We start from the raw sequence: 72089 nt of genomic DNA, 5'->3' as shown, positions 1-72089 counted from the left end.
TCCCTCCTCTTGTCTACTCTGATGGCTCTGTAGCTATTTCTTCTACTGATAAAGCAGATCTCTTTACTCAGACTTTCTCCTCCAATTCCACCTAAGACGAATCCGGTGCTGTTCCTCAATCACTTCCCCCCTCTGACTTCCTCATGGCTGACAGTAACATTTCGTCAGCTGATGTATTTTCTGCCATCACTGGCCTCGGTACTAACAAGGCATATACTGTAGTCCTGATGGAGTCCCTCCTGTTGTCCTCAAGAACTGTGCTTCTGTGCTTACACCCTTCCTAGGTAAACTCTTTTGCCTTTATCTTTCAGCTGGTACCTTTCCTTCTTGCTGGAAGTGTGCTCTCATTCAGCCAGTTCCAAAGAAGGGCGACCATTCCCAACCGTCTAACTATCGTCCAATTGTTTTAACATCCTGTGTCTCAAAACTTTTTGAGTCTATTCTTAACAGAAAAATTTTAAAGCATCTTTCCTATCACAACCTGCTTTCTGATCGTCAGTATGGGTTCCGTCAGGGATGCTCCACTGGCGATCTTCTCACCTACTTTTCACACTCCTGGTCATCCTCCTTTCAGGACTTTGGCGAAAGCTTTGCCATTGCACCTGACATCTCAAAGGCTTTCGATCGAGTCTGGCATAAATCTTTAATTTCCAAACTGCCCCCTTACGGTTTCTATCCTTCTACCAGTGCCTTCATCTATAGCTTCCTTTCCAGTCGGTCTATAGTTGTTGTTGTAGACGGCTATCATTCTTCTCCTAGATCTATCAACAGTAGTGTTCCTCAGGGCTCTGTCCTATCACAAACTGTCTTTTTATTCATCAATGATTTAAGCTGTACATCGAACCCTATCCACTTATGCGCTGATGATTCTACCCTTCACCTTTCCATTCAGTTTCTGCAACATCCATCTCAGCAGTTACTTCAACAAGCAAGGGCTGAGGCTATGGCACACATAATGTAGTTTCTCCATCTATCAACCCATGAAAATCTTCCACAGGAGTACCCACTAATGTTTAATATTATCCAGCTCAATCCTGCATCATCCTTGAACATGCTTGGGGTTACTTTCACTCGGGACTTATCTTGGAAAGATCATGTTGCATCTTTTGTAGAATCTGCTTCCAAGAGATTAGGTGTGCTAAGCTGACTCCATACTTTCTTTACCGCTGCACAGTTGTTGACTTTATACACAGGTTTTATTCGCCCCTGTTTAGAGTACAACTCTCATGTGTGGGGAGGCTCCGCACATACAGCTCTTCTCAATCGGTTGGAGTCAGAGGCTTTTTGTCTCTTCACTTCTCCTCTTACTGGCTCCCTTCAACCTCTCTCTTTGCCGCACTGTTGCCTCTTTATCTCTCTTCTATTGCTGCTTCCATGGTCACTGCTCCTCTGAACTGTTTGCTTGCATCCCTCCGCATCAGCAATGAGTGTGTAGCACCCGACTAGCAACAAACTCTCATCCCTTTTATGCCCAGCTCTCTAATGCAAGAGTTAACCATTACTCCCAGCCCTTCATTTATGCAACAGGCCACCTTTGGAACTGTCTCCCTTTGTCTGTATTTCCTACTTCCTGTGATCTACAGTCTTTCAAACGTAGTGCGTCCAGGCATCTCCAAATGAACGGATCTTGAATTTGGCTCTCTTTTGTAATTTTTTTTTTTTCATGGAAGGAACTGTTTTTGCTGGCTCAGCCTTTGGTTCCTTCTTCCTCGCATAAAAAAAAATACAACTCAGGTAAATTCACACACTAAAAATATAGTGAGCAATCTAGACAGGCCAGCATAAGACCAATGAATGAATAAAAACCAGTCTGTACATGAAACTGCGAAAGGTTACCTGTAGTCAGAAGAACCAAATTCAAATCATCAGATACCAGGAGATCACCTTGAGAGTTAGAAACAGTATCGCCCCACAAAACATAACGACCATTAAGATCAGCGAGAAGTACAAACGGTTCAGGAAGTTGATTGATAGGTGATCAAAGTCGGCACGTGAGACAGGCACAGGCGGAGGTAAATAAAAGCAACAAAATGTATATATTTTCTCCAAGTGTAACTGAATACCCATAACCTGAAGGGGGGATATGACAGAAAAGGAAGTGAATGGAAAATCTGTCTGGCAATGAACAGCATATGCAGCTCGATTAGCAGAGCCCATTTAAGGAGGGGAGTGGAAAACTGTATAGCCTCTAGGAACAGAAAGAGGCCTATCTCTGACCACAGTCTCTTGAAGGCAAACACAGAAAGGATGAAACTCAGATATAAGGAGCTGAAGGTCCTCTCAATTAGTTCTACTACCGCAACAGTTCCGCTGCAAAACAACATCTTTTGGACCCGGCATGGTTGGTTACTGGGAAACTTTAGGAAGGGGAACACAGGACCTACCCAGATGAGGAACGGATGATGGAGGCCGTACAGGGTGTTTAGAAATACCGATTTGTTTTTCATTGTTAACTGGGTTGGCTGTAGAAGCCGGAGAAACAAGACTTGCACTGAAGCATTGTCAGATTTAGTGGCAGGGGATGCACCATCCCTTGCACCGGGCACCTCCAACATATCCATGGGAGGAGCCCCAGAAGCAGCAGCGTCAGGCTGCCTCTGAATGGTTCCCTTGGCAGAGTGTTTGCTCGGGGGATCCTATTCCAAAAGTGACTCGCAAGACACCCTACTATGTTTTCATGCACAAGAAAAACTATTTGGGGTGGCAGGTTTAGGCTTAGAAGCCTGAGGAATATGTGATCCATGTAGATAGCTAGACTTAGCTACTGCAAGTTGCAGCTTTGTATAATGGACAGAAATGGAGACAGGGGTTGGAGAAAATTCTTGATTTGATGGTTGGCAAGACTCGTGATACCCACCACAGACACTGGAGAAGTCACTGCATTTGAAGGGTGAGAAGATTCATAAGATACACCACAAACAGGAACAGGAGAAGACACAGCATTTGAAGGCTGAAAAGACTCTTGAGATCCACCACAATCAGGTCGAACCGGAACTATGGCCAAAGAGGACGGCTCAAGGACAAAATCACTGTCAGACAAAGAAGCATGTGCTGTTAAATACAACGTGGAAGTCGTATCTCTAAAAGAGACACTTGGACTCAATCGGGAGAGTGCAGCAGCAAATGTAACTCCTTGACAAACAAACATCAATAGCACACGATCCTTAGCCTCAGGAAAACTCAGCCTTTCCTTAGTAAATAGGGTAAAACTTCCTCCTTATATCTGTACCAATCACATGCCTTAGATGCTGCTGCAAGGCTGCCACCACAGTTAACACAAGACTCAGGACCAAAACAATCCTTCCCTTCATGAATGTCCATCCCACATGAAACACAATGGAAGCAGGCCAAAAGTTAGACGCCGGCAAGACCAACCAGTGTGGCCATAACATTAGCAGTGAAAACATCTCTTTGGCGTATGAACATACTCTTTAACTAAAAAACGATGCTAACCAGCAGTCATAATCTCAGGAACATGGAGATCGTCAAATGTAATGATCAGTGTCGGCATTGAACCTAGGTCACCACCATCGTCTTGATTCTCTCCACCTTTACAACATATTGATCAGCAAGCTCCCTTGTTAATCTTGCCCCCATCATACATCATAAATATCTGGCATAAGTGAAACCTCTAGAGGAATTTAATGAAGCATGAGGAGAACAGGATACAGGCTGATCCCTCAAGGAGGTCAGGGGCAAAATACATGCACTCGTACAGTATCAGCATCAGGCACTTCAACCAGCAAGCTACCATCAGCCTAAGGAACAGCCTTAGGGGACTTAACACAAACTCTCAATAATGCTCTATGCATGGCAAATACATCACACTTCCTCAGATCCACCCCTTCCTTGGAGTGCATGACCAAAAACTTCACAAAGGACTCTTGTGAACATGAGTCAAACACAGACCGGACAACTCTTGTGGGACAAGGACGGGACCCCTTAGATGGAGGTCAATGTCCACGGGACACCAGCCAGTTCATTAGTGCCTCATTACCCATAAAAAATATATATAAGCCTTCACTCCCCAACACACTGTAAAGCCCAACAAAAGGAGGCCCAACTACAGGGTATAGAGCACCTATCAGCCCCAGGTGTAATGAAGAAGTATACACAGATAACCCCCATACAACCAAAGGGCAGCTTCACACCAACTGAGTGCCAGGCCAAATAGAGCCTGCTTGACCCTAGCCAAAATGACCAGCCAGTCTTCACCAAGCTGCCCGTCTAGCCAGACCAGGCAACTAAAGAGGTGTGTTACTAGCCACAGGTCACAGCATGCAGCATCGCCCAACCACCAGGCCATGCACGGTAAACACCCATGAGGTTATTATCCTCATCCATTGATGACCAGCATGAGGTACAGCATCATCACTTGCAGGCTCCCACCGCTGGTGATGAAGGGGGAGCGCTTAGTCCATGAGGTCAATGGACATCAGTCCTACAGAGGCAGCCATGCCACCCAAATAGGGGATGCCACCAACTTTGCTTCAAGCCCCACCACCAAGACAAGGCAGCCCTCCATTGCTGGGGATGAAGTCCATGATGGAGAAGATGCTGGCAGCTCGTCCTGACTCAGCCCAGACCCTGCCAGTAAATAATACCGACTGCTCTGAGCTAGTTGGTGTATCCTTACTGACTAGTCTGGTTGTAGTGTTGTGTTGACTTATAGGCTCATTGAAGTTGTATATTGCCTTATTGAGTCCCTAATTCACTTTGGTTCTTTGCTTTAGGTTTAGTGACCCACAGAGTTGGCTCTCTGGGCTCCTTATGACTGACTTTATCTTTTTCTTGGTTCATTTGTTTCCAGCTGGGCACGAGAGAACCCCAAGCTAGACGTGTGGTTCCTCTTCACTACTGATATGGTGGACGATGCTGACCTGCTGCCCTCAAGCCTCTTATTGACCTACCACAACCTTAGATTCGCCTCGGTACCAGTCCAGGATATGGTCGGAGATACGCCACTGGCCAGGTTGTACGCCTCCAATAAATGGAGATCTGAGCAGGGTCAGTGGATTATGCATTACTGAGAGAGAGAGAGAGAGAAAGAGAGAGAGAGAGGAGAGGGGTCAAGGAGGTAAGTAGGTGATAGAGGGATTTTATGTGAGACAATAACAGTCTACAAAGTGTGGCCTGTAAACCATGTAAGTACTGCACTAGGTGCATTGAAATAGAGACATGGAAAGAAACATTGATAATGCCACTTCTTACACAGCGTGGCCCGTGAACCAGCTGAGTAACATGCTACGGGTGGTGTACGTGTATCGCTACGGTGGGATATACTCCGACTCAGACGTGGTCTGCCTACGACCCCTGTCTCTGCCGCAAAATGCACTGGGCTTTGAATCTAAGGGAAAGGTCAACAATGCCTTCCTGAATTTTGAAAAAGGGCACGCCTTTCTTCTGGCCCTAATGAAGGACATGGAGAAGAACTACAAGGTGAGATAATGGCGCTGTGTAATAAACTTTAATGGTAACAGGAACATAAATATGCCATATTAGTGAAATGCCCAATGACAGATTTTTTTTTCCAGGATTTGATAAGGAAAACGAAGAAACCTTGTTACATGAGACACAAGTGATGCGTACAACTGTCTTGTCGTGGCAAGTATAATAAAAGTCATTTATTGTGCTAGTTAAAGACGGACCAAATATATTCTAGTTTCTGTGAGGAGCATATGGGAAAAGGGCGAGATTAAAGCACTGAACAAAATCTTTTAGAGATGAGTTCATCATTAATGTGCATATATTCTGTTATGATGGTATTGAGTCAATTAAATTTTGCAGTATTCTGATGTCTGGGTGGAATTCATGCACTTACTGAATGTGTGTCCTACCAAGTATAGATTGTTCGCAGATTGTAATGATAGAAAAAATTCAAATGGCTACATAATACCGATGCTACCTGGATAGAAACATGCCTCTCTGTCCCCGTCCTCCTTGCTCCTTCCTCCCAGTTCCCTATAACAGTCAATTAATGTACTCAAATATCTCCACACCACTCTGAAGGTTACATTACTGTTGCTTCACCACGTCAGAAGATGAATATAAGTCACAGCATAAAAAGTGCTTGTGACTCATGGCATGTGCCCCACCAATATATTTATATTTATGCTATAAAGGCTAAAACTGAAGCGTCTTCAGTGGCTACATCTCTGCATCATATTGGCGTAAATGTCAAGTAGTAAAACAATCACTTACAAAACCAATAGGCAAAATAGCTAGTAGGGATGTCAGTTGAATTATCTGTCAGTACAAATGCCTACATTAATGATGTCATTAGTTTCTTGTGTCATTAATCTGAAATATACCTTCCCAGTAATTATTTCGGATCCAATTAAGTGGTTGACATACATTCAGGTTTAATCGAGTTCTTTTCCGATTCGTTTCTATAATTCCTGGCATTGTTACACTAACTGACTTTCAGATCCATTTACGGTTACTTAGAACATTCCAGCTTAACTTGGACCAGATCAGGTTCAGTTAGTTCAGGCCACTTTAGGACCATAAGCTCCATTCGGAAAAGATCTTTTCACGTAAATCCAGCTTGGTGTATTTGAGCCACTTGAAGTCAGTTCAGGCCCTTCCTCTCCAGTCAAGGGCATGCAGGTCAAGGCATACCCATATACGTCACATCAGGCTCGTCTGGGACTACCCAGGTCATGTTTTGACCGATCAGGTCCCTTCAGGTCGAGTCAGGACGTTCACATCCATGTCAACCCTGTCTGGACGTTTCAGTGAAGTTCAGGTCAGTACAGAGTAATTTAATCTCAAACAGGCAGGCGCTGGTTGGAATCAATCGTATTCTGGCCATTGAGGCTCATGGTTATTTGTTAAGATCCAATAACGTAATCTGAGGGCCAATGAGGTCAATTCAAGTAATTACATTGGGTCCAGTCCAGGCATATTCATGAAGGCCTTTTTAGATCCATTAAGTTCTCCTACATCCATATCGACGACTTAAGATCATTTTAGGTAAGTTTATGGCCATTCAGGTCAACTCAAGTTCATACAGGTCAAAATAGGTCAGTTCAGGTCTATGCTGTATTAGAAACATTCAGGTAGTTTACAGGTCTATACCCGAAGTCACACATACTGGGAAAGGGGAGGAAAGGGGGAAGAACAGAGGCTACTTCAAGATAGCTCAAGACCATTTAGTTCCAGTTAGGGCCATTAAGGCCTAGTTGAATTCATTCGAGCCCTTTACATTTAGTTGTCCACAGTCAGATGTAGTCAGATCCATTTGAATATCTTCAGGCCCAGTTACGGAAGTACAGGTCCAATCATCCTTTCAGCCAAGTTCAGAGAACTTCAGGTCGTCACGGTCATTCAGGTTGGCGTAGATACGTTTTAACAGCATTCAAATTTCAGTTTAAAAGAGGTAGATTCATAGAATGTCTATGAAGACGTGTACTCACACTCAGCCGTATTAGTATCATACAGGCTTTTCATAAACGGACAATGCGAGGCACTCAAATAGTGCAGCATTCCAGCCGCACAATTGGTTTGGAGGCCTGTCCACACAAGTGGGAGATGGAAGCTGAATCGGTAGAGAGGTGTCATGCCGTCCTAATGGGTCCAGGTTCGAATCTCGGCTGGGGCAGGGAGCAGTTTAAGGATTTGAATTTTATTAAAATATAGACTTACTGATCGAGCAGAACATCTGCTGACATGTAGAAATAGCCCTGCAAATACCAATACATCTTTCCTGTATGAGACAGTTCTAGCATGTATTCGATATGGACGGCGGATGTTTGCGCTGATGTGGTGACATGTTGTGATGTATGGTATGTAAGAGGATTATTGGACTTTGGGAGCAGGCTGTGAAGTCTGTGCCCAGAGCCAGGCATAAAAATATAGTAGGCACCTATATTTTCGGAGTATGGTAATAACAATGTGGTGGAAAATAATCATGTGGACCTAATGTACTGAATCATCCACGATTCTGATAAACTTAGTGTAGCGTGATATGCCACCGTGCATTGAAACTGAGGAGCACACTGCAGTAGGTGCGCACTTATCATATGCAAGGGCCCTGAGACAAAACACCAGACCCTTCTTTGCGCCGGTGACCTTTGATTGATTTCTCTCAATATCAAATTACTTTATCTTTACCTGACCGCTAACCCACTCACCAGGTTTGTTTCAGTATGGATCAGGCCTGTTTAAGTTGACCTTGCCATATGACCTTGACCATTGTCCTATTGTTTTGAAAGAACCACATTTTTATGCTCGGCAAACCTTAAACCCTTCCATAAAGTTTCATATAAATTGGTTAAAAATAATATATTCTGAATTGCAGGTCAGACCTTTAGCCTTGCCCTGTGATCTTGGTCTCCGACCGATTGTTATCAAAACTGGATCACTTTACCATTTCTGGTCCCTTACCGTCAGTCACAGTGTGATCAAAATATGGCCAGCATTTTCGAAAAATGGTTCACCCCCTGACCTACGACCTTTTTCACCGGCAAAATAATCACTTATTCCTCTGACGATCCTCAGTTAGTAAGCCAATTTGGTGAATTCAACCCAGCTGTGTTTCCGTAACCTTGCTATCAGACAAACACAAAGACAGAAAGAAAGAAAAACAGGACCAAACACATAACACTAGTCGTTAGGGGCACGCGTGTACAAACTGCAAAATAAATATGAAGCCTAATATTTCCATAGCAGTTGCTGAACAAGAAAGTATAGTGATTTCCAGGTTTAAATAGTGTCAAATCGACTACCATACTATAGCTAATGGCTGACTTCGTCACATAATTATAACTCTCCAAAAAAAAAAAGTCACTGTAAATTCACTACACATGGGTTACTCACCCTTCCAATTCCAAACGTCCTGCCTCTCCCACTCTCTCACACCACACTCCCATCTATTGGCATTTAGGTTTACTGATTTTGTTTGAACTGTATTTGAATCTCAGCGTCTATAAAGATGTTGAAGAGACAACACCACTGTTGTTGTCGAATTGATGTGAAAGCCCTACAATGCTCTGCCTTTCTTACCACTGAAGATTGTTTGCATGTAGCCTACTAACATGTATTGGCAAAAGACAGGTGATAGGAAAACCTCTTCGTTAACCCTTCATCCTCTGAGTCTGAAAATTTTTATTCTGTATCTTTTTTTAAAAATCATATTATGATGTTTTTCATATTCATCGGGTGTTGTTGCCAACAAACAGCCAGGAGTTTGGGGATCGCTGGGTCCTCAAGCTGTGACGAGGACACTTAAACAGTGGTGCCCGGAATCTCATCTTGAGCGCAAGGACGGTCGGACGCAGTTGAGATGTGGCAACGTAACTGTCTACCCCATTAACCACTTCAACCCTATCCTCTGGAAGAAACACACCATCTACACTAAATCTGGCACTAACAGGATGGTCTACAGGGTAAGTGATCCGCCTAATGCATATAATACAAATTCAACTGATTGACACCTTTCAGTAAAGTGTGAGGCCAAAGAATTACACTGTAATGATTACCGTTGAGTATAAGTAACCTAACCAAGAAATCTGTAACACTCTCTCCTCTGCACTTTCAATACTCCTCACAAGCCGCAAGTCAAGCTTAGACATTTTATGGCGATTTTTGCTAAATGTTACAAGCTTTAAAAAAAATTGTATTGATTAAATCAATATGAAGTAAATAGTTCGTACTTTCCAGCGAAAGAGTTAGATTAGACGAGCTTCAATATATTTTGCTGTGGTGGATTTTCATGAGCAAGTTATTACTCATTCTTTAAATGAAGAAAATTCTGATGGTTGACATCATCATCATCATCATCATCATCATCATCATCATTCTGAGTCAGTCCATGGCAGGACAAAGGCCTTTCCCATTTTTTCCACGCTTAATTATTGACTTTTAGCCTGTTCCATTCAATCTTAGCGAATCTCCAAATCGCATCTCGCCACCTCATCCTTTCACTCCATCCTTGGTCTGCCATACAGTTACCCTGGTTACTCATCATCCTTCAGTAACTCATTTTGTTTGTGGTGAATATATCTTTTACTTTCGTCTGTTCTTTTATCCATGAATCACACATTTTATGTCCCCATGTGAACCCTGACATAATCCTTTCATCTTCTCCCTGAGCACTCCGAAGTTTGGATTCAGTGTCTTTGTTCGACCACAAGTTTCCGTTCCGTAAGTTAGAACAGAAAGGACACAGTGATTATAGAACTACCTCTATCAGCAGAGTCGTATTTGCTTATTCTTCATGTAGTTTCCTAGTTTGGCAAAAGCCCTCCCTCTAATGTCTATCCTTTGCTTGATTTCATTGTCATGGACTGGGTCTGCTGAAACTGCCTTTTCTAGTTATAAACATTCATCATTACTTTGTAGTTCTTCATATCCTGATTTTACTGGATGTGAGCAAATGTGTCTCCCTACGAGCTGGGAAGCAGCATATGCCGCAGCAAAATAGGTGGGCAGGGACAGTTGGGTGACTGGAGGAGCCACTAATGTATTCCCACCCAATGTATGAACCTTTTGCCATTTGATCTCGGCACAAGTGGGTAGGGAGAGAGACCCGCCACCTTGTGCAAATGTACATCAGTCTTCTCAGTGAATTTGCCATTCTGAATCTTCTCCTCTGATTCCATTTCCACCTCATGTGGAACCCTTGCCTCACCCATCCCAGGCAAGCCTCTGTCCAAGGATACTAGGAAAGACACAGTGATAGTGCCATAGGGCATGCCTACGATGCCCCTAAATCTAATTTATCTAGTAGTGGAGAAGTTATAGTGTTGAAAGCAAAGCCAAAGTTGGGGCTGCGTGCACACACATGAATACAACCTGCTTCAAGCGCCAAAATTACTCAACTTCTTCACGTCCTTACTCATCAACGTGACCACCTGCAGACCTGAGGATGCTTTTATTCACAAGAAGAAGAGTTGTTGAGTAATATGGTCTTTAATTTGTTTCCCTAACTGTTATACTTTCTCAGATATGACGGTTTGAAAACAGGCTATTATGGGAAATACGTCCATAACAAAAGAGTGGCTGCACCAAAATAATCCTGGCATGTAGTAGTTAATCATCTTTGTAGTCTTTTTCATATTCATTTTCTATCCTACATGAAAACTGTTGCTGTTCATGTGACTTGTTATTTCTTGTAATTTCTCTCCTGTTTCACTGAAAAGTATTATGTCGTCTCCAAATCTAAGATTGTTCAGTCACTCACCATTTACGTTAATTCCTTTGTCATCCCACTGTAAACGTCTGAAAACAGCCTCTAGGGACATGGTGAATCACTTGGGTGAAATTGTGTCTCCTTGTCCAGTACTTTTCTTTCTTCATATTTTCCTGTTATCCCTATGGAGTTTTCTATGAGTATCTTCTAGTACTTTAACATACCCGGTAGGCTTCTTCTACACTTTACCTTAGAATTAGTCTTATCGCTGAAGTGGTTTCAAGTAAACCAAAATATTTTTTTCACAATCAATATATTTCAGGCATATACATACTGTACTGAAGATTTCCTAGTCACATGATTAATAACTTGAATATGATCTCGTCAAGTAACCACTTTGAAACCCTGCCAGTTCACGTGGTTGACTCGCATCTATGGTAGAATAATTCTATTTGCCAGAACTTAAGTAAAAACCTTCTACACAGTGGAGAGAAGATTAGCTGAACAGTTGTTCTTTAGTCTTTGAGTTTTTTTTTTTTTTTTTTTTTGTACAGCAGAATAGTAGACATATTTTTCAAGAACTGGGTACAGCTCTTGACTTTTAAACACTTGGTTAATACAGGTAGCTCCGCAAGTTCACTTAATGCAAAGTCATCTGCTTCCGAAATGAAACGCCGAGATCAAAGGCCTTGAGTTGTCAACAAAAGGCATCATTTCGTATTCCTCCACCAAGCCTTGTGCATAGACTTACCATACAATCCCCATGACAGGGTTGCTTGTGGGTTGAAATGAGACTAAAGATCAACTAAGTTGACTGCATATGCTCTTGACCTTTGACTCTTTGACCTTACTGACCTGCTTAGTTCATTGTTCTTTCTTACTGTATCACAGACAAAAGTTTGATTGAAATCCATCAAGCGGTTCAGGAGATGTTGCTCCCACACCCATATGACCTTCACCTTTGACCCTGTGGTCTTTCTAACTAAGGCAGTTTGTCGTGCCTCCATACTGTTTTACTGACAAAAGTCTATTCTAAATCCGTCAAGGGGTTCAGATATTGCACCCACAATAATATGACACTGATCTTTGACCCCTTGACTTTGATGACCTATTCAGTCCATCATCCCTTTATATTATTTAAGTGACAATAGTTTGGTCGAAATCCGTCAAGGAGTTTTCGAGATATCACTCCCATCAATATGACATTGATTTTTGACCCCCTGACCTTGCTTACCTAATCAGTTCATCATCCCATCATACTATATCATCGACAAAAACTTGATCAAGAGCCGTCGAGGGGTTCAGGAGATTATGTGACCATGCAAAAATGGCTTTGACCTTTGATCCCTCGACCTTCCTGAGCTAATCAGTTGACCGTCCCATCATACATTATCACTGACAAAAGTTTGGTCGAAATCTGTAGAGGGATTCAGGAGATATTTCACCCACAAGGATAAACCAAGTTGTCACTATGACCATGGCCTCGCTGACTAATTAGTTCACCATCTGCTCATACGGCATCACTGACACGAGTGGTGGAAATTCACAGATGTGTTCAGGAGGTATTTACACCTACATTAGTGTTCTGGATGTACTGACCCATGCACGGAGACCTTTGGCTCTGCCCTCCTTTCACTGATCCACCTGGCAAGCAAGCTTACATCTTTTCCATCCTTAATTACGTACAGCAGCTTGTACAGCACCCTACCCATATCCCTGAACGCCTTGCAGACAGCTCCATCATTCTTGACCTCTTCCTTATATATGCTGTAAATCTTTTCTCTCCTTTGGGCTCTTCCGATCACAATCTTATTACCTTAACCTGTCCTATTGCCCCAGTAAGACCTGTGGACCCTCCAAAGAAACATTGGTTGTGGTACTTTGGAGCTGCTGATTGGGAGGCCATCAGGCAGTACTTCTTTGATTTTCCCTGGAATGATTATTGCTTCCATGGCCAAGAGCCATCTGAGTGTACCATGTGCATTATGAAGGTTATTTTCTCAGGAGTGAAAGCATACATTCCTTTCTCATATCCTTTGACTAATGCCAAAAAACTTGGTTTACTCACACTTGTAGGGGAAGGCTTACAATAGGTAAAAATCCTTGGTTTAATCACTCCCGTTCTAATGCTGTCATCAACAAGGAGAAGGCCTACAAGAGGAACTGGAGACAACCCCCCCCCCCCCGAATCTCATCTTTTTTTATGTTTCTGCCCGGAATTGTGCTAGGTCTGTTCTTCACTCTGCTTAAAATAATGTCATCCGTACTAAATGCTCTCAACTCTCCAACTCGAATTCTTCCCGATCCTTCTGGCACCTCGCCGAAAACCTTTCTAACAACTTTACCTCATCATCCTTCCCTCCGCTTTTCCACTCTGATGGCTCTGTAGCTATTTCTTATACTGATTAAGCAGGACTTTTCGCTCATACTTTCTCCTCCAACTCCATCTTAGAAGATTCTGGTGCTGATCCTCCATCTCTTCCCCCCTCTGATTTCCTCATGGGTGACATTAGAATTTCTTTAATTGAAGTATATTCTGTCATCACTGGCTTCAGTACTAACAAGGCATATGGGCCTGATGGTATCCCTTCTATTGTCCTCAAGAACTGTGCTTCCGTGCTTACACCCTGCCTAGGTAAACTCTTTCGTCTTTGCCTATCAACTTGCACCAATCCTTCTTGCTGGAAGTTTGTTCTCATTCAGCCTGTCCCACAGAAGGGTGAACATTCCCAGCCCTCTAACTATCGTCCAACTGATTTTAACATCCTGTATTTCAAAAGTTTTCAAGTCTACTATTAACCAAAAAAAATTAAAGCATCTTTCCTATCACAACCTTCTTTCTGATCGTCAGTATGGTGTCTGCAAGGAACACTTCTCAGGTGATCTTCTCACTTAGCTTTTGGACTCCTGGTCATCCTCCTTTCTGGACTTTGGCTAAACCTACTGCATGGCACTTGACATCTATAAGGCTTTCGACTGAGTCTGGCATAAATCTTTAATTTCCAAACTGCCCTATTACGGTTTCAATCCTTCTATCTGTGCCTTCATCTCTACCTTCCTTTCTGGTCATTTAATTGCTGCTGATGGAGACAGTCACCGTTCTTCTAGAACTATCAGTAATGGTGTTCCTCAGGGCTCAGTCTTATCACCAACTCTCTTCCTCTTGTTCATCAACGATCTTCTGCACTGTACTCGTACATCTAACCCTATCCTCTCATACGCTGATGACTCCACCCTTCACCTTTCCATTTGATTCGGTAGAGAGGTGGCCTGCAGTTCTACCGGACCCACGTTTAAATCCCCGCTGGGGCAGGGAACAGTTTAAGGATTTGAATTCATGCAAAGCAGACTCCACCAATCTATCAGAAGACCCGCCGACATGTCGTAAAAATACCCCCGCTAATACCAATACACCAGTCCTGTATGAGACAGACCTAGCATGTATTCAATATGGACGGCGGGTGTTAGCGCCGAAGTGGTGACATGTAGAGGTGTATGATATGTAGGAGAACTACTGGGCCTTGGGAGCAGGCTGTGAAGCCTATGCCCAGAGTCGAGCACATTAAAAAAACAAAACAAAAAAAGTTGCTTCAACAAACAAGGGATGAGTCTATGGCACACCTAATATCTGTCTTGGCTCATGTATCTGATTGGGTTAAGAATAATCTTGTTGTTTTAATGCATCCAAAATTCATTTCTTTCATCTTTCAACCTGACAAAATGTTCCACAGGGGTATCCTCTACATGTTAACATTATCCAGTTCAATCCTGCATCATGCTCTCCTGATCTATCTTGGGAAGATCATATTACCTCTGTTGTAAAATCTGCTTAGAAGAGATTAGGTGTGCTAAGCCGACTCTGTGCTTTTTTTACCCATGCAGTTGCTGACTTTTTACACAGGTTTTATTCTCCCCTATGTTGAGTACCACTGTCATGTGTGGAATGGCTCCCCACATGCAGCTCTTCTTAACAAGGTGAAGTCAAAGTCATCTCATTAAACCTCCTCTTCTTTCTGGCTTCATTCAAGTTCTGTCTCTTCACTGCATCGTTGCATCTTTATCTCTTTTCTATCACTACTTCAATGGTCACTGCTCCTCTTAACTCTCTGCTTGCATCCCTCCACCACCACGGCGGGGAAGTAGCACCCTTCTCGCAGCGAACTCTTATCCCTTTTCTGTCCAGCTGTCTAATGGAAGAGTTAACCGTTACTCCCAGTCCTTCATATATACAGCTCTGGAACTGTCTCCCTCTGTTTGTTTTTCCTACTGCCTACGATCTCCAGTCTTTGAAACGCAGTGTTTCCAGGCATCTCGGAATGTAAGGATCTTGAATTTGGCTCTGTGTAATCTTATTTTTTGTTTTTCCTTGGATGGAACAATTCGCAGACCCCTGGTCTTTGGTTCCTTCTTCCTTGCATAAAAAAAAAAAAAATTAATGCCTCCTCCACAGAAGTGGGCAGAGGCATAGTAAGATCAGTGGTGATACCAATATCATCAGCTGCTTTACCCATCTTCATTGCTCTCAGTGTGTTCTGCATCTCACCTACTGTTATGCTGGGGATGACTGTGTCTACTATTTCTCTATCCTGATCTGACTCTTTCACCACGGTACTGCTACCGTAATACAGTAGTGTGTATAAAATATTATAATTTTACTACTTCATTTGCTGTTTGTTACTTGTCCATTAGTGTCTCTCAGAGAAAATGTGGTTTCTTCTTATACCAAGCCTCCGACTGGTTGTCTTAAGGCTTCCATAATTTTCTAAAGCCTTGGCAGTTATTAATGTTGAACTTTCATATATCTTCCTTTTTCTTCTTGTTGATCTAGACGCCCTTTGTTAACTATTCTCGTGAAGTTTTCAGTCATGTGCTCTGTGTCGATATTTACTCCATCCACCAGCTCATAGAATTTTCTCTGAATTAACAAGCTAATTTCTCTTGCCTCTTACCTCACTTCTATAATGTTCGGCCGTTTCCTGCGCATTAGTCTCTCCCTTTCTCTTCTGAGATCAAATATTACTTGACTTCTCATCATTCAGAGGATAGCCGTGTAGCGGAGGCTTCTTCTAGTGCTGCTGTTGCCCTGGGTTGAAAGAAACAGATGGGCTTCCAATATGGAACAGAATTTCATTAACTTTGCATCTGCAAGGAGTACCCTGGCTGGGCGCCTTTACCCGCATAGGGGTAGCTGCATCGTATGCCGTTTTTTTCCACTAGAGGAAATTACTCTCTGGCGGTCATTTACATCCCTCTCGCACTTGTTGGAGACATTAAGACCAATCTTGGAAGACATACACGATACATATGCCATGTTTGCTCCCAACACATCCCAAGCTCAAGATAAGCGTTTGAGTCTTTTCATGCATTTCTTGTGGAGAATAGATCCAAAGCACATGCACAACACCAACAAATTCGAGACACCGTAACAGCACATGGGTGTGTGACTGCTGCATCACATCTGCCAAGACACCACCTGTCACACCAAACACAACTCTGCTTCACCTCCCCCAGCAGTCCCTACTCATACAGCCACAGTCATTAAAACTCAGTCCCTGAACATATGTGCTAAAGCTACGCCACACGACACACATCGGAAAGACACTGCCTGGAACACACATAGAAATATTAAAAGTAATTGTTGATGGCCTCTGGAAAAAAAAAAAAAAAGAGTAATTCCTTCCCTAGCCACGACGTCCACATAGCTTTCCTACAAGAAACGAAACTGATACACACACACTGGATCTCCAACTCAAACGCACGTTTCACACATCCGTTCGGATGGAACTGAGGGCCATGGTGAAGGCCCCTTTACTTACATTCACTCATCAATCTTCTACAAAAACACAACACTAATTCCAGAATGACAGCATTAAATATACAATCACTATGTGTCAAAAACGGTCACAGACAAAAAAAAAAAAATAAATAAATAAAAATAACATCCTTAACATTTACATTTACTCTGACACATACCCTGTTGCACCAGTGCAATACAACCCTCAGCTCCTTCCTCTACACAGACACTAACCCTATCATTGCTGGGGACTTTGACACCAGAAGCACTGCCTAGTATGAACACGATGAAAACAACCACTGAGGCCTCGACTTTGCATCACAACTCAAATACATGTATAATCTCAGTCATACCTCGCCATACACTTTCACCCCACACTACACAAACCATATCCCCATCTCCGCAAACAAAACACTTCGTTTTCCAACACTTGCACTCAAGTACATGGCAGATGGAACCCATACTACCTACAGATAATCTACCCATCATTATAACCATGGAAATAATCCAGAACAGAGTGACTGTGTCTCACGTACTCAAAATACAAGAAAGCAGAATGGATAAGATTCACTGAAGGAACAAGACGACACTTCAGCACACTAAACAACACACCCATCACCATCATTAACAGGCACATTACAAAGTTCAGCAACATCATACTCAGTGCAGACAAACACCACACTCCACGAGACATCAGGAGCCAATACAAACCAAGCTTTACACTGGAGATTGCCCACCTCATGAAACAACATGACAGACTTAAGCACAGCTCCCCTTTCCCACACACACACACACACACACACACACACACACACACACACACACAAGACACTATCACAAGGCTCCAAAAACCAAAAATAAATATTAACCCCCCCCCAAAAAAAAAAGCTAGCACAAAGAAAACGGAAAAATGAAAGGCCTTTGTCAGAACACTTCACCACCTCACAGACCTCTCTTGGCTGTACAAAATACTCAACAATATCACTAAATTTCAAACATGCACCTCCATGACCCACGCTACCGTTATCTTCAACACTCAGCACATACTCGTGAACGATCTTGTAAACATAACTCACTTAAAACCAGAACACACTGAGCCTGGAAAGCAACCCTCTCAAAATAGGGATTCCATTCCACTCGATGGTAATTTAACATCCTTCACCTCAGAACAGCCATAAAACATTATCAGGAAAACAGACAAACAAACAAACAAATCTGCAAGTACAGGGCCGAATAGCATTAGCAACCAACACTTCAAACCTCATCATCCTTCCCTCCTCTTTTCTACTCTGATGGCTCTGTAGCTATTTTTTCAACTGATAAAGCAGGTCTGTTTGCTCAGACTTCTCCTCCAATTCCACCTTAGATGATTCCGGTGATGTTCCTCCCTCACTTTCCCCCTCTGACTTCCTCATGGCTGGCATTAACATTTCTTCAGACGATGTATTTTTTGCCATCAATGGCCTCAATACTAACAAGGCATATGGGCCTGATGGAGTCCTTCCTGTTGTCCTCAAGAACTGTGCTTCTGTGCTTACACCCTGCCTAGGTAAACTCTTTCGCCTTTGTCTTTCTACTTGTATCTTTCCTTCTTGCTGGAAGTTTGCTCTCATTCAGCCGGTCCCAAAGAAGGGTGACCGTTCCTAACCCTCTAACTATCGTCCAATTGCTTTAACATCCTGTGTTTCAAAAGTTTTTGAATCCATTCTTAACAGAAAAATTTTAAAGCACCTTTCCTATTACGACCTTCTTTCTGATCGTCAGTATGGGTTCCGTCGGCGATGCTCCACTGGCGATTTTCTCATCTACCTTTCAGATTCCTAGTCATCCTCCTTTCGAGACTTTGGTGAAAGCTTTGCCATTGCATTTGACATCTCAAAGGCTTTCGATCGAGTCTGGCATAAATCTTTAATTTCCAAACTGCCCTCTTACGGTTTCTATCCTTATATCTGTGCCTTCATCTACAGTTTCCTTTCCGGTCGTTCTATAGCTGCTGTTGTAGACGGCCATCGTTCTTCTCCTAGATCTATTAACAGTGGTGTTCCTCAGGGCTCTGTCCTATGACCAACCCTCTTCCTTTTATTCATCAATGATCTTCTAAGCTGAACATCTAACCCTGTCCACTCGTACGCTGATGATTCCACCCTTCACCTTTCCATTTAGTTCCCGCAACGTCCATCTCAGCAGTGACTTCAACAAACAAGGGATGAGGCTATGGCACACCTAATGTCTGACTTGGCTCGTATCTTTCACTGGGGTAAAAGTAATCTTGTTTTTAATGCATCAAAGACTCAGTTTTTACACAGATCAACTTATCAAAAGCTTCCACAGGAGTACCCACTAATGTTTAGTAATATCTAGCTCAATCCTGCATCATCCTTGAACGTGCTTGGGGTTTCATTCACTCGGGACTTATCTGGGAAAGATCATATTGCATCTCTTGTAAAATCTGCATCCAAGAGATTGGGTGTGCTAAGCCGACTCTGTGCCTTCTTTACACATGCACAGTTGTTGACTTTATACACGGGTTATATTCGCCCCTGTTTAGAGCACAACTCTCATGTGTGGGGAAGCTCCCTACATACAGCTCTCCTCAATTGAGTGGAGTCAAAGGCTATTCGTCTCATCAACTCTCCTCCTCTTAATGGCTCCCTTCAACCTCTGTCTGTGTACCGCACTGTTGCCTCTTTATCTCTTTTCTATCGCTGCTTCCATTGTCACTGCTCCTCTAAACTGTCTGCTTGCATTCCTCCACCGCTACGACTGGCGTGTAGCACCCGTCTAGCAACAAACTCTCATCCCTTTGCTGTCCAACTCTCTAATGCAAGAGTTAACCGTTACTCTCAGTCCTTCATTTATGCAACAAGTCAACTCTGGAACTGTCTCCCTCTGTATTTCCTGCTTCCTATGATCTCCAGTCTTTCAAACGCAGTGTGTTCAGGCATCTCGAAATGAATGGATTTTGAATTTGGCTCTCTTTTGTATTGTTTTCGTTTCTTTCTTGGAAGGAACTTTAATACAGACTCAGCTTTTGGTTCCTTCTTCCTCGGATAAAGAAAAAAAATAGGACCACACAGTATCCAGGACCTCACAAACATCAGCAATTACTCATACGGACACCAGCATTCCCTGCATTGGAAAATGAACAATTATCATTGTACTTAAACCAAACGAGGTCCCATTACACCCTTCTTCGTAAAGACCCAGAACAGTACTAAATACATCGTCAAAATAAATGTACACCTCATACTCAGCAAAGTCACATCCCTTATCCCTCTCACAAAGCAGGCATTGGGTGGCATCATTTCCGTGACGCCCACACAACAGACACTTCTTGCAACAATAGACATGAGTAAAACCTTTGATGCCTTCTCCCGGTACAATCTAAATCTCAAGATATAAAATGCAAGCATGAAGAACAATGATCAAAACTGGCTTGCCAACTTTTTGGGTTGTAGAAAACCACTTCTTACATTCCAGAGCAAGTCATTACTAACACAAAGTTTTCTTAATGGAGTTCTACAGGACTCCGTTTTCCCACAAACACTCTTCAACCGGTACGTACATGATATTCCGACACCCAAGCCAGCTATAAGCATTGCTTCATATGCAGATGGTATCACCATAACAACCACACACCACACGCAGTCACAGCCTGTACACTGCAACAAGACCTCCTCAACACACTGCAGACTTTGGGGCAAGGACAGCAGGCTGACGATCGCCTTAGCCAAATCTACCCCCACACTTATCATTAACAGTAAACATGAACACTGCTATTTTCCTTAGCACTGTGTTTATGATGCCTCACAACTCCTCCACTACAAAGAGTATGCACATGACATTAAGAGGCGTTGCACCCCGAGGGTCATTCCGTTCAAGACAACTACTGGGCCAGAATTTTCGCAACGAAAGAAGTATTCTCCTTCAGTGATGTCCTATGCCTCCGCTTCATGGGCTCCTATCCTGTCTAATACTCACTACAATACCTTGCAAACCATACAGACCAACACCCTATGCATCACTGCAGGTCGAACCAAAACCACTCCCACAGCTCACACTCTACTGCACAGTCTTCTTCTCTGGTTGAGACTACCTTGATATGAGAGGCACACAATTCTACTTAGCAATTTTTGTCAGTGCACAACACCCCTATCATTCCATGACAAACTCACAACACACCTAGACACATAAATCAACACACAGACCTGAACAAACCAATTACAAGAATATACCACCTCCAGACATTCCAACCCAAGCTTTGAAGAAACACTCACTTTACCCGTAGGGCAGCATAACACCACGATCACAATACTATTACAAGCAACCCTCCTTACATCCACCCATGCAAGGTGTCCTTAGATAGAGATGACTGAGTTCATCTACAGAAGCTAGGCTTAGATCAGGACATCACCCAGCCCTCGTCAGCTAACAGTATAGACTTTGGTTGGAGGGAATCACTGGTAATACGTGCCCAGCATATAGATATTTCCCACACAACATAACACAGAAAGTAGCACCGCACAGTTCACACCACACTAAGACGCAGACACAACATCTATGTTGTGTGTATACTTTGGGATATCCCACGAGGGAAGTTGCATACGTGCAGTCGACGGGTCTGTTTGGTCAGACGGACCTAAATTGAACAACGGTGACGATACCAGCTCTTTACACTGTAATTACATTTTTCACTGTATTAACATGTGATGTGTCACTATGGAAAATTATTTACTTTTAACTGTTTGTTCTGTTAAATGTCAACTTCCCACTTTCTTTCTTTTGAAAGAATGTGTTTATCGTCCTAAGACTGTCTACTTCAACAAAGTTCACTAAAGTTTCACCTCTTGCATACCGAATGCCAGATACAAAATGCCATCCTGTTGTCTCACCGACCTTTTTTTCCATTAAAATCTCCCATCACAAATATATGCTGGGTTATATGTTTATTAATTTCTACATCTACAACTTCATATTATTCTACTTCCTCATCATAAGCTGAAGCTGGTGCACAGACATGGATAACTTCATTTTATATCTCTTGGTAAGTTTTATAATTATGCCAGCTGCTCTCTAACTTTAATCAAGAATTCTTCAGTGTAGTCACTCAAGCATCTGTTGACCAGAAATCCTACACCATTAGGTCAGGCAGCAAGAGGCTGTTCTTTCGATGAGAAATATAATGAGTCAGTAACTATAATCCATACATGCCAGGATTACTTTTCATCCAAGAAAGACGGAACAAAACGTCAGGAGCCAGCAAGATTGTTCCCTCCAATAAAAAACAAAAGCAAGGTAACAGAGAGCCAAATTCAAGATCCGTTCATTTCAAGGTGCCTGGACACATTACGTTTGAAAGACTGAAGATCATAGGCAGCTGAAATACAGAGAGAGACGGTTCCAGAGGCGACTTGTTACGTACATGAAGGACTGGGAGTAACGGTTAACCCTCGCATTAGAGAGTTGAACAGAAAAAGCATGAAAGTATGTTGCTAGATGGGTGCTATGCACTTGCTGCAGCGGTGGAGGGATGGAAGCAGACGGTTCAAAGAAGCAGTGAGCATTAAAGTAGCGACAAAAGTGAGATCAAGATGCAACGGTGCAGCGAAGAGAAAGAGATTGGAGGAAGCCAGAGAGAAGAGGAGAGTTAATGGGACAAAAAGTCTTTGACTCCAACTTGTTAAGAAGAGCTGCATGTGGGGAGCTTTGTCACACATGACAGTTTATACTACACAGGGGCGAGTAAAACCCATGTGTAAAGTCCATATTTGCAGGGGTTTAGAATATACAGAGTCAGCTTTGCACACCTAATCTCTTGGAAGCTGACTTTACAAAAGCGGTAATAATTATGATCTTCCCAAGATACATCATGCGAGCATAATGCACGACTGAATTGGATAATGTTAACAAATAGACGATACTCCTGTGGAAGATTTTGTAATGTTGAAAGATGTAAGAACTGAGTTTTTGATGCAGTAAAAACAACAAGATTACCTTTATCCCAATCAGAGATATGAGCCAAATTAGACATTATATGTGCCATACCCTCATCCTTTGTTCGTTGAGGTAACTGCAGAGAAGGACGCTGCGGGAAGGGAAGGGAAAGGTGAAGGGCGTAATCATCACTGTATAAGTGAATAGGGTTAGATGTACAATTTAGGAGGTCACAGATGAATAAAAGAAAGATTTGGTGACAGGACAGAACCCTGAGGAACGCTACTGATAGCTCTAGGAGAAGAATGGTGGCCGTCTACGAAGGAAGCTATAGAACGACCAGAAAGGAAGCCAGATATGAAGGCACAGATAGAAGGATAGAAACCACAAGAGTGCAGTTTGGGAATTACATATTTACGCCAGACTTGACTGAAAGCCTCTGATATGTCAAGTGCAATGACAATACTTTTGCCAAAGCCCTAAAAGGAGGATGACTAAGAGTCTGAAAGGTAGGTGAGAAGATCGCAAGTGGAGCATCCTGGGCGGAACCCATACTGATGTTCGGAGAGAAGGTTGTGATAGGAAAGGTGATTTTTTTTTTAAAGAATACTCAAAAGCTTTTGAAATACAGGATGTTAAATTTAGGTAGAGAGCTGTGAATGCTCTCCCTTCTTTGGTACAGACTGAATGAGAGCAAATTTTCAGCATGAAGAAAAGGTACAACTTGACAGACAAAGGTGAGTGTTTACCTAGGCAGGGTGTAAGCATAGATGCACAGTTCTTGGGGAAAGCAGGAGGTACCCCATTAGGCCCGTATGTGTTGTTAGTGTTGAGGCCTGTGATGGCAGAAAATACATCAACTGAAGACATTTTAATGTCAGTCATGAGGATGTCAGAGGATGGAAGTGATGGGGAAACAACACTAAAAGCAACGGAATTGTCAAAGGTGGAGGAGAAAGTCTGACCAAAGAGTTCTGCTTTATCAGTAGAAGAAATAACTACAGAGCCATCAGAGTGGGAAGGATGATGAGATTCAGATGTTAGAAAAGTTTCTGGGAAGGTGCCAGAAGAAGCAGGAAAGTTTTAAGTCGGAGAGTTCAGAGGACTGAGAATGAATGAAATTATTTTTTACAGTCAAGAACAGACTTAGGACGCTTCTGGGTAGAAATACAAGGGAGAAGGATTGGCTTGGCTCCGGTACCTTTTGTTGGCCTTCTCCATGTTGAGGACACCATTAGAACAAGCGTGATTAAACCTTATTTTTTTTTTTTTTTTTGCATTAGTCACAGGTTATGAGAATACAATGTATGCTTCCATGCCTGAGGGAATTAGCTCTGTAATGAGCAAGGCACACAGAGGTGGCTCTCGGCCATGGAAGCAATAATCATTCGAGGGAAAATCAAAGAATTACTGTCCGAGGGCCTTGCAGTCAGCAGCTCCAAAGTGCCACAGGCGCTGCTTCATGGGAGGATCTACAGGCCTTACTGGAGAGATAGGACATGTTAAGGTGATAAAGTTGTGATCAGAGGAGCCCAACAGAGGAAAAAAAAATAACAACGTATGCAGAAGGATAAGTTGTAAGGAAGAGCTCAGGTATGTTGGTAGGGTCAGGGATACTGGTACGGTGCTGAACAAGCTACTCTACGTCATCAAAACTAGATAAGTGTAAGCATGTGGTACGTGGGGAAGCCCACCATCCACCCACTTAGTGTAGTGGTACTCTCCTTTTAGGGTACATGTACACTGAGTGGCAAGCCAAATGATTTCCTGTGAACCAGGAAAACATACATAAAGCTGGGTGGTAACCTTATAACCAAGAAACACGTGTTCCCTACGTGACAGCAAGTGGGTTGGAGGAGGGTTAGTGCTCCTCCCTGGAAAACAACTAACTAAAAATACGAACAGGATTGACCAAAAGGTGCCAACTAAGGACCGAACAAAGGACAGGATACGGATGGCGACGTGGAATGTAAGGGGTGCAAATGATGAGGTGAAAGAGAGAGAGATTGCCCAGGTGCTTGAGAGTCGCAAAAGTGAATGTATGTGGATTAACAGAAACTAAATGGCGAGATAAGAGTGTGAGAGAATGGGAGTATGGATGGAGAATCTGTGCAGAAGTAGGTGAGAATGAGAGGGCAAAAGAAGGAGTGTGTATTTGTTGTTAGTAACAGATGGAAAAAGAATATAAGAGAGTATGGATCAGTTGGCTCAAGGTTTGTGTGGGTAAGATTGAAAGTTGGACTAGAAATGTGGGCGATTGTGTGAGTGTATGTGTCAATGCAAGACCGTGCAAGCAGAGTGAGAGAAGAGTTCTGGACAAATGTGGAAGTGTGCATGGAAAAAAATGAAAGGAATGAGGGAGGGTTTTTGATTGGTGATATGAATGGTAAAGTAGGGAGTGTGAAGGTGGATGGAGTAGGTGGTGAGTGGGGTGTGCCTGCTGATACAGATGAAAATGGCAGTGCTTTAGTGGACATTTGTGCCGGGAAGGGGTTGGTGATAGCCAATACCCTCTTCAGGCACTAAATAATCCATAGATATACATGGCGAGTGATGAGAAGAGTGGGTGGTGAACTGAATGAAAGGAAGGTAATGAATGATTATGTGTGTGTGGATGAAAGGTTGCGGAGGTCTGTAATGGATGCAAGAGCATATAGAGGTTGTGGGAGTGGACTTTCTTACCACCACTTGGTGGTGGTGAGAATCAAGGTCCAAGTAAAATGGAGAAATAGAAGAAGCGAAGGACGGGAGGAAGGAGTAGATGCAAGGAGAGTGGAAAGGTTACAAGAGGATGAGAAAAAGGCAGAGTATAAAAGAGAAGTTGAGGAGCGATTGCTTAAATATGAATTGGAGCAGATGGGGGACGTGGAAGATGTGTGCAAGATTTTCACAGAAGAATTTTGTACAGCATGTGAGGTGGTGTGTGGGATGAAGAGAAGACGAAAGGGGGTGCAAGGAACAGCATGGTGGAATGAAGAGGTGAGACAGGGTATGGCACAAAAGAAGAAAGCATATAATGAGTGGATGAAAAATAGGGGAGGGGAAGAAGTTGAGAGACGGAAGACAGAGTTCTATGTAGAGAGGAAGAGAGAGGTGAAAAGATTAGTAAGAGAGAGTAAGAAGAGAGAGTATGAGGGATTTGGAAGGAATTTGAGTGTAAAGTGGAGGGAATGTAAGAAAATCTTCTGGAAAGAGGTAAAGGGAGTCAAACAGGGTGGCAATGAAGTTAGTCGGGGAGTGAAAGATAAAAATGATAGATTACAAGTGGAGAAGGGAGAAAAAGTGAGCAATGGAGAGAACACTCTAAGGAATTGTTGAACATAGAGAATGAAAGTAATGCAAGTATAAGTGGATGGGGAATGGCTGGGAGAAGGAGGGATGTGAGAAGAGAGGAAAAAATCAGTAGCATGGAAGTTGTGGAAGCAATGAAGAGAGTCAAAATGGGGAAAGCCCCAGGAATTGATGGAGTGTGTGGTGAAATACTGAAGCATGGGGGAGAGACAGTAGTAGAATAGATGTAGATGATGTGCAGATTAGCTTGGGAGGAAGGTAGAGTCCCGGAGGATTGGAAGTCAAGAATAATTATTCCCTTGTATAAAGGAAAACGGGAAAAAAGAAGTGTGTGGTAATCATAGGGGCATTTGTCTTCTTAGTGTAATAGAAAAAGTATATGGTAAGATACTTATTGACAATCAGGGAAATAAGAGAGAAAGTTTTTGGAGAAGAACAGGGAGGTTTTAGGAAGGTAAGAGGTTGCGTAGATCAAGTATTCATCCTTAGATCTTTAGTGGAAAAGTTTCTAGAGAAGGGAAAGAAGTTGTATGCTGCCTTCATGGATTTGGAGAAAGCATATGACAGGGTTGATAGACAAGGATTGAAGTATTAAGAATATATGGAGTAGATGGGAAGTTGTTGCATGCTGTGGATAGTACGTATGAGGGTGCTAAGGCTGCAGTGTGTGTAGATAGTGAAACGAGCAAATTTTTCTATTTCAAGGTTAGATTGAAACAGGGATGTGTCATGTCTCCATCGTTGTTCAATTTGTACATGGATGGGGTTATAAAAGAGATACAAGGTACGGTTGTGGATGTTGGAGTGGCCCCTATGTATGGCTGTGGATGTTGGAGTGGCCCCAGTGAGAGACAGCAGTGTTTGGAAACTCCCTGTACTGTTGTTTGCTGATGATATTGTGTTGTTAAATGAAGATGAAGGGAGCTGCAAGGCTTGGTGGATGAGTCTGGGAGAGTGTAAAAGAAACGGAATCTAAAGGTGAATGTAGGGAAAAGTAAAGTTATGGTCTTCGAGAGAAGTGAAGTCAGTGAATGTACAGTGAGGTTAGATGAGGACGAAATGGAAAATGTGATTACGTTTAAGTACTTGGGTAGTGTGATGAGTAAGGATGGAACTTTGGAGGGTGAAGCGCTTGAAAGGGTACAGCAAGGAGGAAAAGTTGCTGGTTGCTTGAAAAAAGTGATAAGAAGCAGGGAAGTGAGAAAGGAAGTGACAAAAAAGTTACTACATGACAATATTGTGATAACAACTCTAACATATGGAAATAAAGCTTGGACCTTGTTGGAGGGACACAAGTCAAAAGTAAGAGCAGTGGAAATGAGTTATTTGAGAGGAGCATGTGAAGTCACATGGATAGACACTAATCAATGAGGATGTGAAGGAGCGTTGTGGTGTTGATGTGGATGTGATAGGAAGCGTTAGGAGAAACACGCTGAGGTAGTTTGATCATGTGGAGAGGATGGAGAGTGAGAGACTGACGAGGAGAATGTATGTGAGTGAGGTGGAGAAGGAGAGAAGGAGGGGGAGGCCAAGGATGAGATGGAGGGATGGAGTGGAGAAGTATATGAGGGAAGGGTGATGAGCTGGGAGCAGGGCAGTGAAATGGCGGGGGACAGGGCGACATGGAGGCTATTTTTTTTTTTTTTTTTTTTTTTTTTTATGTGTCCGACTCTGGGCAAAGGCTTCAGGGCCTATATCTCGGGGGCAGTAGCCTATCCCAAGGCCCAGTAGTCCTCCTACACCTCCACATGTCACCACTTCGGCGCTAACACCCACCGTCCATACTGAATACATGCTAGGGCTGTCTCATACAGGACTGGTGTATTGGTATTAGCGGGGGTACTTTTATGACATGTCGGCGGGTCATCTGGTAGATCAGGAAAGTCTGCTTCAATGAAATTCAAATCCTTAAACTGTTCCCTGCCCCAGCCGGGATTCGAACCTGGGTCCATCAGGACTGCAGGCCGCCTCTCTACCGATTCAGCCACCGCCTCCCCCAGCCACCCCGTATGGGATTAAGGCGACTGGGAATAGATAGATAGACAGAAGTTGTAAGCTTTTTTGCCAGGTGGGTCAGTGGACATAGGAACATAAGAAGAGAGGATAACTGCAGTAGGCCGGTTGGCCCATGCTAGGCAGCTCCTAGAAGAGTAACTGAACTACTAGAATAAGTTAAGGACAGCAAAGAAAAAGGCTCTTCCCCGCCCTCCAAGCCCTCCAGCCGAAGCCAGCAGGAAAAAATCAGAAAGAACACCACACAGTATAGAAAAACTGGCCTGGACATTTTATAGGAATATGTGAAAAGAGAATAGAGACCACCATAGTGTAACCTGAAAAGGAAAAAGTATGAAATAGTATTTGTTATAAGATTTGTTTTTCTATACCCACCCCTTATTTGTCACATGCTTATCTAGCCTGTGCTTGGAACTCTCAATGTACAGTAAGGGGCAGCAACTACTTTACTAGGTAGCTTATTCCATTCGTCTACTACTCTCTTACCAAACCAGTGTCTACTTATTTCCTTACTGAAACGGAATTTTTCTAGTTTGAAACCATTTCTTCTAGTTCTATCCTGTATGCTCAGTTTAAGTACCTTGCTAAAATTTCCCTTATTTATACCCTTCATCTACTTAAACACCTCAATTGTCTCCCCTTACTCTACGCCTCTCTCGTAAGTGCATACTTAGTCTTTTCACTCTGTCTTCTTATGACAGGTTCCGAACATTATGCATCACTTTTGTCATTCTTCTCTGTACATTTTCTAACGAGTTAATATCCATTCTATAGGAAGGACACCAAAATCGTACTGCGTAGTCTAAATGCAGTCTTACTAATGCTAGATGAAGTTGCAGTATTACTTTTGATGACCTGTTGCTCACGCTTCTAGAAATAAATCCTTGGACCTATTTGCTTTATTTCTCGCATTAATACACTGTTGCCTTGGTTTGAAATCGTTATAACCATAAGTCCTAGATCTCTCTCGCATTCCGAAGTGCTAATTTCTTTGTTATCTAAGCTGTATTTAGTATCTCTAATGGTCTTGCCTACGTTAAGGACTTTACATTTTTCGGCGTTAAACCCCATTTGCCAAGTTCTAGACCATTTGGACAATATATCAAGGTCCTTTTGTAAGTTAGGGCAATCGTTAGTCGAGTCAGTGATACGACCTATTTTTGTACCGACGGCAAATTTGCTGATACTGCTAGTGATTTCTAAGCCTAGATCATTTATATACAGTATATGATAAATAATAAGGGACCGAGTACTGAACCAAGTGCTATACCGCTAGTTACTAATCCCCAGTCCGACTTACTTCCATTTATTAATATTCTCTGCTTTCGTCCTTTCAGCCAGGATTCTATCCATTTTAAGATATCGCCGTCTATACCGTGTGCTCGAACCTTTCTAACCAAACTTTCGTGTGGGACCCTATCAAAAGCTTTACCAAAGTCCAGATAAATAACATCGTAAGCTTTATCGCTATCTACTGCCTCATAGACCTCCGAGAAGAATGACAAGTTTGAGTGGTAGGATCGTCCTTGCCTGAATCCGTGCTGACTCTCATTTATAAGATTAAATCTTTCTAAGAGTTCTCTAATCTAATATTCCAAAATTGACTCAAACATTTTCCCTACTATTGACGTTAGACTTATCGGACGATAATTCGACGCAGCTGCTTTATCACCCTTTTTAAAAATGGGTACTACTTTTGCGGTCTTCCACGCCTCTGGAACTTCTCCTGAAATTAAAGTCATTAAATAACGTTAAAAAAGGCTGACATAATTCTTCTGTGATTTTTATAGTCTTTGCATATATATCGTCCGGACCTGGCGATTTTTGAGGTTTTAACTTATTAATTTCTTTCAATACGTCCTCCTTACTAATGGTTATTTTACTAAGAATATTTTCCATATTATCATCGTAAATATTTGCTGTTTGAGGGACCAGGTCTAGATTTTCCTTGGTGAACACTAATATGAAATAATTATTTACGATGGAATACATTTCTTTATCTTCACTGTTAATGTCACCTGATTCTGTTCTGAGTGGTCCTATCCTATCTTTATTTTTCGTACGGTACATTTGATAAAAACCCTTGGGGTTTTCTTTCGATTCACTAGCAACCTTAATTTCATAACTTCTCTTTGCTTTCCGTATCTCCCTCTCTTGAAAGGAGAGGAGAGCCATAGGTGGTGGTGAGCACTGAAATCAGAGTTGGATCAAATGCCTTTTTTTAAAGGTCATATACAAATACAAATACTTTTGAAGTTATGATACAAAAATACAAATACAAATTCCCAAATCACAAAATACAGTTACAACTACAAATACCTGCATAACAGAATTACATTTTATCATCATTAATGCGCGGAAAATTGTTCAAATTACCTGTAAGTAACAACACATAAAACAATATGAAAAAATACAAATATAAATTACTTATTTTTCTGGGTGACAAAGTGCAATTACAAATACAAATACTTTGAAAATGTATTTAAATACACCTCATATACAAATAATTCTGTTTGATCCAAACCTGATTGAAATCACTTAGAATGAATATATCAGAGAAAGGGGACATTGATAGGATGCATCCATCTTAGATGTAAGATAGTCGAAAAAATTTTCATAGTTTGTAGAAATTGTTGATAAATAAACTGTACAGATATATACAGACAGAGAATAACAGGATAGCCGTAGTCAAAGAGTAAAGAGTTCAGGAGATTCAAGTTCAGGAACATGAGAGGAAGATAATTATGTTGCTGGACACATATACACAACAACCATCTTCGGCTTTGAAATGAGTGTAGAGAAAGTAGGAGGATACAGAGAAGGGTTTGCTATCAGTCACCTCAGACAGCTGAGTCTCTGTGCAAGAGAAGTGAGGTTTAGAGGAGGTGGTGTTTAACAGAAAGAAAATTAGAGCAAAAGCCGCGAATGTTGCAAAAATCAAGAAGAGAGTCAGACAGTAGAGTCAGGCATCTCGCTTGGTCATTACCGGGAGAGGGGTGTATGGTGTGTAATGTGCATGTAATTTGATGTTCCCAGAGGTACTTATATGGAAGAGTATGCTGAAACACTGAAAAAGTTCAGCAAAGGGAGATTGTCAGAAGCCAGGCCAGAGGGCTGATGAAACCGAAGCTCCAGCACACCCTGTCATCAGCTTGCCATATATATATATATATATATATATATATATATATATATATATATATATATATATATATATATATATATATATATATATATATTCAATTTCATGTGGAGAGGATGGAGGGTGAAAGACTGACGAAGAGAGTGTATGTGAGTGAGGTGGAGGGGGAAAGAGGGAGGGGGAGGCCGAGGATGAGATGGAGAGATGGGGTGGAGAGGTATATGAGACAGGGGGGTGTGAGCTGGGAGCAGGGGAGTGAAATGGAGGGGGACAGGGCGACTTGCAGGCGATTTGTTTGTGGCCACCCCAAACGGGATTGAGGCGTCTGGCAATAGATAGATAGATAGTTTCAGGAGAAACTCCATAAGTGTGGAAGACGGCGAGCTTTGTGCCTATATTCGTAAAGGGTGATAAATCGTCCGACGTCTATCATCAATAGTAGGAAAAATATTAGTGTCAGTTTCAAGGAATAAAACTGGAGAGCACCAACAAATATTTATTCTCATAAATGGCAGTCAGCACGAATTCATGCGATGATTATCCTGCCTAACAAATCTGCTATCATTTTCCCCTGAGATCTGTGAGGCGGTAGGTAGCGAAAAAAGTACGATATTATTTACCTGTACATTAGTACATCTTTCGATGAGCTTCCACGCAAAAGATTAGTTAGGAAGGTTCGAGGACATAGTATAGAGGACGATATCTTAAAATGAATATAATCCAGGCTTAAAGGACGAAAGCAGAAAGTTTCAATAAATTCCACAAAGTTAGACTGAGGATTAGTAGGGTAACTAGCGGTGTAAATGATTTAGACGTACGGGTCACTAGCAGTGTTAGAACATTTGCCACCGATACAATTACAGAACGTACCATTAACTGTACTGACGGCAGTGTTATTCTTCTAAAGGACACAGATTTATTGTCCAAATGATTTAAAGATTGTCAGATGGAATTTAACGTGGAAATATGTAAAATGCTTAACCCGAGAAAGACCACTGGAGGTACTAGCTATAAATTAAATAATGAAGAAATTAATAAATCAGAATGCAAGAGAGATCTAGGAGTCATGATTAGTGAAGAACTTAAACCAATAGAACAGTGTATTAATGCGAGAAATAAATGGATAGGTTCCTAGAATTTATTTCGCGAAGCGTGAGCAATAGGTCATCGAAAGTATTTTGGAGACACTTTCTTGCATTGGTAAGTCCACATTTAGATTTTGCCGTTCAGTTTTGGTGTTCGTACTATAGAATGGATATAAGTTCCATACAAATCGAAATACGAGTATACAGAGATTGATGACCAAAATGATACATGATATTCAGAACCTTTCGTTTGAAGACATACTGAACAGACTAAATTTTCACCCACTAGAATGGTGTAGAGTAGGGGGAACTTGACTGAGGTGATAAGTGGATGAAGGGAATAAATGTGGGAGATATTAGCATGTTCTTAAAGGGAGTATTTAGGATAGAACTCGAATTAACGGTTTCAAACTAAATAAATTCAGATTTAGCAAGGAGACAGATAGAAATTGGTTTGGCAACAGAATAGTGGATGAATGAAAAAAGCTACCTTAGAGTTGCTACCTCTTCCACAGTTTAAAGCACAGACTAGATAAGAATATGTGAAGTAAGGGATAGATAAGAAAATCTCTACAACTAATTCATTTTCTCTAATTGGTATTCTTTCTCACATTTTCCTGCCGAGTCGGCTGGAGGATTCGGAGGGTGAGAGGAGAGCCTTCCGAATTGCTATCTTTGTTTTCTTCTAGAAGTTTAGTCATAGTTTTGTAGAAGATGCCTGCCATTAGTCAACGGGACAACTGCAGTTATCCTCATTTTTATGTTATTATAGTCCTTGTTTTCTTGTTTGCGTCTGTAGCACATTGTTTGACTGACAGTTCTACAGATACCTCACCTGGTCCTCACACCTCGCTAAGACCTATGATAAGCCAATTTACTTTTTTTAGTTCTTTAAGAATAGTTGCTATGTTATCGTCGCTGCTAAGAGTTTGGATACTATGCATCCCAAGATTTAACTTCCTCTCCCACAGATTCTTAGCACCCATGGCCCTGGAGCAGGTCTGACCCTGGAGGAAATAAGAATAATCATGAGTCAGTAATAACTAATAATCGTGATTAATTACATCGGAAATGGTTTAGATGTACCAGTATATTACTAAAATTGTGTACAATATTTCCTTGATACTGAGCTCAGTCCACCTTTATCATTAATGTGCATGGTTCGTTACTATCCATAAAAACGAAAATTTTTACATGAAGACATGAAATATGAGAGACTCAGTACGGACATGTGTGTGTGTGTGTGTGTGTGTGCAGAGCTCCAAGATATCGGTTCTTTGTATGTCATCGTACGCCACACTGGACATGATATTGGACATACGTTCTTAATTAAAATGTGTCCATGCAAATTATATGGGTACTTGTAGGGATTCTTGGGCGTCTTCACTAATGTTACCCTTTTTTACAATTCATGGACACCTGCTTATTGGCTGATCTATTTTGAAGTACTATTTACATGATTACGATTCTCAGAAAAACACTTTCTACTAAGTAAGACTGTATCGGTATGCTTCTACATTAATTTCTAATACTTGTGTCACCTTCAGTGGATAAATTTATCACACCTGTTACTTTACTTACCTTTAGTATAATTAAGTCCTGTCCTTGTTCTGAGGTTTTTAAAAGAACTAAGATTATAAACCCATTGGCTGTGTACGAGTTTCCTTAACTGCTTAACGTAGTGTGCTCATAGCCGGGAAGTTCACCAGGCATACCATAATTTTAAATGACAAATTCTAGCAAGACACTGACATTATGTACTGTAAAGAGCTTATTAATGCATGTTTTGAAAAAAATATATATACGCAGGCTTTGAACAACGCCACCTTTGTACTGCACGTGTGGAATCGACTTAGCAAGAACACTGCTGTGAGGGCGGGGGGCAAAAGTATCTACGACAAAGCTGCCAAGTCACATTGCCCCATCACATACCAGCAAGCCACTCGTCGGACACACTTCTTCTAGTCCTTTATCTATAGTTGTTTTACCTCAACTGTGATATCAAAATCCTGCTACACTGAAGATTAGCATGTACATTATTCAACCATACCTTAAGGAATCCACCTTTGAAAATTTTTTTTTTTTTTGATCATCATACATTCTACCTCCACATTACTTTATCAACCTCGGTTATTATATATTAAATATATATATACATATATATATATATATATATATATATATATATATATATATATATATATATATATATATATATATATATATATATATATATATATATATATATATATATATATATATATATATATATATATATATATATATATACACAGTATATATGTATGTAAGTATATAATAACAGAGGTTGATCAAGTAATGTGGAGGTATAATGTAAGACGATTAGGAATCTCTCTCTCTCTCTCTCTCTCTCTCTCTCTCTATATATATATATATATATATATATATATATATATAGGCAGTCCTCGACATTCGCGGGTGTTAGGGGACACAGACCCCCACAAATATGAAATTTCCGTGAATGTTTGGTGCGCCCTCCCGTAAATGCCTCTACAACTGCTAATCACCTTTGAGCAAGTGTGCACAAACTGTACCTAATAAACCATTTCTGGGACTTCAAAGCAGCAAAAAATATCACAAATAGTAACAAACCAACTGTTTTAGAAAAATTTAATAACAAGTTTTGATTCGGTATGGCTGTACTAAGTTGCGGAACATATGTACAGTACCTGGTGACTTCCACAGACTATATGTATCTCACAGTGCTCTTGTTCATGTTAAAAATTTTTCAACCACATTATAGCTCATATACTCCCTACACTTGTCCAGCATTTTCACTTTCTCCACACACATCACTTTCTTTGCGTGGTTAGGGGTGCGGTTACCACTAGGGGCTGTGGGATGCTTAGGGCTTATGCTTGTGGGACATCACGTGGGACAAAGTTATCATAAGTAAATCACAGTCTGGTGCCAATTCTATCTATCCTGTCTATCTATTGCCAGACGCCTCAATCCCGTAAGGGGTGGCCACATATAAATCGCCTCCATGTCGCCCTGTTCCCTGCAATTTCAGTGCCATGCTCCCAGCTCACACGCCCCTCCCTCATGTACTTCTCCACTCCATCCCTCCATCTCATCCTTGGCTGCCCCCTTCCTCTCCCCCTCTCCACCTCACTTACACTCTTCTCATCAGTCACTCACTCTCCATCCTCTCCACATGGCCAAAACACCTCAGTGTGTTTCTTCTAATGCTTCCTTCACTTCCTCATTTGTCAGACTGCCTCTACATGTGACTCCACATGCTCCTCTCAAATAACTCATTTCCACTGCTCTCACTCATGACTTCTCTCCCCCCAACAAGGTCCATTCTTCACTCTCATACGTTAGAGTTGGTATCACAATACTGTCATGCAGTAACTTTTTCACTTCTATGCTCACTTCCCTGTTTCTTATCACTTTTTTCAAGGAACCAGCAACCTTTCTTCCTTGTTGTACCCTTTCAAGCACGTCACCCTCCAAACTTCCATCCTTACGCATCACACTCCCCAAGTTCTTAAATGCACTTACGTTTTCCATTTCCTCCTCATCAAACCTCACTGTACATTCACTGACTTCACTTCTCTCGAAGACCAAAACTTCCCTACATTTATCTTTAGATTCCATTTCATACACACTCTCTCAAACTCATCTACCAAGCCTTGCAGCTCCCCTTCGTCTTCACTTAAAAATATAGTTTCATCTGCAAACAACAGCACAGGGAGTTTCCAAACACTGCCCTCTCTCACTGGGGCCACTCCCACATCCAGTGCTCTACCTTGTATGTCTTATAACCCCATTCATATACAGATTGAACAACCACTGAGACATGACACATCGCTGTTTCAATCCATCCAACATTCAGATAGAAAAATTCACTCAGTTCACTATCCACACGCACTGCAGACTTAGCACCCTGATACATACTCTTCACGGCATTCAGCAACTTCCAATCTACTCCATACTTTCTTAATACTTTCCACAATCCTTGTATGTCCACCCTGTCATATGCTTTCTCCAAATCCATAAAGGCCACATACAACTTCTTTCCCTCCTCAAGAAACTTTTCCACTAAAGATTTAAGAATGAATTTTTTTTTTTTTTTAATGTGTCCGACTCTTGGCAAAGGCTTCAGGGCCTATTTCTTGGGGGCAGTGACCTGTCCCAAGGCCCAGTAGTTCTCCTACACCTCAACATGTCACCACTTCGGCACTAACACCCACCATCCATATTGAATATATGCTATGGCTGTCTCATACAGGACTGGTGTAATGGTATTAGCGGGGGTAATTTTACAACATGTCAGTGGGTCATCTGGTAGATCAGGAAAGTCCGCTTTTTAGGACATTCAAATCCTTAAACAGTTCCCTGCCCCAGTCGGGATTCGATCCTGGGTCCATTAGGACTGCAGGCCGCCTCTCATCTGATCTACACAACCTGTTCCCTTCCTAAAACCTCCCTGTTCTGCTCCAACTAATTCCTCTGTTATTCCCATAACTCTGTCAATAAGTATCAACCATATACTTTTTCTGTTACACTGAGAAGACAAATGTCCCTATAATTACCACACACTCCTTTTTCCCCTTTTCCTTTGTACAGGGGAATAATTATGCCTGACTTCCAATCCTCTGAGACTCTACCTTCCTCCCAGGCCAATCTGCACATCTTCCACATCCACTCCACCACTATCTCTCCTCCATGCTTTAGCATTTGACCACACACTCCATCAATTCCTGGGGCTTTCCCCATTTTAATTTTCTTCATTGCTTCCACAATTTCCATCCTACTGATTTCTTCCTCTCTTCTCATATCCCTCCGTCTCCCAGCCATTCCCCAGTCATTTACACTTGCATTACTTTCATTCTCTGTGTTCAACAATTCCTTAAAGTGTTCTCTCCGTCTGCTCACTTCTTCTCCCTTCTCCACTAGTAATTTACCATTTAATATCTTTCACTCCCCAACTACTCGTAACTTCTTTGCCATCCTGTCTCACTCTCTCTACATTTTCTTACATTCCCTCCACTTTACACTCACATTCTTCCAAATTCCTCATTCACTCTCGTCTTACTCTCTTACTAATCTGTTCACCTCTCTCTTCCTCTCTACATATAACTCTCTCTTCTGTCTCTCAACTTCTTCCACGTCTCTCTTTCTCATCCACTCACTATATACTTTCTTTTTTGTGCCACAGCCTCACTCACTCTTCATTCCACCATGCTGTTCTCTGAACCCCCTCTCATCTTCTCTTCATCCCACACACCACCTCACATGCCGTACAGATTTCTTCCGTGAATATCTTGCACACACCTTCCACGTCCCCCATCTGCTCCAATGCATATTTAACCCGTGCCGTCCCGAGGACGTACTTCCACGTCCTCACGTTTTGTCACAGTTAATCCCGAGGACGTACTTCAACGTCCTGCAATTGCAAGGTTCATAATTTCCACAATTTTCAATTTTCGCGAGTCATTTTTGGTACGTATACACGGGACACCTTCCTCAACAAGATGCCAGGCAGAGACAATGCCTTACCCAGCATGACCTCCTCCCCCCCCCTGCATGCCCTTTTCTCAGCAATTCACCTGTTATCAGTGACCTGGCCAGTATAGCCATGTCATGCCACGGTACGAAATTCAGGGCCAGAGTGATTCCCCAATCAATGACAATGTGGAGGACAAACTTTACATAGCATTAGAGGAATAACAATGCTTATAATGCCTATATTACTGCTTGAAAACCAATATACTCTTGTACTACATATAAATTCGTAACAGTAAATAAATAAATACCGTTTATGAGTGGTGTAAAATAGTTATCCTCCCATAGAACTCGTTTTCTTTGGTGCCAGCCTGATAGAAAACCCAGTAAGGTAAGGAGGCTCTCCTACCTGTAATGAGTATTTTAAACCTCAGGTGAGCGATTTCTCTATGAATTTTCGATGTTTCTCAACAAAAGTGAAAGTTTTAGCAAAAAAAAAAAAAAAGGGTCGAAAAATGGTCGGGATTGGGGGATACCAGTGGTCAAAAAGTGGTCGGGACGGGGCGGGTTAAACAATCGCTCCTGCACATCCCTCTTAAATTCTGCCTTTTTTTTTTTCATCCTCTTGTAACCTTTCCACTCTCCTTGTATGAGCCACTTCCTCCCTTGTTCCTTTCTTCTATTTCTCCATTTCATTTGAACCTTGATTCTGACCACCACCAAGTGATGATCAGAAAGTCCACTCCCCCAACCTCAATATCTTCTTGCATCCATTATACACCTTCTCATCCCATCATCCACACACACATAATCAATGATTGCCTTCCACTCATTCAGTTCACCATCCACCCTTATCACTCACCATGTATACCTATGGATCATTTTGTGCCAGAAAAGGGTATTGGCTATTACCAACCCCCTCCCAGCACAAACGTCCACTACAGCATTGCCATTCTCATCCGTCTCTGCAGGGACACCCCACTCACCAACTACTCCATTGACCTTCCCATTCCCTACTTTTCCATTCATATCTCCGATCAAAAACACTCTCTCTTTCCTTTCAAACTTTTCCGTGCACACTTCCACATTTGTCCAGAACTCTTCTCTCACTCTGCTTGCATGATCTTGCGTCGGCGCATGCAGGCATACAACCGCCCACATTTGTAGTCCAACTTTCAATCTCACCCACACAATCCTTGAGCCAACTTATCCATACTCTCTTATAATCGCCTTGCATCTGTTTCTCACAATAATACACACTCATTCCTTTGCCCTCTCATTCTCACATACTCCTGCGCATATACCCCATCCATACTCCCTTTCTCTCACACTCTCAATTCTCTATTTAGTTTCAGTTAATCCACATACATTCACTTTCGCACCCTCAAGCACTTGGACAATCTCTGATTCTTTCACCCCATCATTTGCACCCGTTACATTCCATGTACCCATTTGTACCATGTCCTTTGTTTGGTCTTTAGTCGTCACCTTTTGGTCAGTCATGGTCCAAAGCTTCTTGTTCGTATTTTTAGGTACTTGTTTTCCGGGAAGGGGGACTAATTCACTCACCTAATAGCACAGCAATGTATTTGCTGCCTTCAAACACATGAGAGCACAATTATTGGGCACAGTAACGAAATTATGGAAGGTTTGATGTGGCAGAATAGTGGCAAGAAAGCAACCATGGCATTGGCAGGACACAGACTGAGGGAGAGACAGGGGAGTGCGGTGGTTTGGTGGGGGCCTGGTTTGACGTGAAATGACCCACGAGCGTCCGCACTGCTACACTCTGAAGCCACATACTGAATCTTGGCTCTACAGAGAGGCAATCCACGAATCTGCGAGACCCACGAAAGATGAATCTGCGAATGAGGAGGGCAGCCCATATATATATATATATATATATATATATATATATATATATATATATATATTCTGTATATAATCTCTTTATTATCCGGATGACCAATAACTGTACACTCCACTACCCGGACATTTTGGGCCTGAGCCTTCGGAACCCCAAAACTGCAAAAAAAAAAAAAAAAAATCTGAATTTTTCCCACTTTTAAAAATCCGAATTTTTCCCACCTGTAATTTGAACTTGGCACGCGGCGTCGAACAGCTGTGTTTATAGATGTATTTAAACACGGCCACCGGCCCCCTGCTGTTCCTCCCCTCCCCAGTTACTGCCTAACTACCATCATGAGTAGATGCTCATCGAAATGGATGCGCATGTGCTCGTTTTTGTGAATAAACAGTTAATAAACAGCAATACCTCACCACTAGACCACATAGGAATTTACGGTGCTGTGCAGTGTTAAGAAATTTAAAATTTAGAGCACAAAGGATCAAGTGTGGAGTGCAAACTGGTGGTTGAAACTGACGGTTGAAACTGGCATGGTGCAATTAAGAACAGAATGTGCAATGTTAAACAATTATAACTCACAGTGCAGAGAATGCAGTGCAGCACAACACTGGATTACTGTACATGCTTCAAGAGCATTTTCACCACTGCAAGAGCCTTACAGGAGGCGGGCACGGACATGCTGTAAGTACCCTATACACTACTAAATATTTTCCATACTCACTTCTAATTCCTCATTCTCCGGTTCCTTTTCTTTTATTTCATGCTTTATGTCCCTTATTTGTGTGAACAGGGTCTTAAATAGGTGCTATGCATGTCCAGTAAGGAGTTATTTAGGTGGCTTGCAAAGTTAGGCTGGGTTAGGATCTTAAGTAACAGTCCAGGGGGCAGGGTCCCAGCATCCGGACACAAACCCACTTCCTGGACATGGCTTTTGCTGTATTACATCGGATATTGGGAAGATTACTGTATATCTGTAGTGCCATAATTTTAAATATTACTGTAAGTTAGTATATGCTAGTATTGAAAGTGTAATCTTAAGCTTAAGTATGATTGTAGGTATAGATCATAATTATACCGTTAATTTCTACATTTAAGTCTAGTCTTAGTTGATATTCATCAGTTGAACATGATTCTGCTATTGACAACGCTAAGTCGACTTTTGATGTGAATATGACTAGTTTTTATGCACAGTGAACCAGCCAATTTCAACAAAGACGTATAACCATGGAAATTTTAGTAGGGATTAATAATTGTGAATGTCATCCATTATATTCTGATCTAGAGAATTACTTGCTGAAGCTGATAGATTTCCCCTTTTGAACTATGTAGTGGTGATTAAGAGTTGTCTGAAGTAAGAATATTGAAGATTGTCATTTGTGTAGCGCAAAATTCATGTTATTGAGTCGGGGTTACAGTCACGTAGGCATGTAACTGACAAACGGTAATAAAACTGTTTGAATTCTTAGTTAATTTGACTTCATTAAGATTAAAGTTCCTGTACGCTTATTACAAAAATTTAAACACCTTAAGTCACTTTTCTATGTATGTTGAGTGCAAACGTATCTTTTGTATTCTTTGAAGATCCTAGAGAATCGATTATAGTATAAAGTAATCAGCTAAAGTTTTAGCCGATCCCCGAATACTGTCTGTGATGCTAATAAAAAGGCAGGGGACAGCGCCAACCACCAACCGCCAGATCGCTGTTTCTCTCCTCATCGTTGCAGGTTAGTGCCCAACTTTCATCCCCCCTCCTCTCTCCCTTGTGTATTAAGTAGTCGTATACGTTCGTGAGTTAGAGTGGTAATACTTTCCCTCATCCCTCTTGTACTGAAATAATGAGATCGCTGTTCCTCTCCTCATCGTTGCAGACGAGAGTTATGGAGGGCCGTGGCTAGCATCCCAAGGATTCGAGCTTTCTAGCCACGGCCTAACTTCTAACACACTAAACTCCACCGCCCCCTTAGTTAATGGAATCAAAATGAATATTGGCTGGTCCATTTGTCCGTTTGATTACGGTCCATGTTGTGATTACTAGTCCTTCTGAATTTTGTGTTTAGTTTATATAAAATTCTTCAATTTTCGTGTATTTAGTCTCAGAGAGTATTCTTTGGTGATATTCTTTGGTGATAATCTTTAGGTTCCTTCCCGATGAGTCCGTCAGAGACCTCGGGACTATATCGGTGCATATCAGTATTTTTGGGATATTAATCTAGTGCGTAAAGATACGAGTACATATTTCTGGAGTTATACTGTAAATCCTCATTACTGAATGTTAATTTAGTTCTTGAAGATTCATATTTCTGAAAAGTGTAACAATATTCTTTGAATATTCAGTTTGAGAAGATTCATATTTCTGTTGATATAGATCCTCATTATATTTTGTTTGGTATCATCCCCAGTTTGAAGAGTAATCTGCATCTCAGTTCTTCATACATAGTAAATCTTAGGTTAAGTCATTCTGAGTTTGAATTTTGCTATCCTCCAAGGAGTGGTACAGATGCGGTTAAGTGCCCCGCAAGGTGTGCTAGTATCTAACTAGTCACGCCCTCTCTAATATGATCACGCTACCTCATTTCTCACAAAGCCGCATACTCTCAAATATGATCATGCCACCCATTTCCCATACTCTCTAAAATTTCCCAGCATTACACTGGTGGTTTTCTATTATTTGTGAGGAGTAGACTGTAGCACCAGTCGAGCAGGGCAGTACTCCCGAGGTGGATGGAAAGCTGATGACAGGGAGTGCTGGAGCTCCCGTTTCATCAGCCCTCAGGACTAGTTCCTGACCATCCCCCTTTGCTGAACTTTTTCAGTGTCTCAGTTACACAGAGAGTAGGCCAGCATGCTCTCCAGTACAAATTTCTCTAACTATCTTCACCAAACTACATGCACAGTACACACTACACTTCCTATTCAAAATTCACCAAAAATGGCGTCAATTCACCCAGCCTCGGAGTCCCCAGGGGGGGGGGACCATAAATGCCCCCGCCATCTGCCCCTCTCCCGGTGACGACTCGAGGTGCCTGGAATCACTGTCTGACTCACTTCTTCATTTCTGCAACATTCGCGGCTTTTCATCTAACTTTCGCTCTGATGAGCACCACCTCTCCTTCTCTAAACCTCACCTTCTTTTTCTAACGGAGACTCAGCTGTCTGAGGCAACTGACAGCAAACCCTTTTCTGTATCCTCCTACTTTCTCTATACTCATTTCAAAGCCAAAGGTGGCTGTTGTGTATACATACGCAACGACTTATCTTGCTCTCGTGTTCCTGAACTTGATTCTTCTGAATTCTCCACACTCTGGCTTCGGCTTTCCTGTCATTCTCTGACTAAATATATCTGTGCTGTTTACTTATCCCCTAATTCTACTGACTATCAAAAATTCTTTGACTATCTTACTTCTACGATGGAACACATTCTGTCCATTTCTTCTTTCTCTGAAATCTCCATTCTTGGAGATTTCAACGTTCACCACCACCTTTGGCTCTCCTCTCCTTTCACGGATCCACCTGGTGAACAAGCCTACATCTTTTCTATCCTTAATGACCTAGAGCAGCTTGTACAGCACCCTACCCGTATCCCTGACCGCCTTGGAGAGAGCTCCAACATACTTGACCTCTTCCTCACAACTAATCCTTCTGCTTACTCTGTTAATCTTTTCTCTCCGTTGGGCTCCTCCGATCACAACCTTATTACCTTGACCTGTCCTATCACTCCGGTACGGCCTGTGGACCCTCCAGGGAAACGTCGTCTGTGGCATTTTGGAGCTGCGGACTGGGAGGCCCTCAGGCAGTACTTCTTTGATTTTCCATGGAATGATTATTGCTTCCAAGGCCGTGAGCAATCTGAGTGTGCCTTGCGCATTACGGAGGTTATTCTCTCGGGCATGGAAGCATACATTCCTTTCTCATATCCTTTGACTAACGCAAGAAAGCCTTGGTTTAATCACGCTTGTTCTAATGCTGTCCGCAACAAGGAGAAGGCCTACAAAAGGTACCGGAGCCAACCCACCCCTGAATCACATAATCTTTACGTTTCTGCCCGGAATCGTGCTAAGTCTGTTCTTCGCTCTACTAAAAATAATTTCATCCATACTAAATGCTCTCAACTCTCCAACTCAAATTCTTCCCGCTCCTTCTGGCACCTTGCCAAAAATCTTTCTAACAACTTTACCTCATCATCCTTCCCTCCTCTTTTCCACTCTGATGGTTCTGTAGCTATTTCTTCTACTGATAAAGCAGATTTCTTCGCACAGACTTTCTCCTCCAATTCCACCTTAGACGATTCCGGTGCTGTTCCTCCATCACTTCCCCTCTCTGACTTCCTCATGGCTGACATTAAAATTTCTTCAGTTGATGTATTTTCTGCCATCACTGGCCTCAGTACTAACAAGGCATATGGGCCTGATGGGGTCCCTCCTGTTGTTCTCAAGAACTGTGCTTCTGTGCTTACACCCTGCCTAGGCAAACTATTTCGCCCTTGTCTGTCAACTTGTACCTTTCCTTCTTGCTGGAAGTTTGCTCTCATTCAGCCAGTCCCAAAGAAGGGTGACCACTCCCAACCCTCCAACTATCGTCCAATTGCTTTAACGTCCTGTATTTCAAAAGTTTTCGAGTCAATTCTTAATAGAAAAATTTTAAGGCATCTTTCCTATCACAACCTTCTTTCCGATCGTCAGTATGGGTTCCGTCAGGGACGCTCCACTGGCGATCTTCTCACCTACCTTTCAGACTCCTGGTCATCCTCCTTTCGGGACTTTGGCGAAAGCTTTGCCATTGCACTTGACATCTCAAAGGCTTTCGATCGAGTCTGGCATAAATCTTTAATTTCCAAATTGCCCTCCTACGGTTTCTATCCTTCTATCTGTGCCTTCATCGCTAGCTTCCTTTCTGGTCGTTCTATAGCCGCTGTTGTAGACGGACATCGTTCTTCTCCTAGATCTATCAACAGTGGTGTTCCTCAGGGCTCTGTCCTATCACCAACTCTCTTCCTTTTATTCATCAATGATCTTCTAAGCTGTACATCTAACCCTATCCACTCATATGCTGATGACTCCACCCTTCACCTTTCCATTCGGTTCCCGCAACACCCATCTCAACAGTTACTTCAAGAAACAAGGGATGAGGCTATGGCACACCTAATGTCTGACTTGGCTCATATCTCTGACTGGGGTAAAAATAATATGGTTGTCTTTAATGCATCTAAGACTCAGTTCTTACACCTATCAACCCGACAAAATCTTCCACAGGTATACCCACTAATGTTTAATAATATTCAGCTTAACCCTGCATCATCCTTGAACATGCTTGGGGTTTCATTTACTCGGGACTTCTCTTGGAAAGATCATATTACATCTCTTGTAAAATCTGCTTCCAAGAGATTGGGTGTGCTAAGCCGACTCTGCTCTTTCTTTACCCCTGCACAATTGTTGACTCTATACAGGGGTTTTATCCGCCCCTGTGTGGAGTACAACTCTCATGTGTGGGGAGGCTCCCCACATAACTCTTCTCAATAGGGTGGAGTCAAAGGCTTTTCGTCTCATTAACTCTCCTCCTCTTACTGACTCCCTTCAACGTCTGTCTCTTCGCCGCACTGTTGCATCTTTATCTCTTTTCTATCGCTACTTTAATGGTCACTGCTCCTCTGAACTGTCTGCTTGCATTCCTCCACCTCTACGATGGGCGCGTAGCACCCGTCTGGCAGCAAACTCTCATCCCTTTTCTGTCCAACTCTCTAATGCAAGAGTTAACCGTTACTCCCAGTCTTTCATTTATGCAACAGGTCAACTCTGGAACTGTCTCCCTCTGTCTGTATTTCCTGCTGCCTATGATCTCCAGTCTTTCAAACGTAGTGTGTCCAGGCATCTCAAAATGATCGGATCTTGAATTTGGCTCTCTATTGTACTTTGTTTTTCTCTTGGAGGGAACTGTTACTGCGGGCTGATGGCCTTTGGTTCCTTCTTCCTCGCATAAAAAAAAAAAAAAAAAATTTCCTTCATTACACTGGGGTCATTTATTGGTGAGTAATCCTCAGCATCATATTGTTGGTGTATCCAAAATTCCCGTTATTACACTTCTGGGATAAAATTTTTTGTTATTATCCTGGTTACACCGGTGCATCAAAACTCTTCGTTAATACACTGGCGGCTAAAGTGGTGTGATAAGACATTGTTGTGGAATAAGATATTGTGGGATAAGATATTGTTGTGGGATAAAATATTGTTGTGAAATAGAATCCTTCAATAACAGTACACTGGAGGCCCACTTAATCTCATGATATTTCTAGAATTAATGATCTTTTAAGCTCCTGGAGGACCAGCAAAATTATACTTCACCGAGAATAGAATGAATACTGAGATGGAGACACAACTTATGTATTTTGTGGCTTTGTCTAGTGGAAGGAGTAGTAAGATGGAAGATGTGTTGTTGATGGAACTTAGGGGTCAAATGTCAAGAAGAATGAGTGTAGCTCAGTGGACCATGATAGCCGATTCGTTAGGTTCTTCCCCCTCAAAACAAAACAATCCATACACATCACGCCATCGTGTAGTGGAAGTGTTGATGGACGGAGGTGTGTACGTGGTAGAGGATGTGTTCATGGGGAAGAGTATGCAGGAAGCCGTGGGACGGGTGAGGATCTGTTGCGGAAAAGAGTGGCCCCTGGGACCCCTTGAGGGGGCCTTTGAGCTCCATCCGTTCGATGAATAGTTGCTACCCAGTGAGAGATGCCCTCCCTGGAGACTTATTGAGAAGTGTTGAGAGTTAAGCTGGTTATGGCAGTATTAAGTTAAGAGATGGACAGGGAATTGTGTGCGGGTCGGACTGTCTGACTAATGACTGTGAGTTCATGGGAGTTTGTGTTATGGGTGCAGCCCAGTTCAGTGGAAATATTAGATTGCTTTAATTTGAGGGACAGTGTGCACCAACTTCACAATTTACAGTCAACATGGTCTCGGGTGAAACAGTGACTTCAGGACCTGACAGACATTCGTCAGTTACTAGGTGTAGAGCTGGAAGCATAGGAACGAATGGATGGGAGCGTAAATGCGATTAGTTTATAGGTTGTATGAATGGGAAGCACCCCCAGGACGATCCTGGCAGCAAGAGTACAGGTCTGTCCATGTGAGACGACCACATTGCCACCCAGGCAGGAGGTTGGCTGGGGCACATCTATCCACTGAATTTCGATTGTTTATCGTGACAGAGAAGCAACCCCCTGGGGTACATAATTTTTCTTGTGGACCGACAGGTGCCTCTTATTGGAGTCGTGTTTACATTAAAATTTGGTAAGTCCGTCTCGTCCACACGCACGTCCCTAAAAAATGTAGATGAATGATTTGAATGTTGACTTCCGATGTTATTTATTTATTTTTTTTCTGGAGGAAGGACCCGTGTAGTGCCATAATTTTAAGTATTAGTGTAAGTTAGTATAAGCTAGTATTGTAAGTGTAATCTTAAGCTTACGTATGATTGTAGGTATAGCTCATGATTTAACCGTAAAGTTCTAAATTTAAGTCTAATCCTAGTTAATATTCATAATCTGAACATGGTTCTGCTATTGATAATGCTAAGTCGAGTTTTGATGTGAATATGACTAGTGTTTATGCACAGTGGACCAGCCAATTTCAACAAAGACGGATAACCGAGGAAATTTTAGTAGGGATTAATAATTGTGAATGTCTTCCTTTATATTTTGATCTAGAGATTTACTTGCCGAAGTTGATAGATTTCCCCTTTTGAACCATGTAGTGGTGATTAAGAGTTGTCTGAAGTAAGAATATCGAAGATTGTCATTTGTGAAGCGCGAAATTCATGTTATTGAGTTAGGGTTACAGTCACGTAGGCATGTAACCGACAAACGGTAATAAAGCTGTTCGAATTCTTAGTTAATTTGACCTCATTATGATAAAAGTTCCTGTACGCTTATTACAAAAAATTCAACATCGTAAGTCATTTTTCTAAGTATGCTGAGTGCAAACGTATCTTTTGTATTCTTTGAAGATCCTAGAGAATCGATAATAGTATAAAGTAATCAGTTAAAGTTTTAGCCGATTCCCGAATACTGTCTGTGATTCTTATAAAAAGGCAGAGGACAGCATCAACCGCCAGATCGCTGTTCCTCTCCTCATTGTTGCAGGTTAGTGCCCAACTTTCATCCCCCCTCCTTTCTCACTTGTGTATTAAGTAATCGTATACGTTCGTGAGTTAGAGTGGTAATATTTTCCCTCATCCCTCTTGTACTGAAATAATGAGATCGCTGATCCTCTCCTCATCGTTGCAGACGAGAGTTATGGAGGGCCGTGGCTAGCATCCCAAGGATTCGAGCGTTCTAGCCTCGGCCTAACCTCTAACACACTAAATTCCCCACCACCCCCTTGGTTCATGGAATCAAAGTGAATATTGGCTGGTCCATTTGCCCATTTGATTGCGGTCCATGCTGTGATTACTAGTCCTTTTGATTTTTGTGTCTAGTTTACATAAGATTCTTCAATTTTCGTATATTTAGACTTAGAGAATATTCTTTGGTGATAATCTTTAGGTTCCTTTCCGATGAGTCCGTCAGAGACACGGGATTATATCCATGCGTATCAGTATTCTTGGGATATTAATCTAGTGCGTAATGATATATATTTCTGGAGTTATATTGTAAATCCTCATTATTGAATGTAAATTTAGTTCGTGAAGATTCATATTTCTGAAAAGTGTAACAATATTCTTTGAATATTCAGTTTGAGAGGATTCATATTTCTGTTGATATAGATCCTCATTATATTTTGTTTGGTATCATCCCCAGTTTGAGGAGTAATCTGTATCTCAGTTCTTAATACATAGTAAATCTTAGGTTAAGTCATTCTGAGTTTGAATTTTGCTATCCTCCAAGGAGTGGTACAGATGAGGTTGAGTGGCACGCAAGGTGTGCTAGTATCTAACTAGTCACGCCCTCTCTAATATGATCACGCTACCTCATTTCTCACAAAGCCGTATACTCTCAAATATGATCATGCCACCCATTTCCCATAATCAATAAAATTTTCCATCATTACTCTGGTGGTTTTCTATTATTTCCTTCATTACACTGGGGTCATTTATTGGTGAGTAATCCTCAGCATCATATTGTTGGTGTATCCAAAATTCCCGTTATTACACTTCTGGGATAAAATTTTTGTTATTATCCTGGTTACACCGGTGCATCAAAACTCTTCGTTAATACACTGGCGGCTAAAGTGGTGTGATAAGACATTGTTGTGGAATAAGATATTGTGGGATAAGATATTGTTGTGGGATAAAATATTGTTGTGAAATAGAATCCTTCAATAACAGTACACTGGAGGCCCACTTAATCTCATGATATTTCTAGAATTAATGATCTTTTAAGCTCCTGGAGGACCAGCAAAATTATACTTCACCGAGAATAGAATGAATACTGAGATGGAGACACAACTTATGTATTTTGTGGCTTTGTCTAGTGGAAGGAGTAGTAAGATGGAAGATGTGTTGTTGATGGAACTTAGGGGTCAAATGTCAAGAAGAATGAGTGTAGCTCAGTGGACCATGATAGCCGATTCGTTAGGTTCTTCCCCCTCAAAACAAAACAATCCATACACATCACACCATCGTGTAGTGGAAGTGTTGATGGACGGAGGTGTGTACGTGGTAGAGGATGTGTTCATGGGGAAGAGTATGCAGGAAGCCGTGGGACGGGTGAGGATCTGTTGCGGAAAAGAGTGGCCCCTGGGACCCCTTGAGGGGGCCTTTGAGCTCCATCCGTTCGATGAATAGTTGCTACCCAGTGAGAGATGCCCTCCCTGGAGACTTATTGAGAAGTGTTGAGAGTTAAGCTGGTTATGGCAGTATTAAGTTAAGAGATGGACAGGGAATTGTGTGCGGGTCGGACTGTCTGACTAATGACTGTGAGTTCATGGGAGTTTGTGTTATGGGTGCAGCCCAGTTCAGTGGAAATATTAGATTGCTTTAATTTGAGGGACAGTGTGCACCAACTTCACAATTTACAGTCAACATGGTCTCGGGTGAAACAGTGACTTCAGGACCTGACAGGCATTCGTCAGTTACTAGGTGTAGAGCTGGAAGCATAGGAACGAATGGATGGGAGCGTAAATGCGATTAGTTTATAGGTTGTATGAATGGGAAGCACCCCCAGGACGATCCTGGCAGCAAGAGTACAGGTCTGTCCATGTGAGACGACAACATTGCCACCCAGGCAGGAGGTTGGCTGGGGCACATCTATCCACTGAATTTCGATTGTTTATCGTGACAGAGAAGCAACCCCCTGGGGTACATAATTTTTCTTGTGGACCGACAGGTGCCTCTTATTGGAGTCGTGTTCACATTAAAATTTGGTAAGTCCGTCTCGTCCACACGCACGTCCCTAAAAAATGTAGATGAATGATTTGAATGTTGACTTCCGATGTTATTTTTTTTTTTCTGGAGGAAGGACCCGTGTAGTGCCATGATTTTAAGTATTAGTGTAAGTTAGTATGAGCTAGTATTGTAAGTGTAATCATAAGCTTACGTATGATTGTAGGTATAGCTCATGATTTAACCGTAAAGTTCTAAATTTAAGTCTAATCCTAGTTAATATTCATAATCTGAACATGATTCTGCTATTGATAATGCTAAGTCGAGTTTTGATGTGAATATGACTAGTGTTTATGCACAGTGGACCAGCCAATTTCAACAAAGACGGATAACCGAGGAAATTTTAGTAGGGATTAATAATTGTGAATGTCTTCCTTTATATTCTGATCTAGAGATTTACTTGCCGAAGTTGATAGATTTCCCCTTTTGAACCATGTAGTGGTGATTAAGAGTTGTCTGAAGTAAGAATATCGAAGATTGTCATTTGTGAAGCGCGAAATTCATGTTATTGAGTTAGGGTTACAGTCACGTAGGCATGTAACCGACAAACGGTAATAAAGCTGTTCGAATTCTTAGTTAATTTGACCTCATTATGATAAAAGTTCCTGTACGCTTATTACAAAAAATTCAACATCGTAAGTCATTTTTCTAAGTATGCTGAGTGCAAACGTATCTTTTGTATTCTTTGAAGATCCTAGAGAATCGATAATAGTATAAAGTAATCAGTTAAAGTTTTAGCCGATTCCCGAATACTGTCTGTGATTCTTATAAAAAGGCAGAGGACAGCACCAACCGCCAGATCGCTGTTCCTCTCCTCATTGTTGCAGGTTAGTGCCCAACTTTCATCCCCCCTCCTTTCTCACTTGTGTATTAAGTAATCGTATACGTTCGTGAGTTAGAGTGGTAATATTTTCCCTCATCCCTCTTGTACTGAAATAATGAGATCGCTGATCCTCTCCTCATCGTTGCAGACGAGAGTTATGGAGGGCCGTGGCTAGCATCCCAAGGATTCGAGCGTTCTAGCCTCGGCCTAACCTCTAACACACTAAATTCCCCACCACCCCCTTGGTTCATGGAATCAAAGTGAATATTGGCTGGTCCATTTGCCCATTTGATTGCGGTCCATGCTGTGATTACTAGTCCCTTTGATTTTTGTGTCTAGTTTACATAAGATTCTTCAATTTTCGTATATTTAGACTTAGAGAATATTCTTTGGTGATAATCTTTAGGTTCCTTTCCGATGAGTCCGTCAGAGACACGGGATTATATCCATGCGTATCAGTATTCTTGGGATATTAATCTAGTGCGTAATGATATATATTTCTGGAGTTATATTGTAAATCCTCATTATTGAATGTAAATTTAGTTCGTGAAGATTCATATTTCTGAAAAGTGTAACAATATTCTTTGAATATTCAGTTTGAGAGGATTCATATTTCTGTTGATATAGATCCTCATTATATTTTGTTTGGTATCATCCCCAGTTTGAGGAGTAATCTGTATCTCAGTTCTTAATACATAGTAAATCTTAGGTTAAGTCATTCTGAGTTTGAATTTTGCTATCCTCCAAGGAGTGGTACAGATGAGGTTGAGTGGCACGCAAGGTGTGCTAGTATCTAACTAGTCACGCCCTCTCTAATATGATCACGCTACCTCATTTCTCACAAAGCCGTATACTCTCAAATATGATCATGCCACCCATTTCCCATAATCAATAAAATTTTCCATCATTACTCTGGTGGTTTTCTATTATTTCCTTCATTACACTGGGGTCATTTATTGGTGAGTAATCCTCAGCATCATATTGTTGGTGTATCCAAAATTCCCGTTATTACACTTCTGGGATAAAATTTTTTGTTATTATCCTGGTTACACCGGTGCATCAAAACTCTTCGTTAATACACTGGCGGCTAAAGTGGTGTGATAAGACATTGTTGTGGAATAAGATATTGTGGGATAAGATATTGTTGTGGGATAAAATATTGTTGTGAAATAGAATCCTTCAATAACAGTACACTGGAGGCCCACTTAATCTCATGATATTTCTAGAATTAATGATCTTTTAAGCTCCTGGAGGACCAGCAAAATTATACTTCACCGAGAATAGAATGAATACTGAGATGGAGACACAACTTATGTATTTTGTGGCTTTGTCTAGTGGAAGGAGTAGTAAGATGGAAGATGTGTTGTTGATGGAACTTAGGGGTCAAATGTCAAGAAGAATGAGTGTAGCTCAGTGGACCATGATAGCCGATTCGTTAGGTTCTTCCCCCTCAAAACAAAACAATCCATACACATCACACCATCGTGTAGTGGAAGTGTTGATGGACGGAGGTGTGTACGTGGTAGAGGATGTGTTCATGGGGAAGAGTATGCAGGAAGCCGTGGGACGGGTGAGGATCTGTTGCGGAAAAGAGTGGCCCCTGGGACCCCTTGAGGGGGCCTTTGAGCTCCATCCGTTCGATGAATAGTTGCTACCCAGTGAGAGATGCCCTCCCTGGAGACTTATTGAGAAGTGTTGAGAGTTAAGCTGGTTATGGCAGTATTAAGTTAAGAGATGGACAGGGAATTGTGTGCGGGTCGGACTGTCTGACTAATGACTGTGAGTTCATGGGAGTTTGTGTTATGGGTGCACCCCAGTTCAGTGGAAATATTAGATTGCTTTAATTTGAGGGACAGTGTGCACCAACTTCACAATTTACAGTCAACATGGTCTCGGGTGAAACAGTGACTTCAGGACCTGACAGGCATTCGTCAGTTACTAGGTGTAGAGCTGGAAGCATAGGAACGAATGGATGGGAGCGTAAATGCGATTAGTTTATAGGTTGTATGAATGGGAAGCACCCCCAGGACGATCCTGGCAGCAAGAGTACAGGTCTGTCCATGTGAGACGACAACATTGCCACCCAGGCAGGAGGTTGGCTGGGGCACATCTATCCACTGAATTTCGATTGTTTATCGTGACAGAGAAGCAACCCCCTGGGGTACATAATTTTTCTTGTGGACCGACAGGTGCCTCTTATTGGAGTCGTGTTCACATTAAAATTTGGTAAGTCCGTCTCGTCCACACGCACGTCCCTAAAAAATGTAGATGAATGATTTGAATGTTGACTTCCGATGTTATTTTTTTTTTTCTGGAGGAAGGACCCGTGTAGTGCCATGATTTTAAGTATTAGTGTAAGTTAGTATAAGCTAGTATTGTAAGTGTAATCATAAGCTTACGTATGATTGTAGGTATAGCTCATGATTTAACCGTAAAGTTCTAAATTTAAGTCTAATCCTAGTTAATATTCATAATCTGAACATGATTCTGCTATTGATAATGCTAAGTCGAGTTTTGATGTGAATATGACTAGTGTTTATGCACAGTGGACCAGCCAATTTCAACAAAGACGGATAACCGAGGAAATTTTAGTAGGGATTAATAATTGTGAATGTCTTCCTTTATATTCTGATCTAGAGATTTACTTGCCGAAGTTGATAGATTTCCCCTTTTGAACCATGTAGTGGTGATTAAGAGTTGTCTGAAGTAAGAATATCGAAGATTGTCATTTGTGAAGCGCGAAATTCATGTTATTGAGTTAGGGTTACAGTCACGTAGGCATGTAACCGACAAACGGTAATAAAGCTGTTCGAATTCTTAGTTAATTTGACCTCATTATGATAAAAGTTCCTGTACGCTTATTACAAAAAATTCAACATCGTAAGTCATTTTTCTAAGTATGCTGAGTGCAAACGTATCTTTTGTATTCTTTGAAGATCCTAGAGAATCGATAATAGTATAAAGTAATCAGTTAAAGTTTTAGCCGATTCCCGAATACTGTCTGTGATTCTTATAAAAAGGCAGAGGACAGCACCAACCGCCAGATCGCTGTTCCTCTCCTCATTGTTGCAGGTTAGTGCCCAACTTTCATCCCCCCTCCTTTCTCACTTGTGTATTAAGTAATCGTATACGTTCGTGAGTTAGAGTGGTAATATTTTCCCTCATCCCTCTTGTACTGAAATAATGAGATCGCTGATCCTCTCCTCATCGTTGCAGACGAGAGTTATGGAGGGCCGTGGCTAGCATCCCAAGGATTCGAGCGTTCTAGCCTCGGCCTAACCTCTAACACACTAAATTCCCCACCACCCCCTTGGTTCATGGAATCAAAGTGAATATTGGCTGGTCCATTTGCCCATTTGATTGCGGTCCATGCTGTGATTACTAGTCCCTTTGATTTTTGTGTCTAGTTTACATAAGATTCTTCAATTTTCGTATATTTAGACTTAGAGAATATTCTTTGGTGATAATCTTTAGGTTCCTTTCCGATGAGTCCGTCAGAGACACGGGATTATATCCATGCGTATCAGTATTCTTGGGATATTAATCTAGTGCGTAATGATATATATTTCTGGAGTTATATTGTAAATCCTCATTATTGAATGTAAATTTAGTTCGTGAAGATTCATATTTCTGAAAAGTGTAACAATATTCTTTGAATATTCAGTTTGAGAGGATTCATATTTCTGTTGATATAGATCCTCATTATATTTTGTTTGGTATCATCCCCAGTTTGAGGAGTAATCTGTATCTCAGTTCTTAATACATAGTAAATCTTAGGTTAAGTCATTCTGAGTTTGAATTTTGCTATCCTCCAAGGAGTGGTACAGATGAGGTTGAGTGGCACGCAAGGTGTGCTAGTATCTAACTAGTCACGCCCTCTCTAATATGATCACGCTACCTCATTTCTCACAAAGCCGTATACTCTCAAATATGATCATGCCACCCATTTCCCATAATCAATAAAATTTTCCATCATTACTCTGGTGGTTTTCTATTATTTCCTTCATTACACTGGGGTCATTTATTGGTGAGTAATCCTCAGCATCATATTGTTGGTGTATCCAAAATTCCCGTTATTACACTTCTGGGATAAAATTTTTTGTTATTATCCTGGTTACACCGGTGCATCAAAACTCTTCGTTAATACACTGGCGGCTAAAGTGGTGTGATAAGACATTGTTGTGGAATAAGATATTGTGGGATAAGATATTGTTGTGGGATAAAATATTGTTGTGAAATAGAATCCTTCAATAACAGTACACTGGAGGCCCACTTAATCTCATGATATTTCTAGAATTAATGATCTTTTAAGCTCCTGGAGGACCAGCAAAATTATACTTCACCGAGAATAGAATGAATACTGAGATGGAGACACAACTTATGTATTTTGTGGCTTTGTCTAGTGGAAGGAGTAGTAAGATGGAAGATGTGTTGTTGATGGAACTTAGGGGTCAAATGTCAAGAAGAATGAGTGTAGCTCAGTGGACCATGATAGCCGATTCGTTAGGTTCTTCCCCCTCAAAACAAAACAATCCATACACATCACACCATCGTGTAGTGGAAGTGTTGATGGACGGAGGTGTGTACGTGGTAGAGGATGTGTTCATGGGGAAGAGTATGCAGGAAGCCGTGGGACGGGTGAGGATCTGTTGCGGAAAAGAGTGGCCCCTGGGACCCCTGGAGGGGGCCTTTGAGCTCCATCCGTTCGATGAATAGTTGCTACCCAGTGAGAGATGCCCTCCCTGGAGACTTATTGAGAAGTGTTGAGAGTTAAGCTGGTTATGGCAGTATTAAGTTAAGAGATGGACAGGGAATTGTGTGCGGGTCGGACTGTCTGACTAATGACTGTGAGTTCATGGGAGTTTGTGTTATGGGTGCAGCCCAGTTCAGTGGAAATATTAGATTGCTTTAATTTGAGGGACAGTGTGCACCAACTTCACAATTTACAGTCAACATGGTCTCGGGTGAAACAGTGACTTCAGGACCTGACAGGCATTCGTCAGTTACTAGGTGTAGAGCTGGAAGCATAGGAACGAATGGATGGGAGCGTAAATGCGATTAGTTTATAGGTTGTATGAATGGGAAGCACCCCAGGACGATCCTGGCAGCAAGAGTACAGGTCTGTCCATGTGAGACGACAACATTGCCACCCAGGCAGGAGGTTGGCTGGGGCACATCTATCCACTGAATTTCGATTGTTTATCGTGACAGAGAAGCAACCCCCTGGGGTACATAATTTTTCTTGTGGACCGACAGGTGCCTCTTATTGGAGTCGTGTTCACATTAAAATTTGGTAAGTCCGTCTCGTCCACACGCACGTCCCTAAAAATGTAGATGAATGATTTGAATGTTGACTTCGATGTTATTTTTTTTTTCTGGAGGAAGGACCCGTGTAGTGCCATGATTTTAAGTATTAGTGTAAGTTAGTATAAGCTAGTATTGTAAGTGTAATCATAAGCTTACGTATGATTGTAGGTATAGCTCATGATTTAACCGTAAAGTTCTAAATTTAAGTCTAATCCTAGTTAATATTCATAATCTGAACATGATTCTGCTATTGATAATGCTAAGTCGAGTTTTGATGTGAATATGACTAGTGTTTATGCACAGTGGACCAGCCAATTTCAACAAAGACGGATAACCGAGGAAATTTTAGTAGGGATTAATAATTGTGAATGTCTTCCTTTATATTCTGATCTAGAGATTTACTTGCCGAAGTTGATAGATTTCCCCTTTTGAACCATGTAGTGGTGATTAAGAGTTGTCTGAAGTAAGAATATCGAAGATTGTCATTTGTGAAGCGCGAAATTCATGTTATTGAGTTAGGGTTACAGTCACGTAGGCATGTAACCGACAAACGGTAATAAAGCTGTTCGAATTCTTAGTTAATTTGACCTCATTATGATAAAAGTTCCTGTACGCTTATTACAAAAAATTCAACATCGTAAGTCATTTTTCTAAGTATGCTGAGTGCAAACGTATCTTTTGTATTCTTTGAAGATCCTAGAGAATCGATAATAGTATAAAATAATCAGTTAAAGTTTTAGCCGATTCCCGAATACTGTCTGTGATTCTTATAAAAAGGCAGAGGACAGCACCAACCGCCAGATCGCTGTTCCTCTCCTCATTGTTGCAGGTTAGTGCCCAACTTTCATCCCCCCTCCTTTCTCACTTGTGTATTAAGTAATCGTATACGTTCGTGAGTTAGAGTGGTAATATTTTCCCTCATCCCTCTTGTACTGAAATAATGAGATCGCTGATCCTCTCCTCATCGTTGCAGACGAGAGTTATGGAGGGCCGTGGCTAGCATCCCAAGGATTCGAGCGTTCTAGCCTCGGCCTAACCTCTAACACACTAAATTCCCCACCACCCCCTTGGTTCATGGAATCAAAGTGAATATTGGCTGGTCCATTTGCCCATTTGATTGCGGTCCATGCTGTGATTACTAGTCCCTTTGATTTTTGTGTCTAGTTTACATAAGATTCTTCAATTTTCGTATATTTAGACTTAGAGAATATTCTTTGGTGATAATCTTTAGGTTCCTTTCCGATGAGTCCGTCAGAGACACGGGATTATATCCATGCGTATCAGTATTCTTGGGATATTAATCTAGTGCGTAATGATATATATTTCTGGAGTTATATTGTAAATCCTCATTATTGAATGTAAATTTAGTTCGTGAAGATTCATATTTCTGAAAAGTGTAACAATATTCTTTGAATATTCAGTTTGAGAGGATTCATATTTCTGTTGATATAGATCCTCATTATATTTTGTTTGGTATCATCCCCAGTTTGAGGAGTAATCTGTATCTCAGTTCTTAATACATAGTAAATCTTAGGTTAAGTCATTCTGAGTTTGAATTTTGCTATCCTCCAAGGAGTGGTACAGATGAGGTTGAGTGGCACGCAAGGTGTGCTAGTATCTAACTAGTCACGCCCTCTCTAATATGATCACGCTACCTCATTTCTCACAAAGCCGTATACTCTCAAATATGATCATGCCACCCATTTCCCATAATCAATAAAATTTTCCATCATTACTCTGGTGGTTTTCTATTATTTCCTTCATTACACTGGGGTCATTTATTGGTGAGTAATCCTCAGCATCATATTGTTGGTGTATCCAAAATTCCCGTTATTACACTTCTGGGATAAAATTTTTTGTTATTATCCTGGTTACACCGGTGCATCAAAACTCTTCGTTAATACACTGGCGGCTAAAGTGGTGTGATAAGACATTGTTGTGGAATAAGATATTGTGGGATAAGATATTGTTGTGGGATAAAATATTGTTGTGAAATAGAATCCTTCAATAACAGTACACTGGAGGCCCACTTAATCTCATGATATTTCTAGAATTAATGATCTTTTAAGCTCCTGGAGGACCAGCAAAATTATACTTCACCGAGAATAGAATGAATACTGAGATGGAGACACAACTTATGTATTTTGTGGCTTTGTCTAGTGGAAGGAGTAGTAAGATGGAAGATGTGTTGTTGATGGAACTTAGGGGTCAAATGTCAAGAAGAATGAGTGTAGCTCAGTGGACCATGATAGCCGATTCGTTAGGTTCTTCCCCCTCAAAACAAAACAATCCATACACATCACGCCATCGTGTAGTGGAAGTGTTGATGGACGGAGGTGTGTACGTGGTAGAGGATGTGTTCATGGGGAAGAGTATGCAGGAAGCCGTGGGACGGGTGAGGCTCTGTTGCGGAAAAGAGTGGCCCTTGGGACCCCTGAAGGGGGCCTTTGAGCTCCATCCGTTGGATGAATAGTTGCTACCCAGTGAGAGATGCCCTCCCTGGAGACTTATTGAGAAGTGTTGAGTGTTAAGCTGGTTATGGCAGTATTAAGTTAAGAGATGGACAGGGAATTGTGTGCGGGTCGGACTGTCTGACTAATGACTGTGAGTTCATGGGAGTTTGTGTTATGGGTGCAGCCCAGTTCCGTGGAAATATTAGATTGCTTTAATTTGAGGGACAGTGTGCACCAACTTCACAATTTACAGTCAACATGGTCTCGGGTGAAACAGTGACTTCAGGACCTGACAGGCATTCGTCAGTTACTAGGTGTAGAGCTGGAAGCATAGGAACGAATGGATGGGAGCGTAAATGCGATTAGTTTATAGGTTGTATGAATGGGAAGCACCCCAGGACGATCCTGGCAGCAAGAGTACAGGTCTGTCCATGTGAGACGACAACATTGCCACCCAGGCAGGAGGTTGGCTGGGGCACATCTATCCACTGAATTTCGATTGTTTATCGTGACAGAGAAGCAACCCCCTGGGGTACATAATTTTTCTTGTGGACCGACAGGTGCCTCTTATTGGAGTCGTGTTCACATTAAAATTTGGTAAGTCCGTCTCGTCCACACGCACGTCCCTAAAAAATGTAGATGAATGATTTGAATGTTGACTTCCGATGTTATTTTTTTTTTTTTTCTGGAGGAAGGACCCGTGTAGTGCCATAATTTTAAGTATTAGTGTAAGTTAGTATAAGCTAGTATTGTAAGTGTAATCATAAGCTTACGTATGATTGTAGGTATAGCTCATGATTTAACCGTAAAGTTCTAAATTTAAGTCTAATCCTAGTTAATATTCATAATCTGAACATGATTCTGCTATTGATAATGCTAAGTCGAGTTTTGATGTGAATATGACTAGTGTTTATGCACAGTGGACCAGCCAATTTCAACAAAGACGGATAACCGAGGAAATTTTAGTAGGGATTAATAATTGTGAATGTCTTCCTTCATATTCTGATCTAGAGATTTACTTGCCGAAGTTGATAGATTTCCCCTTTTGAACCATGTAGTGGTGATTAAGAGTTGTCTAAAGTAAGAATATCGAAGATTGTCATTTGTGAAGCGCGAAATTCATGTTATTGAGTTAGGGTTACAGTCACGTAGGCATGTAACCGACAAACGGTAATAAAGCTGTTCGAATTCTTAGTTAATTTGACCTCATTATGATAAAAGTTCCTGTACGCTTATTACAAAAAATTCAACATCGTAAGTCATTTTTCTAAGTATGCTGAGTGCAAACGTATCTTTTGTATTCTTTGAAGATCCTAGAGAATCGATAATAGTATAAAGTAATCAGTTAAAGTTTTAGCCGATTCCCGAATACTGTCTGTGATTCTTATAAAAAGGCAGAGGACAGCACCAACCGCCAGATCGCTGTTCCTCTCCTCATTGTTGCAGGTTTGTGCCGAACTTTCATCCCCCCTCCTTTCTCACTTGTGTATTAAGTAATCGTATACGTTCGTGAGTTAGAGTGGTAATATTTTCCCTCATCCCTCTTGTACTGAAATAATGAGATCGCTGATCCTCTCCTCATCGTTGCAGACGAGAGTTATGGAGGGCCGTGGCTAGCATCCCAAGGATTCGAGCGTTCTAGCCTCGGCCTAACCTCTAACACACTAAATTCCCCACCACCCCCTTGGTTCATGGAATCAAAGTGAATATTGGCTGGTCCATTTGCCCATTTGATTGCGGTCCATGCTGTGATTACTAGTCCTTTTGATTTTTGTGTCTAGTTTACATAAGATTCTTCAATTTTCGTATATTTAGACTTAGAGAATATTCTTTGGTGATAATCTTTAGGTTCCTTTCCGATGAGTCCGTCAGAGACACGGGATTATATCCATGCGTATCAGTATTCTTGGGATATTAATCTAGTGCGTAATGATATATATTTCTGGAGTTATATTGTAAATCCTCATTATTGAATGTAAATTTAGTTCGTGAAGATTCATATTTCTGAAAAGTGTAACAATATTCTTTGAATATTCAGTTTGAGAGGATTCATATTTCTGTTGATATAGATCCTCATTATATTTTGTTTGGTATCATCCCCAGTTTGAGGAGTAATCTGTATCTCAGTTCTTAATACATAGTAAATCTTAGGTTAAGTCATTCTGAGTTTGAATTTTGCTATCCTCCAAGGAGTGGTACAGATGAGGTTGAGTGGCACGCAAGGTGTGCTAGTATCTAACTAGTCACGCCCTCTCTAATATGATCACGCTACCTCATTTCTCACAAAGCCGTATACTCTCAAATATGATCATGCCACCCATTTCCCATAATCAATAAAATTTTCCAGCATTACACTGGTGGTTTTCTATTATTTCCTTCATTACACTGGGGTCATTTATTGATGAGTAATCCTCAGTATCATATTGTTGGTGTATCCAAAATTCCCGTTATTACACTTCTGGGATAAAATTTTTCGTTATTATCCTGGTTACACCGGTGCATCAAAAATCCTCGTTATATATATATATATATATATATATATATATATATATATATATATATATATATATATATATATATATGAGGTGAAAGAGAGAGAGATTGTCCAAGTGCTTGAGGGTGCGAAAGTGGATGTATGTGGAATAACTGAAACAAAATGGTAAGGAGAAAGTGTGAGAGAATGGGAGTATGGATGGGGTATATGTGCAGTAGGTGAGAATGAGAGGGCAAAGGAAGGAGTATGTATAGTTGTGAGTAAAAGATGGAAGAGGAGCATAAGACAGTATGGATCAGTTGGGTCAAAGATTGTGTGGGTAAAGTTGAAAGTTGGAATACAAATGTGGGCGATTGTGTGTGTGTATGCGCCAACGCAAGATCGTGCTAGAAGAGTGAGAGAAGAGTTCTGGACAAATGTAGAAGTGTGCATGGAAAAGTTTGGAAGGAATGAGAGAGTGTTTTTGATTGGTGATATGAATGGTAAAGTTGGGAATGTGAAGGTGGATGGAATAGTTGGTGAGTGGGGTGTGCCTGCTGAGATAGATGAGAATGGGAGTGCGTTAGTGGACATTTGTGCTGGGAGGGGGTTGGTTATAGCCAATACCCTCTTCAGGCATAAAATGATCCACAGGTATACATGGCGAGTGATGAGAAGGGTGGGTGGTGAACTGAATGAAAGGAAGGCAATGATTGATTATGTGTGTGTGGATGAAAGGATGCGAAGATGTGTAATGGATGCAAGAGTTTTTAGAGGTTGGGGGAGTGGACTTTCTGACCACTACTTGGTGGTGGCCAGAATTAGAATTCAAGTAAGATGGAGGAATAGAAGAAGGGAAAGACGAGAGGAAGGAGTAGTTGCAAGGAGAGTGGAAAAGTTACAAGAGGATGAGAAAAAGGCAGAGTATAAGAGAGAAGTGGAGGAACGATTGGGCAAATATGAATTGGAGCAGATGGGAGACGTGGAAGGTGTGTGTAGGATATTTACAGAAGAAATATGTGCAGCATGTGATGTGGTGTGTGGAAGGAAGAGAAGATGGAGGGGGGTGCAAGGAACAGCGTGGTGGACTGAAGAGGTGAAACAGGCTGTGGCACAAAAGAAGAAAGCATACAATGAATGGATGAGAAATAAGGGCGTGGGAGAAATTGAGAGGCGGAAGAGAGAGTCATATGTAGAAAGAAAGAGAGAGGTGAAAAGATTAGTAAGAGAGAGTAAGAAGAGATTGGATGAGGACTTTGGAAGGAATTTGAGTGTAAAGTGGAGAGACTGTAAGAAAATTTTCTGGAAAGAGGTGAAAAGAGTAAGACAGGGTGGAAGTGAAGTTAGCAGGGGAGTGAAAGATAAAAATGGTAGATTACTAGTGGAGAAGGGAGAAAAAATGAGGAGATGGAGAGAACACTTTAAGGAATTGTTGAACGTACAGGATGGAAGTAATGCGAGTATAAGTGGCTGGGGAATGGCTGGGAGAAGGACGGAGGTAAGAAGACAGGAAGAAATCAGTAGGGTAGAAGTTGTGGAAGCAATGAAGAAAGTTAAATCGGGGAAAGCCCCAGGAATTGATGGAGTGTGTGGTGAAATGCTGAAGCATGGGGGAGAGAGAGATAGTCGAATGGATGTGGAAGATGTGCAGATTGGCCTGGGAGGAAGGTAGAGTCCCGGAGGATTGGAAGTCAGGTATAATTATTCCCTTGTACAAAGGAAAAGGGGAAAAAGAAGTGTGTGGTAATCATAGGGGCATTTGTCTTCTTAGTATAATAGGAAAAGTGTATGGTAGGATACTTATTGACAGAGTTAGTGAAAGAACAGAGAAATTAGTTGGAGAAGAACAGGGAGGCTTTAGGAAGGGAAGAGGTTGTGTAGATCAGATATTCATTCTTAGATCTTTAGTTGAAAAGTTTCTAGAGAAGAGAAAGAAGTTGTATGCGGCTTTCATGGATTTGGAGAAAGCATACGACAGGGTGGATAGACAAGGATTGTGGAAAGTGTTAAGAATATATGGAGTAGATGGGAAGTTGTTGAATGCTGTGAAGAGTATGTACGATGGTGCGAAGGCCGCAGTACGTGTGGTTGGTGAACTAAGTGAATTTTTCTCTTTGAAAGTTGGGTTGAAACAGGGATGTGTCATGTCTCCATGGTTGTTCAATCTGTACATGGATGGGGTAATAAAAGAGGTACAAGGTAGGGTAGTGGATGTTGGAGTGGCCCTGAGGAGAGAGGATAGTGTTTGGAAACTCCCTGTACTGTTGTTTGCAGATGATACTGTGTTGTTGAGTGAAGACGAAGGGGAGCTGCAAGACTTGGTGGATGAGTTTGGGAGAGTGTGTAAGAAACGGAATCTAAAGGTGAATGTAGGGAAGAGTAAAGTGATGGTCTTTGAGAGAGGTGAAATCAGTGAATGTACAGTGAGGTTGGATGGTGAGGAATTTGAAAATGTGAGTACGTTCAAGTACTTGGGTAGTGTGATGAGTAAGGATGGAGGTTTGGAGGGTGAAGTGCTTGAAAGGGTACAGCAGGGAAGAAAGATTGCTGGTTCTTTGAAAGCAGTGATAAGAAACAGGGAAGTGAGCATGGAAGTGAAAAAGTTACTACATGACAGTATAGTGATACCAACTCTAACGTACGGAAGTGAAGCTTGGACGTTGTTGGAAGGACACAAGTCAAGAGTGAGAGCAGTGGAAATGAGTTATTTAAGAGGAGCCTGTGGAGTCACATGGAGAGACAGGCTGACGAATGAGGATATAATGTAGCGTTCTGGTGTTGATGTGGATGTGATAGGAAGCGTTATGAGGAATACACTGAGGTGGTTTGGCCATGTGGAGAGGATGGAGGGTGAAAGACTGACGAAGAGAGTGTATGTGAGTGAGGTGGAGGGGGGAAGAGGGAGGGGGAGGCCGAGGATGAGATGGAGGGATGGGGTGGAGAGGTATATGAGAGAGGGGTGTGTGAGTTGGGAGCAGGGTAGTGAAATGGCGGGGGACAGGGCGACTTGGAGTCGATTTGTTTGTGGCCACCCCAAACGGGATTGAGGCGTCTGGCAATATATATCTATATATATATATATATATATATATATATATATATATATATATATATATATATATATATATATATATATATAAATCATCCATCATCCAATCCTACATTGCCCCATGAGGAGCGTAGGAGCCCGGGGCTAGGCAGTTGGTCCCGACATTTAAGATGAGAGTGACCAGCCTCACTCATCCCTGAGTGGCATTACATGAGCAATGAACCCCAACCACGCCTTGGATATAAACCTTCACCGGCTCAATCCGATTGGAGCGCAATAATTACCCATTAAACCATCAGGTGCCAAAATCTGGTTATATGGGTACCACCCAGCGTACTAAATGCTTTCCTGGTGTACAGGAAACCTTTTGGCTTGGAATTCAGTGTAGAGTCACCCACAGGCTGAAGGAAGAGGAAAGAATGAAGGAAAGAAAGACAGAAGAGGGAGTGTAAAGTCACCCGTAGACAGAAGGACGAGGAAAGAATGAAGGAAAGACAGAAGACAAAGGAAGGAAAGAAGGATAGAGAGGAAAGGGCAGGCAACCGAGAGCAGCACTACTTCGAGTGAGTGGATGGTGAGCGCCCCCACCTACCACAAATATATATATATATATATATATATATATATATATATATATATATATATATATATATATATATATATATATATATATATATATATATATCAGTCACGGATTTGTTGCTTGGAAAGCGCCGTCTTACTAGCAAGAGAATAACAATGTCTAGTACAAGCATCTCATATTCATGAAATTGTACAAGCTCTGGCCATCGTCTCCCCATATATATATATATATATATATATATATATATATATATATATATATATATATATATATATATATATATATATATATATATATATTGATATATATATATATATATATACTGATATATATATATATATATATATATATGTATATATATATATATATATATATATATATATATATATATATATATATATATATATATATATATATATATTCATCATCATCATAAATATTACAAACTACACAGCGAGAGACAATTACACAATTTACACTTACATATGTGTTTTATAATTTTATTTCTATAAGCAATCAAGAGAAAATTAAAATAGGATTCATTATGTAATCCCATTATGCTAAGTAAAGTTCCACAATTAGTGCCCGAAGGATCAACATTAATAGCGACAAATACCCTGACACAAACACCAGAAAGCGATCAACACAATATAAATTCCGAAACACCATCAGAAACACGAGAACAAGTGGAAAACCAAACTCAGGAAACAAAACATACACTAGATAAAGAACAGCAAACTGATGCAATTTACGCTGAAGTAAATGATGATGACACTTGGTCAGAAATTTCAGATGCAGATAGTGAACTTTATAAAATTTACTTCCAGTTTACTATAACTTAGACCATATGGTATTAAGGTTAGGGAAAACATAAATTGACTGTAAATGACGACTGCAAGAAGGACACGGCAAAGATGCCTAATGTAGATGAAGGAAGTACTAGTGAAGTACCTTCTCCACAAAATCCTAGTAATACTCCGTTTCTAGTGTATATTTGTCATGATGACAATGAACTACCAAAATTCTCTGGTACGGAAAAAGACAAGATCGACATAAACACACTTATTGAACAATTTAAACAGTATTTCATTAGGAGACACATTACAGATGAGAAAGGAAAAATAGCTGTTTTTTCAGCTAGAATAAACTAAGTACGATGCCCAGCTGGCAATTTGCTCAGGTCAGACAAGCTTTTGAGAGCTTCAACATTTGAGCAATTTAAGACAGAAATCCTCAGGAAATTCTCTGGAGGCAAGAATTTTCTTGGTGGTATAATCCCAGAATTACACAAAATTGCAGACCTACTTAGGCAAACACACTCAGGGATCTAGGGGAAGTTACAGCAGATATTTCCACCAAAAAACCCTGTTATCTAGCCTAGAAATCTCAGACTGGGTCACAGAGGGTGGTAATACATCACCAGTGGATGTCGTCGACATCACTGGCTACATACCAGCTCTATGCCAATTTCCTGACAGGATGTTAAAGATTTCGAAAACTATCCCATATAATCCAGGGATGAGTTTACTTGATTTCATTTATGAGGTGGAATTATACTGGTGTAAAGCTGGCGTGACTGGACACACAACAGGCAACAAGACAGGGATCAAAGTGCCAGAAATCGTAGCAGGGATAAATAAGTCAAGTCCTGGCAAGGGCCAGAGACAATCACGACCAGTTCAGAAACAAACACACAGTCAGGTTAGCTCAAGGACTCGTTCCCGCACACCAGGTAACAGGGCGGTACAAAAGCCTGGCCGAAGTCCCAGTAGGCATCGATCGGCACAAAGACAAGCAAATGGAATATCACCACATAGGTCGAACTCAAGTAACATTCTCTGTCACTATTGCGCTATGCCTAGTCACACAAAACTGGAGCGTTACATTAAAACGTAAGAAGATAAGCAAAAGGCAAAAGGTTTCGAAGCATACTGTAGACATCATAGGTCCTCCGGTCATTTGACCTCAGATTGTAGAACGACAGAAAAATTGGTATCTATCTATAGGTTGGGGGAAGACTGTACCAGCACAAAAGACGAAGACAAGTAAAACACCTAAATAAACAAATAGTCAACATAGGAAATCTCTTTATAAATGAATGCATTTTGGTCTCTGCTTTATGTAAGGAGGAAGAGATTTCATTATTCTTGGATTCTGGCTCATTGGCGAAATTAATAACGCAATATGAGTCAGAAAGAAAGTTTAGAAATAGAAGAAAAGTGAAGTTTCTGGAAATCTCGAACTTAAATTTATACACGGTGGATGGTACAGAAATACCAGTTATTGGTATGATTGAGTTTAACATGAATTTCACAGAAACCACAAAATAATTCACTACCACCTTTTACGTAGTAGAAAAATTATCAATTAGAGGAGATATGTTGCCTTGACTAAACACAACGAGAACACAAAACATAATACTGATGCCACATTTCAATGGAATTCATTATGACAGTGAGTTCATAGAGGAAATTTTATCTCCTGATAATACAACCAGCAATTATAGGAAAACTAGCATCACAAGAACGATTACACACAAAACCAAAATGGGGGAGTCTGACGTACAACTTCTCAAAGAAAATGGGCGCGTAGACCAGCTGTCACAGCCCAACCCCCACTCCTCACTCAGTCACTCACAATGCAACCGTGACTCACCCACTTACCCAGCCAGCATTATTTATGATATAAATTTACCACTAAAATCACTCATGCAAGTTACGATTAAGAGTAAATTGAAAAATTGTAATGTCATTGCATTAGAAGAGACGGTTAGAGTAAATGGCCTTTTGATAGAAAGCGCCCTGTGCTGGATGAATGACAAGGGTGAGACTAATGCCATTTTAGCTAACACCATGAATGGAGATGTGAAGATTAAGAAAGGAACCTGTATTTGCAGGTTAGAAGTTTGCCCAGCTCCTATACGTGAAGTGACAGTAGCGGAAGCGACGAGCAGAGTAAACTCATCAGACAGAGAGTGCATAAAGGAGAATTTGATTCACTCAGGTTATTCAATGAAGAGAACGATCCGTTAGATCTATCAGAGAAACAGAGACAAACGGTAGCATTACCTGGAGAATAATTAGGGTGTACTAACCTGTTTACACACAAGATTAACATACACCCGGACACACAACCAATATATATACCGGCTTATAGGGTCGCACATTCACAACGCACCCTGACAAATCAACATGTTGAAGAAATGCAAAAACTAGGTATTATTGAACCGTCTCCCCGTGGAATGCCCCATTATTTTTTGTGCCCAATTGAAACAGAGAAATGCGTGCGGTAGTAGATCACCGTACATTAAATCAGCACACAGTCCCTGACCAGTTTCCTATTCCATTGTTAAGTGATATCTTAAAAAATATTGGACCAGAAAATAACATATTTTCTACAATCGATTTGCACAACAGCTATTACCAAATTAGCCTCGAGCAAGAATCATGCAAATACACTGCTTTCTCCACGAAAACAGGGCACTACCGATATAAACGAATGCCAATAGGGTTGAAGACAGAACCAGGCACTTTCCAAAGATTGATGAATTACGTATTGTCTGGAATGATGAGAAAATGAATATTTCTCTATCTAGATGACATTATTATAGCAACTCCAACTATAGACGAACATCTACAGAAACTATACCAGCTCCTACAAAAGCTTGCTGATGCTGGCTTAAAAATTAAGCTGTCTAAATGCAAATTTTGCTATAAGGAAATAAAATTCGTAGGCCACAGGTTAGATGCCCAAGGTATTCACACATCTGAGGACAAAATACAAGCTCTACGGGATTTCCCTGAACCAGCAACTATAGACGAAGTAAGACAGTTTTGGGGGCTAGCGGGATATTAACGTCCCTTTATTAACTAATTCTCTCATATAGCACAACTGGTATTCATTCTACCAAAACAAGAATGCTGTATTCCAGTGGGAAGAGAACAAAAACTGGCATTTTATGAATTAAAGGTTAACTTACATGTGCACCTTGCTTGGCCTATCCTAACTTCACAAAACCACTCATAATTTGCACAGATGCCTCCCACATAGGTTTAGGTGTTTAATTTTGCAAGAGGATAAACGTGGTAAATATCAACCCATTGCTTTTGCCAGTAGACAAATAAAAGGAGCAGAGAAAAATTACTGTACAACAGACTTAGCAGCCCTAGCAGTAGTATTTGCTCTACAGAAACTTCGTGACCTCGTGTACGGATACGAAATTTACCCACACACAGACCACAAGTCTTTCGTGGGCAGTTTCCGAGAAAAACTCCTCTCTGGGAGGAGAGCACGATGGACATGTAAAATCCAGAATTACAATGCAAATACTCACTACATAAAAGGTAAAGTAAATGTAGCTGCGGATGCCTGATCACGAAATCCGTTAGCCAATGTTGCTTTCCAATCGCTCTCCAACAATGACGAAACAATCCCCACAAATCAAGAAATTTCACAGGCACAAAGACAGGACCCAGTATGGTCTAAAGTAAATATCATCTCGAGTCAGGTGATGATGTATCATTACCCAAGCTAACTGTACCACTTAAACAATTCACAATGGTAAACAATGACTTATATCCAGGACAAACAAATCATAGAAAAAATATTAGGCAGTTAGTTATTCCTAGTACAATGATACCTCACATTTTAAGGGTAATACACGATAGTCCATATGCGGGCTTCCTGACAAGGACAGGACAGTCAGGCAGGCCCGGATGTCATATTACTGGCCAACGTTACGCAAAGACATAAGGTATATAATCACATAGACAGATGCGAGTCATGTGCGAAACATAAAAGGTTACACGTTATCACCTGCACCTATAGGACAATATCCCGTACCTAGACAACCGTGGGACTCTGTCGCGGTTGATTTACTTAAATTACCTTTAACTACCAATCACAGTCATTATCTTTTTGCTGTAACTGATCAGTTCTCACGATATGTGATCTGTAGGTTCACCACACCCAAGGTGCTAAATTTTGCAAGAAATATGTAAACAATACAATACCGGTATAAAGTAAGTTAATATCTTGGCCTACCATCCAGCTTCCAATGGATTGGTGGAAAGGCAGAATAAAAAAAAAATAAATGTACTACGGCACATTTTCAATGAAAATTATGCTAACTGGGATGACTGAATCTCCAGAGTTGAAGTATCACTCAATTGTGCAATTAATAAATCAATAGGAAATACACCTCATTTCATCATTTACGGGTCAGACAAACGTCTCCCTTATGAGACGTTAGAGGGCGAGCAAAATTAATTCCCATATATAATTATGACGGTTATCCTAAAGTTCGCTTACGTGAATTTCAAGAAATACACACAAAGGTAAACAAACAGTTAACGATATCCAAGAAAGAAATGACAATCATTTAATAAGAAGGCAAAATAATCAAACATCAGCATAGGTGATATTGTCTACAGCCTCATTCACATTAGAAATAACAAACTATCACCGAAATTTGAAGGTCCATACAGGGTAATTAAGAGAAGAAAAAATAAGGTAGTGATTAAGTCAATATCGAGTGATGAAGAAAAAGAAGCACATATTGATCACTTAAAAAAGGTCTCAAGAAATTTAGCTTGCAACTATAAAACACCAGATACAACCGAAAAGCCTAGTACACACGGTGAAAATAAGCCTGAAGCAATTAACACATATTGGAATATATTGCGATCGCATACCAAACAGTCAAACATAGGTACAACCAATACAGCTCACACAATAACAAGGCATTCACATGACTTAGGAATCGATTTAGACTCCTTTTATGGGTAATAGGATTAAACAGGCCAAGATATCAGTGTTATTCATCATCACTATCACCATTAGCATAACTTGCTAACAACAGTGGATTGGATATTTAACACAGTTGTTCTTTCGGTAGGTAAGGATGAGGCGAGTAAGCCCATGGATCATGTTCCTGTATAGTATAATAGGAAAAGTGTATGGTAGGATACTTATTGACAGAGTTAGAGAAAGAATAGAGAAATTAGTTGGAGAAGAACAGGGAGGCTTTAGGAAAGGAAGAGGTTGTGTAGATCAGATATTCATTCTTAGATCTTTAGTGGAAAAGTTTCTAGAGAAGGGAAAGAAGTTGTATGCGGCTTTCATGGATTTGGAGAAAGCATATGACAGGGTGGATAGACAAGGATTGTGGAAAGTGTTAAGAATATATGGAGTAGATGGGAAGTTGTTGAATGCTGTGAAGAGTATGTACGATGGTGCGAAGGCTGCAGTGCGTGTGGATGGTGAACTAGGTGAATTTTTCTCTTTGAAAGTTGGGTTGAAGCAGGGATGTGTCATGTCTCCATGGTTGTTCAATCTGTACATGGATGGGGTAATAAAAGAGGTACAAGGTAGGGTAGTGGATGTTGGAGTGGCCCTGGTGAGAGAGGATAGTGTTTGGAAACTCCCTGTACTGTTGTTTGCAGATGATACTGTGTTGTTGAGTGAAGACGAAGGGGAGCTGCAAGACTTGGTGGATGAGTTTGGGAGAGTGTGTAAGAAACGGAATCTAAAGGTGAATGTAGGGAAGAGTAAAGTGATTGTCTTTGAGAGGTGAAGTCAGTGAATGTACAGCGAGGTTGGATGGTGAGGAATTTGAAAATGTGAGTACGTTTAAGTACTTGGGTAGTGTGATGAGTAAGGATGGAGGTTTGGAGGGTGAAGTGCTTGAAAGGGTACAGCAGGGAAGAAAAGCAGTGATAAGAAACAGGGAAGTGAGCATGGAAGTGAAAAAGTTACTACATGACAGTATTGTGATACCAACTCTAACGTACGGAAGTGAAGCTTGGACGTTGTTGGAAGGACACAAGTCAAGAGTGAGAGCAGTGGAAATGAGTTATTTAAGAGGAGCCTGTGGAGTCACATGGAGAGACAGGGTGACGAATGAGGATGTAGAGGAGCGTTCTGGTGTGGATCTGGATGTGATAGGAAGCGTTATGAGGAACACACTGAGGTGGTTTGGCCATGTGGAGAGGATGGAGGGTGAAAGACTGACGAAGAGAGTGTATGTGAGTGAGGTGGAGGGGGGAAGAGGGAGGGGGAGGCCGAGGATGAGATGGAGGGATGGGGTGGAGAGGTATATGAGAGAGGGGGGTGTGAGTTTGGAGCAGGGCAGTGAGATGGCGGGGGACAGGGCGACTTGGAGGCGATTTGTTTGTGGCCACCCCAAACGGGATTGAGGCGTCTGGCAATAGATAGATAGATAGATGTTCCTGTTGACATCAAGAGGATCAGCTCACTTACATCTTCAACAT

This window comes from Coenobita brevimanus, chromosome 53 (genome assembly GCF_032717465.1).
Source record: "Coenobita brevimanus isolate Jiangsu-jjx chromosome 53, ASM3271746v2, whole genome shotgun sequence".
NCBI classification, from domain to species: domain Eukaryota; kingdom Metazoa; phylum Arthropoda; class Malacostraca; order Decapoda; family Coenobitidae; genus Coenobita; species Coenobita brevimanus.
This window is presented reverse-complemented; position numbering follows the sequence as displayed.